The sequence below is a fragment of the Erinaceus europaeus genome, chromosome 12 (genome assembly GCF_950295315.1).
Source record: "Erinaceus europaeus chromosome 12, mEriEur2.1, whole genome shotgun sequence".
NCBI lineage: Eukaryota > Metazoa > Chordata > Mammalia > Eulipotyphla > Erinaceidae > Erinaceus > Erinaceus europaeus.
Window position 1 is genome coordinate 55,420,978 of NC_080173.1, and position 71,928 is coordinate 55,492,905.

General features: G+C 41.9%; 1 protein-coding gene and 1 long non-coding RNA gene across 6 annotated transcripts; both read left to right on the plus strand.

The window, feature by feature from the left end:
• Window positions 1-5,253: 5,253 nt before the first annotated feature.
• On the plus strand, window positions 5,254-34,505 carry LUC7L3 (LUC7 like 3 pre-mRNA splicing factor). Of its 5 annotated transcripts, XM_060203745.1 has the most exons (12): window positions 5,255-5,502; window positions 14,317-14,383; window positions 17,390-17,429; window positions 20,213-20,357; window positions 21,100-21,174; window positions 23,341-23,445; window positions 24,225-24,386; window positions 25,110-25,369; window positions 28,312-28,472; window positions 32,299-32,439; window positions 32,545-32,650; window positions 33,109-34,505. In XM_060203745.1, exons 1-12 carry the CDS (start codon window positions 5,404-5,406, stop codon window positions 33,131-33,133), a joined length of 1,386 nt encoding a protein of 461 aa, XP_060059728.1. In that variant the 5' UTR covers window positions 5,255-5,403; the 3' UTR covers window positions 33,134-34,505. The 5 variants fall into 5 exon arrangements, with proteins under 5 accessions (XP_016044815.1, XP_060059728.1, XP_060059730.1 ...); XM_016189329.2 differs by having other exon boundaries at window positions 5,254-5,502; window positions 32,545-34,505; XM_007525563.3 differs by lacking the exon at window positions 32,545-32,650 and having other exon boundaries at window positions 5,256-5,502; window positions 32,299-32,492; window positions 33,995-34,505.
• Window positions 34,506-47,230: 12,725 nt separating this feature from the next.
• On the plus strand, window positions 47,231-49,795 carry LOC132541966 (uncharacterized). Its single transcript, XR_009553080.1, has 2 exons — window positions 47,231-47,439; window positions 49,417-49,795. It is a non-coding gene; the product is annotated as an uncharacterized LOC132541966 (long non-coding RNA).
• The last annotated feature ends 22,133 nt before the right edge of the window (window positions 49,796-71,928 follow it).

The window sequence follows — 71,928 nt, forward strand, 5'->3', positions numbered from 1 at the left end:
ATCTTCGCCCACCCTGTCCAACGCTTGACGTCTCGTCACCCAATCTGGTCCCCTATGCCTACACTGAACTTCTCTGTTCCAGTCTCTTGGAAACAGAGCTGGCAGTCAGCTGAGGTAAAGAACAAACACCTCATCACAGACCCCTGCAAGCATCAACCTGGCTTTGACCTAGCACATTATGATTGGGCCCTCCTCAATGGCTATCGAACAGGCCATGGCCAGTGCGCCGCTATGTTCCATCGCTGGGGAGCCAGAGACGACCCGAACTGCCCCTGTGGCTCCAGACAGACTACGACCCACATAGTCAACGACTGCCACCTCTCCAGATTCAAAGGAGGTCTCGAAACTTTACATCAGGCTCAACCTGACGCTGTTGACTGGCTACGGAAGAAGGGCAAACGCTAGAAGAAGAAGATTGCTGTCGTTGTTGTTGGATAGGACAGACAGAAATCAGAGAGGAAGGGGAGAGGGGAAAATTGCTTCACCACTTGCAAAGCTTTTCCCCTGCAGGTAGGGACTAGGGTCTTGAATCAAGGCCCTTGCACATTGTAGCATATGTGCTCAATCAGGTGTGCAACCACTTGACCCTTGCTTTGTTCCTTATGTCATTATTCACTGAGCTACCTTCCGGACCACCTTATATTATTATTATGTTAACTGACTCAAAATATTTTCTTTTTTTTCTTTTTATTTTTTTGCCTCCAGGGTTATTGCTGGGGGCTCAATGAATCTACTGCTCCTGGAGGCTATTTTTTTCCCTTTTGTTGCCCTGGTTGTTTTACGTAGTGGTGGTTATTATTGTTGTTACCATTATTGCTGTCCTTATTGTTGGATAGGACAGAGAGATATTGAGAGAGGAAGGGAAGACAGAGAGGGGGAGAGAAAGATAGACACTTGCAGACCTGCTTCACTGCTTGTGAAGCGATCCCCCTGTAGGTGGGGAGCTGGGGGCTCGAACTGTGGTCTAGAACCAGGATCCTTACACAGGTCCTTGTGCTTTGTGCCACCTGTTCTTATCCCACTGCACTACTGCCCAACTCCCTATATTTTCTTTTTTAATGTATATTTTATTACTATTATTTTTACTGAGAGAGCTTAGAGAGGAAGATACACATAAGGACCAGAGCACTGATCAGCTTTGGTTTATGGTGGTAATGGGGACTGAAACTGGGACTTCTGAGCCTCAGGCATGAAAGTCATTCGCATAACCATTATGCTGTCTTCTGAAGGGCCTAAGCAAGCTGGAATCAATATAGTGTAAGTATCTGTTTGATGTCCCTTTCTTTTGTAAATTCAGTTTTTGACATGTTGCTTGTAAAATAACTTCTGCAAACAGGATTAACTGAGTGTTTACCCTCTGATTTATCAATTTCAGGTTAACTTGTCCCTCTAGAACCCTGTCATGATAGCTCTGTCCCTGTGGGTCACTGCTACAATATAATCATGCGTAAATGAGGGGTGGTATTAAGAGCCAACTCACAGAAACCATAAAAGTAGGGGGCCGGGCGGTAGCCCAGCAGGTTAAGCATACATAGCACTAAGTGCAAGGACCGGCATAAAGATCCTGGCTCAAGTTCCCGGTTCCCAACCTGCAGGGGGGGTCGCTTCACAAGCAGTGATGCAGGTCTGCAGGTGTCTATCTTTCTTCCCTCCTCTGCCTTCCCTCCTCTGCCTTCCCTTCCTCTCTCAATTTCTCTCTGTTCTATCAAACAACAACAACAGCAATAACAACAACGATAAAGCAACAAGGGCAACAAGAAGGGGGGGGGAAAGCCTTCAGGGACAGTAGATTCCTAGTGCAGGCACCGAGTCCCAGTGATAATCCTGGAGGCAAAAAAATAAAATAGAAAATTAAAAAAAAGTGGTCCAGGAGGTGGCGCAGTGGCTAAGGCACTAGACTCTCAAGCATGAGGTCCTGAGTTCAATCCCTGGCAGCACATGTACCAGAGTGATGTCTGGTTCTTTCTCTCTCTCCCATATCTTTCTCATAAATAAATAAACAAAATCTTTAAAAAAAAAAAAAGAAAAGAAAAAAAATGAACTCATATACTGAAGATGTGAATCTAACTCACCTGTCTTACTCATAAAAAAAAAAATCAAAAAATTATCTGTAAACCGTGCATTATCAAGTGTTAATAAAGACTTCTTTATTTAGTGGTCCAAAAGGTGGCACAGTGGCTAAGGCACTGGACTCTCAAGCATGAGGTCCTGAGTTCAATCCCTGGCAACACATGTACCAGAGTGATGTCTGGTTCTTTCTTTCTCTCATCCTATCTTTCTCATTAATATATAAATAAAATCTTTAAAAAAAAAGACTTCTTTATTTATGTGGTCCGGAAGGTGGCACAGTGGATAAAGCATTGGACTCTCAAGCATGAAGTCCCAAGTTCAATCCCTGGCGGGACATGTATCAGAGTGATGTCTAGTTCTTTCTCCATATCTATCTATCTATCTATCTATCTATCTATCTATCTATCTATCTATCTATCTGCTTTATTTATGAATCCCTGCCACCCAGCAGAAACTCATGCAGTTGATGCTGAAACTGGTTGAAACAAAGAATGAATTAGCCACCTGAACTGTGGTTGTCCTCAGTCTAAAAAGGGAGAGAATTGTAGAATAAGAATAGTGTATGACTAGGTAGGAACTCTTGCCTGGGGGCCGGACAGTAGCGCAGCAGGTTAAGCGCACATGGTGCAAAGCGGAAGGACCGACTTAAGCATCCTGGTTCGAGCCCCAGGCCTCCCACCTGCAGGCGGATCACAAGTGGTGAAGCAGGTCTGAAGGTGTCTATCTTTCTCTCCTCCCTCTGTCTTCCCCTCCTCTCTTGATTTCTCTCTGTCCTATCCAACAATGACAGAAATAAACCACAAGGGCAACAAAATGGGAAAAATGGCCTCCAGGAGCAGGCATCATAACCCTGGAGGCAAAAAGAAAAGAAAGAAATTTGCCAGGGCCAGGTGGTGGTGCACCTGGTTAAGCACACACATTACAGTGCACAAGGACCCAGATTCAAGCCCCTGGTCCCCACCTGCAGGGGGAAGGCTTCACAAGTGGTGAAGCAGGGCTGTAGGTGTCCGTTTCTGTTTCTCTCCCTCTCTACTTCCCCCTCCCCTCTATTTCTCTCTGTCTCTATCCAATAATAAATAAAATAAAAAGATTTAGAAAAAGAAGTTTGCGTATGATTCAAAGGCATTCATTTAGCATTTTATTCATTTATGTATTTATTTATTCCTTGTCGCCCTTGTTTTATTGTTGTAGTTATTACTGTTATTGATGTCGTTGTTGTTGGATAGGACAGAAAGAAATGGAGAGAGGAAGGGAAGACAGAGAGGGGGAAAGATAGATACCTACAGGCTTTGTAAACCTGTTTGTGGTTGAAGGTGTATACTTTTTCTTGTTTCAGTGGTAGTGCTGAAACTTAAAAAGAAGCTGCAGCAGCTCTCATAAGAAAACCACAGCCATCAACTCTGAACTCTGTGTCACTGCTACAGTTACAAACTAATTTATATATATATATATATATATATATATATATATATTAATATAGTTTTAGTGTCCATACTTCTAGCAAAGGTCAATTGCTACAAATATGCCCTGGAGTCTATCCCACTGCCTTCATAACTTCTATCTCCTCCTTCCCCTCCTCCTCCAATATTAAACATAATTTCCTGTTAAAAAAAAGGAAAAAAAATAGTACAGAACAAAACAAAAACCTATGGTTAAGTCCCTAGTTTGATCCCTGATAGCTCATCTGCTAGAGAGGTTCTCTCATTTTAAATATAAAACAAAACAAAACAAAACAAAAAAACAGAACAAGAAACCTGTGGCTCAGCTCAGTACCTGGGTCATTCTTTTTTAATTAATTTATTTTTGGATATAGACAGAGAAATTGATAGGGGAGGGGGAGATAGAGAGGGAGAGGGACAGAGAAATACCTGCAGCCCTTCTTCACCACTCATGGAGATTCCCCCCTGCAGGTGGGGACTAGGGCCTTGAACTTGGGTCCTTGTGCACTGTAATGTGTGCACTTAACCAGGTGTGCCTGGCCCCGCTGCGGTCCCTCTCACTTTATTTTTGCCTGTGTCTATCTAAAATAAATGTATAAATAATAATAATGAGCACTTTCATACAGTGAACCTTGCTTGCTTGGTATATGCGTTTTCCCTTGAATTTTCTGCTCACTTTTCGTGACTGACTCCTTACTATCTTTAAGTCTGAAGTCATCGCCTGGAAGATCTTTGTTACTTTTTGAGAGGACACTGATTTCCCCCCTCATCATCATAAAAGTTAATGAGTAAATGAACTTAAAATGTGTTGGGAATGTCTCACATGCCTTATAATTTTATCACGGCATTTAATCTTTATAACATTGTATACAGAACGATTAACATCAACTCCATTTTACAAATGGGCTAGCAAAGACACAGCGTGGTTAATTTGGCTTTCCGAATGCAAGTCTTCATACTTTTAGAGGCCATAACATAAACGTGCTTAAACATTTATCGTAACTCAATGTTGATATACTTGTGATTACTTCTTCAGTGCTTCTCCCTCGCTAATCTCAAGGTTGTGGGGATAAGGACTGTGTCTAAAAAGCTTTGGCTAGAAGCTTTAAGAGCTCTATTTGCCCACAATCAATAAATAATATAAATAATAATAAAAAAAAATTAAACCAATTCCAGACTAGGAAGCACTGGGTGCAGGAATGAATCCCCATTCTCCGCGTGACCTTGAGGAAACCTCTATGTCCTGCTGCCTTGATTTCCAGCCCTGTCAATCGGGGAAGATGGAGGGGGGGTGGGGTTGTCCTGGAATCAAGCCCAGTAGAAGAAAGGAACGAGAACAGAGAAGATGCTAGGGAAATGGGCCTCGGGACACGGAAGTCCGAGTGCTGTCCTTCAGTTTCCTCGTTTCCTGCATCGGAAAATGGCACCGCGAGGACCGCGTGGACAAAGGGAGACCCCGCCTTTTCCCTCCACTTTGGAGAAGCCCCTAGCTCTCCAGTGTAAGAACAGTGTAAGAACTCGCGAGGACGCAGTCGCGGACACCGACCCCACGCTTTGTGACGCTAGCGGCGTAGGCTCAGATCCCCCAGGCGCGGAGTGGGCGGTGCCGCCAGTCAGGGGCGGAGTTCGGATCCTGGCCTCGGCCAACCCCGCCCCCGAACCGGCGGAAGTCAGCCGGTGCTTGGCTCCCAGGCCTGGGCGTGTCTCCGCGGGCGCACGCGCGCGCGCGGCATGCTGGGAAAACGCCCGCGCGGCGGCCATTTTGTCTTGTCGGCTCCTTTCTAGAGGTGGTTTTTCGGCCTGCTAGCGGGCAAGAGCGTGGCGACATTATCGCCGGGGTGTAATTTTTGGTGGGTGCTAGGGCTGGTGAGAGCAGCCGCCCGAAGAAAGCACCATGATCTCGGCCGCGCAATTATTGGATGAGTTAATGGGCCGGGACCGAAACCTCGCCCCGGATGAGAAGCGTAGCAACGTGCGGTGGGACCACGAGAGCGTAAGTCCCGCGGGCTTTGGGCCTGAGCCCGGGCTGCGGGGGAGGGGAGCGGAGCGGAGCGGCGTGGCCCGGAGTGGGACCCGGGGCCTGGGGCGGGGGGCGTCCGCCCGGGCGCGGCCGAGAGTGTGTGTTTGTGTTGCTGTTGTGTATGGGGGAGGCAGAGTCTGAATTGAAATGCACCTTCAGGAGCCAGAGAAACGCGGGAAAGGAAGGACGGTAGTATTTTATTCCATCCAGAGGCGCCAGAGTTTTTCCTGAGGAAATAGGGGAAAAGGCACATTTCTTCCGTTATTTGGGTTGATCGTCTCTCTCTCTCTTTTTTTTTTTTTGTTTAGACTTGAGATTTCTGACCGGGCTTAGTGGTAATAAGTCAAAAATCGTAGCAGTGTTTTTCCGTAGTGGCTCTATTTCCACCCGTCTCTGGTAAAAATAGAAATTTGAGACCTGGTGGTGGTTGCCGTGATGATTTGTAGATACTGGCTGATAGCAGTACGTCCCACGGCAAAGCCCTTCGTGTAGACTGTTGATGGCTCGTAAAACTCATTTGGACTCGGCACCAGCTTCCCTGATGAGCCGCTGTCCCAGTACTGTCTGATCCCCAAGTATGCGAAGTGTTAGGGCAGAATTAATGGGTGAGCTGTGTGTTACATTCTTTTGAGAGGTGGAACTTTTTTTTCCCCTTTTCACAGTGAGATTGTATTCCTACTTATCTAAGTAGACTTTGTTGGTTCTTGCGACTCCCCCCCCCCCCCCAGCACTTGGTTTAAGTCCCTGCATCTGAACTTTGCAAAAGAAAATTTCTGTTCACTTGATGCACAAGACCATGCCTACTTCGAATTAGAAAATTGCTTTTGATGGCAATTGGAGTAGTGTATGTTTCATGCCTCTGATTTTGAATACGTGAAGGAACTTCCTGGTAGTACTTTATTGCAACATTGCACTATCTGTGATGGGCTTATAGCATTAGCCAGAGGTTGGTCGAGTAGTAATTAGGTTTTATGCTAGCTCAGATCTAAACTAGTTTCAGTAAGTGCTGTTCACTAACATAAGCTTTTGGTGTTTATCTCGAAAATTTTGTGCGTTTAAATATTTTTTGGTGGGAGTTGGGCTGTAGCGCAGCGGGTTAAGCGCAGGTGGCCACCCAAAGCGCAAGGACCTACGTAAGAATCCCGGTTCGAGCCCCCGGCTCCCCACCTGCAGGGGAGTCGCTTCTTTTACAAGAGGTGAAGCAGGCCTGTAAGGTGTCTTTCTCTCCCCCTCTGTCTTCCCCTCCTCTCTCCATTTCTCTCTGTCCTATCCAACAACGACAAAAATAATAACTTACAGCAATAAAACAAGGGCAACAAAAGGGAATAAATAAATACTTAAAAATATTTATTGGCTAGAGATGGGGATTTTTTTTTAATTTTTTACCAGAGCATTTCTCAGCTCTGGCTTATGGTGGTGCAGGGGGTTGAACCTAGGACCTTGGAGCCTCAGGCATGAGAGTCTCTTTGCATAACCATTATGCTATCTACCCCTGCCCAAGATAGGGAAATTAATAGGGATGAGGGAGATAGAAGTGGAAAGAGAGACACCTGCAGAACTGCTTCACAGCTTCTGAAACTTCCTTCCTGCAGGTGGGGATTAAACCTCAGCCCTTGATTCTTAAATCTGCTGTCTGTCAGGTGTGTGTCATCTTCTGGCTCCTGTGTCTGGCAAATTCTTTTTGCCACCATTACACAAGGTTGAAAAAGTCTTGTCAGCTGGGTGGGGTCTATGTAACAACTGCTTCCCCCCCCCCCCCTTTTTTAACCAGAGCACTGCTCAGCTCTGGTTTATGATGGGAATTGGGGGAATTGAACCTGGGACTTCCGGAAAGTTGTTCCAGCACTTCTTTTCAGATTTTTTTTAAATGCTGATGTCTGTACTTCACCTCTCTGGGATTTTGCTTCTGGGTCTGGGGGAGGTGGTCAGTAAGATCTATTTATTGCAGTCTCAAGCGTGTGATCCTGTTGCTTCTAAACATCTGATTGGTCCTGTGTTTTTAAGTTGAGTAATACTCGGATATACTCCATTTTTAAGTGAAGGGTGCTTCTGTGGTGAAATTTGCTTTTCACATTTTTTTCCCAGAGCACTGCTCAGTCAACTCTGGCTTATAGTGGGTGGTACTGAGGATTGAACCTGGGACTTTGAAGCTTCAGACCTGAAAGCATTTTTGCATAATCATTATGCTAATTCCCTAGCTTTTCACTTGTGAAGATATATGTGCATAATAGCTCTCAAGGTTGAATATTAGAAACTTCATTATTGGGGCTAGTACTGCTCAGGCGATTCCAACATTGAAAGTTGCTTCTTTGGATCTTAGAAATAGCAGTTTTCAGTTCAAGTCAGTTCAGTTTTTTAATACCTGTTCCAGCATCCATTGATATTCTCCTTTCTTAGTAATATTTTACATTTCCTTGAGATTCTAATGTTTTCATAGTGAACAGTTTGCTTTGTTAATACAGTACAATTGTGAGGAAAATGTGATCTACTTAATGTATGCTCTTAGTGCCAGCAAAGAAGATTTTGATGTTTGCCATAGAAGTCATCCCTGAATAGTTCAGATTATCATAGGGAATTGTAGACTGGCTTGGAGCTTTTATTATTTTTGTAATATGATTAATATTTTTTAAAATTAGAGACTTGGGATAAGGTGTAGGACCATCAAAGCATGAGGCTGAGTTTGATCACTGGAATTGCATATCCCACAGTGATGCTTCAGTTCTTTGTCCCCCCTCTCTCATGTTAACAAATCTTTTAAAAAATAATAAAAATAAAGCATTGAGGGGGTCAGGCGGTGGCGCACCTGGTTAAGCGCCCTCAAGGATCCCGGTTCAAGCCACCTGCAAGGGGGTTGCTTCACAAGGGATAAACATTGATTCTAATTTTTAAAAAAAGTAAGCATTGGGGGTCGGGCGGCAGCGCAGTGGGTTAAGTGCATGTGGCACAAAGCGCAAGGACCTGCATAAGGATCCCGGTTCGGGCCCCGGCTCACCACCTGCAGGGGAGTCGCTTCACAGGCGGTGAAGCAGGTCTGTGGGTGTCTGTCTTTTTTCTTTCCCCCTCTCTGTCTTCCTCTTCTCTCTCCATTTCTCTCTGTCGTATCCAACAACGAACAACATCAACAATGGCAATAATAATAACCACAAGGAGGCTACAGCAACAAGGGCAACAAAAGGGGAAAAAATGGCCTCCAGGAGCGGTGGATTCATGGTGTAGGTCCTGAGCCCAGCAATACCCCTGGAGGAAAAAAAAAAAAAAGCATTTATTCTAATAAAACATTTAGGAGTGTAGGTTTTAGGAGTATAGTTTCACCTCTCTGAGTATGTGAATTTCAGTTCACTGCACCCACCACAAAATTCCTATGCTGTCACAAATACAGAGCTCTCCATCTATCCTACTGCTTTTGCTTCCATACCCATCATAGTTTTCAGTCTAAAAGTCATTTTGGTGGTTATTACTGTTTTTGCAGATTCATTTGTTTAGTCATTTCTATTTCACATAAGTGAAACCATTCAGCACAAGATGTCTTTCACTACTTATTTTATTTAGCATAATCCCCTTCATTTTCATCCATTTGTCCCATTCAATACAATGTCAATTTTTTATGGCTGAGTAGTATTCCATAAGCTCTTCCCCCCACCATAGTTTTTTCAGATAGAAAAGGATACAGAGGGAAACCTCCCCCAGTGTATTGGGGGCTGACCTTAGACCTGTGTCTTCTGCATGGCAAAGCAGGCAAGCTCCCAGGTGAGCTACCTTACTAACTCTCATAACTTGTTTTGTAATGTAAAGAAATTAAAAAAAAACTTTTTATTTGCTTATTATTGGATAGAGTCAGAGAAATTGAGAGGGCGTACGTCGCCACCTGGCCCCAAAGGAAAAAAAAATTTAAAAGATTTTTTTTACTAATTAATGAGAGAGAATGAGAATATGAACCAGAGTCTCTGGCACATGTGATGTTGTGAATCTTGGAAATGTATGTTTGACAATCCAGTGCTTTATCCACTGTTTCACCTCCTAGGCCATGCTGCCACTGCACCACCTCCTATTATTTTATTCTGTCTTTTAAAAATAATTTTTATTATCTTTATTCACTGGGTAGAGATAGCCAGAAATTGAGAGGGGAGGGGGTGGTAGGGAGAGAGAGAGGTACCTGCAGCACTGCTTCACCCCTTGTGAAGCTTTCCCAGTGATGTCTGGTTCTTTCTCTCCTGATCTTTCTCATAAATAAATAAATAAATATATAAAATATTAAAAAAAAAAAGAACATTGTTACAGGTGACGCTGAAAGGGTTTCTTTTTTTATTTTAACTTTTTCCTCCACCGGTATTCTTGGGAGACTTGGTGCATTCATACAATTCCACTGTTCTGGGAGCATGGTGGTAATGTGTGTGCTCTACTGGGTGTGCCCAGCCCGATTTTTTTTTTTTAAGTCACTTTGGCACATTCAGTGCTGGGAACCTTATGCTTGTAAGTCCAGTGCTTTAGCCACTTCCCAGGATACTATTTTATTTTTATTTATATTTTAATTTTTTGAATTAAAATTTTAATTTCTGTATATGTGCTGTAGGGGGGTTGGGTTTAGGCTTCACATATACAGGTCTTGGCACTATGCCTGCTTGCTACCTACCCCCCAATATGCTATTACTACTTTTTAAATACTTATTAACACAAGAGGGGGGTGTGGAGAACCAGAGCATCACTGTAGCACAGGGGACGCAGAGGATCAAACTTTAGACCTTATCTAAGTTGAATGCCATACTCACTGCACCACCTTCCTGACCCTCTTTACCATTTAAAATTAAGGCTTGAGGACTGAAGTGCAGGGTGATAGTACAGTGACTAGAATGTCTTTTTTTATTTTAATTTCTTTATTGGGGGATTAATGTTTTACATTCAACAGTAAATACAATAGTTTGTACTTGCATAACATTTCCCAGCTTTCCATATAACAATACAACTCCCACTAGGTCCTCTGTTAGAATGTCTTTTTTAAAAATTTTTTATTAATGAGAAAGATTGGAAGAGAGAGAGGGAGAGAACGAATGAACCATATGCTGTTGGGGTTGAACTCAGAACCTCATTGCTTTATCTACTGTGCCACCTCCCAGACCACTGATGGCTAAAATGTTGGACTTGGGGCCAGGTGGTGGTGTACCTGGTTGAGCGCACACATTACAGTGCAAAAGGATCTGGGTTTGAGCTCCCCAGGCCCCACCTGCAGGGGAGAAGTCTTGACAAGTGGTGAAGCAGTACTGCAGGTGTCTCTCTCCAGCTCTGTCCCCCTCCCTCTTTCCTAATTTCTGGCTGTCTCTATCCAATAAGGTTAATTTAAAAAACATTAAAAAAATAATGTTGGACTTGCAGGCATGAGGTCTGGAGTTTGTTCTCCAACATCACGTTTGCCAGAGTGATGCTGTAGTTATTAACTTATTTATGAAATAAAAATAGAAATTACTAACAAAACCATTGGATAAGAGGGGTAGAATTCCACACATTTCCCAACACCAGAGTGGCATCCCATCCCCACCACTGGAAGCTTTCCTATTTTTTATCTCTCTCAGCGTGAACCCAGGATCATCATCACTTATATACCTCGGGGTACAGAAGGTGGAAGGCTTCTGTAATTGTTTCTCCATTGAACATGGACATTGGCAGATCGATCCATACTCCCAGCCTATTTCTATTTTTCCCTAGTGGGGCAGGGTAGGTGGGTTTCAGGGTACATTGGTGAGGTCCTCTGCCCGGGGAAGTCCGGTTGGCCTCATGATAGCATCTGCAACTTGGTGTATGAAAAAGTATTCAGGGGAGTTGGGCTGTAGCGCAGCGGGTTAAGCGCAGGTGGCGCAAAGCACAAGGACCGGCATAAGGATCCCGGTTCACCTGCAGGGGAGTCACTTCACAGGCGGTGAAGCAGGTCTGCAGGTGTCTGTCTTTCTCTCCTCCTCTCTGTCTTCCCCTCCTCTCTCCATTTCTCTCTGTCCTATCCAACAATGACGACAACAACAATAATAATAACTACAACAATAAAACAACAAGGGCAACAAAAGGGAATAAATAAAATAAAATTAAAAAAAAAGAAAAAGTATTCAGATATAAAGAAGAACAAATCTGGAACCCAAAGGCAAAAATATAGCAAATGAGAGTCAGGGTTTCCATTTGGAAAAACTTAGTAGGTCTGGTGGTCCGGGAGGTGGCACAGTGGCTAGGGCACTCTCAGGCATGGGGTCCCAGAGTACCAGAGTGATGATTGGTTCTTTCTCTCCTCCTATCTTTCTTATCAATAAATAATTTTTTTAAAAAGTTAGTAGGTCTATTTTAGGGCCCATGATAGCCAAACCCAATAGCTAACATAAAGATGGGCCAAAGTTATTATCTGGGGAGATAGTGTCAGGGTTGGAAATAGTACTAGAAAACTGGATCAGGGCAGAGAGTAGCTCCCAAATCTGGGAAAAGTATGTGAATACCGGTAACTATAAACCCCATCGATTTGATCTGGGGCCTATATTCAGTGCAGGAGCCTGTGTAACCTCTGCATCCCTGAGCTCACATTCTGTGGTCACAGCTAGGAAGGTTTTAGGCTGTACCCATTGCTGGACCCATCTTCGTCCTCTAGTGGTAGAGGATTTTGGTCTAACCTCCCTTTTGAAAATGGAGCAGTCCCTACCATTGTTGTTGTTGTGTCCCCCCCCCCCCCCCCCAGGGTTATTGCTGGAGCTTGGTGCCTGCACCATGAATCGACTGCTCCTGGAGGCTATTTTTTTCCTTTCGTTGCCATAGTTTTTTTTATTGTTGTGATTGTTGTTGTTGGATAGCATAGAGATAAGTTGAGAGGAAGGGAAGAGGTGGGGGGAGATAGACACCTGCAGACCTGCTTCACCGCTTGTGAAGAGACACCCCTGCAGGTTGGGAGAGCCGGGGGCTGGAACCATGATCTTTAAGCCGGTCCTTGCGCTTTGCACAATGTGCGCTTAACCCACTGCGCTACTGCCCGACCCCCTTAGTCCCTACCATTGTTGATCTACATTGAGGGCAGGGTCCTGTAGGGGCCCATCTAGTTATCTTTATCTTTTATCGGGTGGTAGCGCAGCCTGTCGGGTTAAGTGCAGGCGGGTTAAGCGCAGGTGGCGCAAAGCGCAAGGACAGGCATAAGGATCCTGGTTCGAGCTCCTGGCTTCCCACCTGCAGGGGAGTCGCTTCTCAAGCAGTGAAGCAGGTCTGCAGGTGCCTATCTTTCTCTCCCCTCTTTGTCTACCTCTCCATTTTTCTCTGTCCCATCTAACAACAACGACAGCAATAACTACAAAAACAATGAAAAACCCAGGTCCTTACACACTGTAATGTGTGCACTTAACCAGGTGAGCCACCACCTGGCCTCAAGACTGATGTATATTTAGACTACTTAGAATCTACTTATAAATAAGTCTTAGGTTTTTTTAATTGTACTTATTGGATAGCAACAGATGAATCAGAGGGAAGAGGAAGATAGGGTGAGAAACAGACACCTGCAGCACTGATTCACCTCTTGCAAAGTTTTCCCCCTGCAAGGGTCTTCTGGGGGTTTGAACCCAGGTCCTTGTGCGTTGTATACACAGTATGGGATGTTCCATATTCCTTTTACTTTGACAGCTTTGTTAAGCCTGGTGTCAGTGCATACATCTGGGGTGCCCATCTCCTTCATAGCAAATTCTGGATCCCTTTGAGTGCCCAAGGCACCCTTTTCTTGAAACCCACTCCGAGGATGTACTTGAGAACGTTGAATGCTGTATTTTGGTCCTTCTAGTCACTATACTCTGCAGGATCCATTCTGCTGGACCATACAGGAAATTCCCAAATCTTAATCTTTAAATTGGTTAAAACCAGGACAAAAAGAACATTGTGCTTCATTTGTATCCCACTAAGTCTACATAGCCCAGGTAGACAGACTAATGGAAACAGCAGCAGGAGAGATATAACACCTGACTTTCCTCCAGTGGATTAGCACCTCCTTTGTGGCATGCTGGCTTTTGCGCCTCGGCTGCCCACATAACCAGGCGCCCTATCAGATGAGCTAGCTCTCCCAGCCAGAACATTTCCTTCATTTTATTGGCTATCTTTCCCATGTTTTGTTGTGGAGTTGGATGGGGTGGGTTGAGTGGCATGATGAAAACTAGTCCTGAATCCCAGGAGGTAGCACAGTGAATAAGGTGTTGGACTCTGAAACCTCAAGGTAACCAGAGTTTGATCCCTAGCATCACATGTGCCACAGTGGTGCTCTGATTCTCCTGTTTTCAACCCTCCCATATTAATAGATAATAAAAAAAGACAGCCCTGTGCATATAGTAATATACTGTTGAATTACCTAGTGAAGTTTATAAAATGAAATTGTTCTTAAATATATTTGGATGGGGTGTTGGGTGGTAGCGTAGCGGGTTAAGTGCACGTGTCGTGAAGTGCAAGGACAGTCATAAGGATCCTGGTTCCAGCCCCCGGTTCCCCACCTGCAGGGGAGTCACTTCACAAGTGGTGAAGCAGGTCTGCAGGTATCTTTCTCTCCCCCTCTCTGTCTTCTCCATCTCTCCATTTCTCTCTGTCCTATCCAACAACGACAACATCAGTAATAACTACAACAATAAAAACGACAAGGGCAACACAAAGGAATAAATAAATATTAAAAAAACAAAAATATATTTGGATGAAAGATAAAGATTAAGGGATCAGGATTGACAGATACTTTTCCCCCTATAGCTTTTAAAATAAAAAATTTAAATTAAGTAATTTAAAATTTTTCTGTTATTTCTTCACTAGGTCTGTAAATACTATCTTTGTGGTTTTTGTCCTGCGGAATTGTTCACAAATACTCGGTCTGACCTTGGTAAGTGATTTTTTTTTTTGTGATTTTGATCAAATTTATGACCTAAAACGGTTATTAAAATCCTGAAAAGTTTCTTCTTAAAAGCTGGTGGATATGTAATTTCTTTTCTGGATAATATTTTTGAATATACCGAGTGGCAGTCTAGTTAAACAAGGTGGCTTAGTGAAAATAGGTGCTTATTTCTGCCCCCTTCCAAAACACCATCATTCCCATGGTAACCGGGAGGTGGTATGGTAGATAAGGACTCTCAATTGAAACAGCATCTCCTGCATACTGTTAACAATAACAAAAGGTGTTAAATAGAAGAGGAGATGGCATTAGACGTATCAGCAACTATTTGGAAGATGACAAGTGAACGGAAGGGCAATAGTAGACTCAAAGGAGCAGAGAAACTTGTATCATAAAAGTCTGCAGAAGGGGGTAGTAAGCAAAAGTGTTTGGTCAGCAGAACCCTGTACAGGCTTAGGACTTGACAGCACCAGGTACTGTAGTCATGGGGCAGAAAATGGCGATTATTAAGGTGCCTTGACATTATTGACATTTTAGCTGGATATTCTGTTTTAGTTCAACTGACCTGTGCATCAAAGGATGCTTAGCAGCATCCATGGCCTTTAGACGTTATGCGTGTTCCCTCTCCCAGTTGTGACTTCAAGAATCACCTCCACTTTTTGCCCAAGGTCCCTCAGGCAAAACTGCTATTGAAAAGTACTAGTTGGGGGGGGGTGTGAAGAGTCAAGACTATATCCTGTGCATACGTTGATTCTGCTTCTCCCACCTCTGCGCCCTGAGACTAGGGTTTAAGTTCGGCAGGAATTAAGACTACTGCATCTGTAACACAAATGGGAAAAAAATCTATCTGTACAGAGATATGATAGTTTTTGCTCAAGGATGGTACACAACCAGTGTCATTCTAGAAACATAATTTTTAGTTCTTTAAACACACTGTTTAACCTAGGGCATTAGGAGCACATCAGGTCTAAGTTAAGTCTAGATATTGGGATTCTAGACAGCACAGGGCAGTAATGAATAAAAAAAAAATGTGACTGTAAGAGAGATTGAATGAGTCTATATTACTTAATAGTGAGGTTTTCCCATTCCCTTCCTCTGCCCTGTTCCTAGAAGGATACAGCCAGATGTTTTTCCCCAGGCAGAAGAGAAGAGGATTCTTTAGAGAAAGTGCACAGTTCCAGAGAAGTGATCTACAGGTACTGACCCTTGGGGAATCTCCTAAAAACAATTACCAACTGATTTCTTTGGTAAACCCCAATAATTAACAAAAATACTTGTTTACACCAACTTCCAGTCAGATTTTACAAGTTTTTGCCTGCTAAGAGACATTAGCCAGGGAGGGGGTAGATAGCATAATGGTTATGTAAAGAGACTCTCATGCCTGAGGCTCTGAAGTCCCAGGTTCTATCCTCTGCACCTCCATCAACCAGAGCTGAACAGTGTCTGGTTAAAAAAACAAACAAAAAGACATTAACCAGATATTTGAAGAAAAACTTGTAGCATGAGAGATTAATAAAAACCAATGGGGAGGAAGGGATTTAGTAGAATTAGAAGTAATGGGGAAAGTAGAAGGAAAAAAGTTATCCGTATCCCCAGTAAGGTAAGAGATGGGCCAGGAAGAATAGAATACCTTATAAAAGGGGATTTTCAACAAATTAAACAGAATTTTTGGAGATTAGAATTGGAAATTTTGGAAATGAAATCAGTAGTAAAGGGGAAGAAAAGAATTTGCTGGAATGTTGAGTAATTGTATTAAAAAATTTACATCTTGAAAAAATTGTCAGTATATAGCTCTAATTGATTAAGAGCTTTACATTAGGAGGGCATTATTGGTAGCACTGAGGTGTATGGATCTCTAGATTGACTGGTCCTTTTGGCACTCATACTGTTAATGGAAAAAAAAAAAGAACCATACCAAGGTACACCAGGGGCTGGGGTGGGGTGCACAGGATTGTGTATCAGAATGCCCTTAGGCAACAGTGGAAACTTGAAGTTACTGGAGAAACACTCATCGTGAATGAAAAAACATTTTTAAATCCAGGTTAAGCTACATAGCAATGCATCAAGAATATGAGACCGAAAGGGACATTTTTAGACTTGGAAAATCTCAACAAATTTATCTCTAATGAACTTTTTCTCAGATAACTCCATTGACAAATGAGCATAAGCCAAGTAGGAGGAAAACAAAAGATTGAGCAAACTGTATCCAGTCAGACCAGAAAGGGAATTTCTCAGGATGAGAGCTCTGTTAGGTTTTAAAATAGGCAGCCCAGATTGAAGACAACAGGAGTAGGCTCCTGAAAGCTGAATCTTAAAAAGGAAATTAGTATTAAAATAATTGCTTCAGTTGAACTAAAGTGTTTGAAAAGTAGTAGATACAAAGCAGATATTCGAACAAGTATGAAGTGTACCAAAACGTGTTTTATAATGTGCCTTTTGACTATGCATCATCAAAATACAGTGAATGCTTGCTTAATTTAATTTTTTTGATGTTTAAGAAAAAGGATGGGATTTATAAATATGGAGGCCATTTCCATAAGAAAAGACCCCCCCCAAAAAAAAAAACACTTAAAATTGCTTGCCCTTTGGAGATGGTAGGTAGTACCGTTTAGCTTCCTATGCAGATACTTGAAATTAATTATAAACTACTAGTGATTCATAGTCACTCATATTTTTCCCCTTGGGTGATATCTTTCTGTGTGTCTGTCTCTGTCTGTCTGTCTCTGTCTCTCTTCTCTTGCCTTCTCTCTCCCTCTTAACCATATAGTTGCTCCCCATACTGACCTTGAAGACTGAAAACAATGTACACATGTCTAGTTGAACATGTTTCATGAATTAGAATCAAGTTAGGTGTGTCTTTAGACTGTAAAATGAACCCTTCCCCATTAAAACATTTTTTTTTAAAGTAAAGGACTTGTTTTTGGTAAGAGAATGTGGTAGATGCCATAAGTCTTTTTTGAATTCATGTGAAATGTATATTTCATGTTTTTTCCCCAGGTCCATGTGAAAAAATTCATGACGAAAATTTACGAAAACAGTAAGTTGTCATTTTTCTTGGATCATTTCCTCCTTGTGAATCCCTTATTAGGCTTAAGGGAGATGTGGATTGAAGAATTATTGGAGGGCGAGGGTAGATAGCATAATGGTTATGCAAAGAGACTTTCATGCCTGAGATTTCAAAGTCCCAGGTTCAGTCCCCTGCACCACCATAAGCCAGAGCTGATCAGTGCCCGGGTAGGGAAGAAAAATGGAATTAATGTAATTAAATACCTGATCCAGTAGCTGGAGTGGCAGAAAGCTGTACAGCTTCAGTAATGATAACTGGCCCATATGAATATATGTTATATGCTAAGTTTCATATCTGAACTTTTTTCCTAAATTACATTTGCCTAATTAACAAAAACAGTTATTAGGGGCCAGGTGGTAGCACACCCATTTAAGTGTATGAGGCACAAGGACTGGTACAAGGATTCAGGTTTGAGCCCCCGGCTCCCCACCTGTATGTAGAGTATACTTCACAGTGGTCAAGCAGGTCTGCAGGCGTCTCTTTCCCTCTCTGTCTCCCTTTCCCTCTCAATTTCTTCCTGTCGTATTCAATAAAATGGAAAAGTTTTTTTTTTTTTTTTTTTTTTTTAAAACCAGAGCACTGTTCAGCTCTGGTTTATGATGGTGCAGGGAGATTGAACCTGGGACCTTGGAGCGTCAGGCATGAGTGTCTGTTTGCACAACCATTATGCTCTCTACCCTCTCCCACCCCCCTTTTAAAGTATTTTGTTTATTTTTAAAATATTTTACTTATTAATGAGAAAAAGAGAGAAAGAACCAGACATCACTCTGGTACATACATGTGCTGTCTAGATTGAGCTCAGGATCTCTTGCTTGAGGGTCCAGTGCCTTATCCACTGCGCCACCTCCTGGGGCACTTTTGTTTATTTTTGGATAGAGGCAGAGACACCTGCAGCACTGTTTGACCACTTGTGAAGTTTTCCTCCTGCAGGTGGAGATCAGGGGCTTGAACCCAGGTCCTTGGACATGATAGCGAATGTGAACACTCAAACAGGCTCTTGTGCACTTAATCAGGGGGCACTACTGCCTGGGTCCTGGCCCTAAACTTTTTTTTTATAATTCTTTACTTTCATTATTAATTTGGCAGGACAGGGAGAAATTTAGAGGAGTGGGGGAGATAAGAGAAACCTGAAGCACTACATTGCTTAGGAGGTCTCCCTTTTGCATGTGGGGGCAGGAGCTTGAACCCAGGTCATAACAAATGTGAACGCTCAACCAAGGTCCCCCCAAGAGGAAGAGAGAACCAGAGCAGCAGTCTGGCATATGCAATGTCAGTAATCAAACTCTTGGGCCTTTATGCTTGCAAGTTAAATGCTTTATCATAAACACTGTATCACCACTCAGGCTGATACTATTTTTTTTATAAAAAGGTTTTATTAATGAGAAAGATAGGAGAAAGAACAGATGTCATTCCTGGTACATGTGCTGCTGGGGATTGAACTCAGGACCTCATGCTTGAGAGTCTAGTGCCTTAGACACTGCACCATCTCCTGGACCACACTGTTTTGTTGTTTTTAGGATTTTTTTAAAATTAGATTTTACTTATTTATGACAAGATAGGAGGAGAAAGAAAGAACCAGACATCGCTTTGGTACATGTGCTGCTGGGGATCAAACCCAGGACCTCATGCTTTGAGAGTCCAATGCTTTATCTACTGGACCACTTTGGATTTTAAAATAATTTTTTAAATTTATTTTTTATTGTTGTTATAGTTATTGTTGTTGATGTCATTGTTGTTAGATAGAGAGAAATGGAGAGAGGAGGGGAAGACAGAGGGGGAAAGATAGACACCTTAGACCTGCTTCACCACCTGTGAAGCAACTCCCCTGCAGGTGGGGAGCCGGTGCTTGAACCAGGATCATTACGCTGGTCCTTGCGCTTTGCACCATGTGCGCTCAACCTGCTGCGCTACTGCCCGACTCCCAGGATTTATTTTTATAAAACTTGTCACAGTTGAGTGGTTCCATGTATCCTCAAAATAGGTGTCAGCACACCTCACCTCCCACCAGATATATTTGCTTATTCTTGTTCCAAAGGTTATCACTGGGGCTTGGTGCCTGCATGATACATGTGGTCATCTGTTTTTTTCCTTTTTAATACATTTACTTATTGGTTAAAGACAGAAGTTGAGAGGTGAGGGGGAAGAAGAAGTGATGAAGAGTGAGGGGGGGAGAGACTTGCTAGACTGCTTCACTACTTAAGAAGCATGGTTTAATGTATATGCTGTATGTACCAAGCACACCACTACCCAGCCCCCATCTTTGCTTGTCCATCTCTCTCTCCCTCCCTTTCCTCCCCCTCCTCCACTCCCTTCTTTCGCACTTTTTCCTCTTTCATTTTTTTTTTTTCTGTCCCAGAGTATCACTTAGCTCTGGCTTCTGGTGGTGTGTGAGATTGAATTTAGGACCTTGGAGCCTTAAGGATAAGAGTGTTTGCATAACCATTATGCTGTCTCCCTCACCCCCAGAATTTGCTTTTAAACAGTCCTGATTTTACACATGAAACTTATTTGGGTTACAGATCCACTGTAAGGGTAGGATAGGTATTCAAGCTCCTAGACTTGCCTGATTATAAATTCATCCTGTTGACCAAACAGGATAAGAGCATCTAGAAATTCACTTCATATACACTTCTTAATACTCTTAAATATAATAGCTTAGCAGATGAGTTAATATAGAATGTATGTGTTGTAATGGAAAAGAAAGTTCTTGGAAAGAAAATTAACATGTTTTATTTTTCTTTCTGTTTTATCAGGTATGAGAAGAGTTCTCGATTTATGAAAGTTGGCTATGAGCGAGATTTTTTGCGGTACTTACAGAGCTTACTTGCAGAAGTGGAACGTAGAATTAGACGAGGCCATGCTCGTTTGGCATTATCTCAAAATCAGCAGTCTTCTGGGGTAAGCATGAAATCACTGAAATGCACAGTATTGTCTAAAGACCTCATTGAAATATGCTTAAGTTGATTCATTACGCAGTATTTTCAGAATCGTGAAATTAAAAACATTTTACTTGGGGCTGGGTGGTGGCACACCTGGTTGAGTGCACATGTTACAGTGTGCAAGGGTCCAGATTTGAGCCCCCAGTCCCCACCTGCAGGGGGAAAGCTTCACGAGCGGTGAGGCAGGGCTGCAGGTGTCTGTCTCTCCCTCTCTATCTCCCCTTCCCTCTCAATTTCTGGCTGTTTCTACCCAATAAATAAAGATAATAAAATTTTTTAAATGTTTCATATTTTCCCTAGTCTTCCCCCCCCCCCCCCCATCAGAGCTTTGTTTAGCTCTGGGTTACGGTGCTAGGGGTTGAACCTGGAAACTTAGAGTTCAAGGCATGAAAATCTACATAACCATTATGCTATCTCCCTACCCCCCATTTTTTTTTTTTTGTTTTTGTTTTTTACCAGAGAACTCCTCAGCTCTGGTTTATGGTGGTACAGGTGTATTGAACCTGGGACTCAGGCATTGAGAGTCTCATTGTGTAACCATTTTGTTATCCTCTCCTGCACCCAGTTTTTATTAATAACCAAATGAACCACATTCTGGGTTCCAACATTTTGTTAAGTGTGAATATCATGAATATATGTGCGTTTGAAGATTGACATTTACATGTTTACTTTTTGGTGATACATTTTATTGTTTTCAATAGGCAGCTGGCCCAACAGGCAAAAATGAAGAAAAAATTCAAGTTCTAACAGATAAAATTGATGTACTATTACAACAGGTGAGAATTGTATGTATTAAATGCCAGAAAATAAGGGGGCTAGGTGGTAGCACAGCGGGCTAAGTGCACACACGAAGCTTAAGGACTGGCATAACTGGCACCCTGGTTCCAACCCCTGACTCCCCACCTGCAGGGGGGTTGCTTCACAAGTAGTGAAGAAGTTCTGCAGGTGTCTTATCTTTCTCTTCTCCTCCTCTCAACTTTTCTCTGTCCTATCCAAAAACAGCAACAAAGCAATAACAATAACAACAAGGGCAACGAAAAATGGGGAAAATGGCCTCCAAGAGCAGTGGAGTCCTAGTGCAGGCGTTGAGCCCCAGTGATAACCCTGGAGGCAAAAGAAAAGTCAGAAAATAATTGAATTGGGCACTTTTAACCAAAAAAGATACAAGTATAGAAAATAAACATATGCAAGGATGGTCAGCATCTTTAAGGAACTATATATTTAAATAACAAATAAACTTATGTATCAGAATGTCTAAAAGTCAAAAGAAAATTGACCATACCTATTGTTGAATGTGTGGTAAGACTTCAGCCACTGTACACTGCTAGTGCAGTGTGAAATGATGTAACCACGTGGGAAAAATAATTTATTTACAAGCCAGAAGACCCTTACCCCTGCCCCCACCCCAAGCCATTCCACTTGTAGCTACTTACTCTAGACAAATTAAAACACATCGTTATAAAGTACTTCTTCTTCTAGCGTTTGCCCTTCTTCCGTAGCCAGTCAACAGCGTCAGGTTGAGCCTGATGTAAAGTTTCGAGACCTCCTTTGAATCTGGAGAGGTGGCAGTCGTTGACTATGTGGGTCATAGTCTGTCTGTAGCCGCAGGGGCAGTTCGGGTCGTATAAAGTACTGATAATACTTTAATTCATATCAGGTACAACCCCTTAAAAAAAACTAGAAACAGTTCAAATAGTCATCAGTTGGTGATTGGATGTGCCAATTCTTTGTAGTATGTGCACACAATGAAATACTGCTCAGTAGAATTAAAGGAATTACCTCCATGTGTCAGTATGAATGAGTCTTAGATTATTAGGCTGAGGAAAAGAAACTAGCTAAAGTGGCCGGGTGGTGGCGCACCTGGTTGAGTGCTCGTATTACAGTGTGCAAAGGACCTGGGTTCGAGCCCCCGGTCCCCACCTGCAGGGGGAAAGCTTTGCAAGTGATGAAGCAGTGTTGCACGTGTCTGTCTTTCTCCTCTATCACCCCCTTCCCTCTAGATTCCTGGCAGTCTCTATACAATAAATAAAGATAAAAAAAACTTTTTAAAAGAAAGCAGCCAAATAAAAAAAATTCTAGAAGCATTCTAAAAAACACCAACCTTGTCTAGTCTAACAGGTTATCAGTTAATTCACAAGGAGGTGGCGGTTATGTTCATTTTCTAGATGATAAATATAAATATAAAAACCAGGCCCAAGTGGTGGCATACCTGGCAGGGTTCACATAGAAGAACTAGTCAAGCCCTTGGTCCCTCCCTACCTGTACAGGGGAACCTTCGCGAGCAGTGGAACAGTGTTGCAGGTGTTTCTTCATCTCTGTTTCTCAGAAAAGAAATGGCCACTGGGAGTGGTGGAGTCATCATTTAGGTATCAAACTCCAGTGATAACACTGGTGGCAAAAAAAAAAAAAAGCCTGTTAAATTCTGCACCTAAACAGTAGACAGTTCATTGCATATCCAGTTTATTTTACTAAACAAAGCAAACAAAACTATATGGATAAATTAAATCCAAATAGCTGACAGTAAAGCAAACAAAAAAACCCCTGAAAATAGTCACTAAATGCTAGTGAAACTTGAGGAGGATGGGGAGAAAAATAGGCTTTGGATACTTTAAGAAGAATTTTGGGAGTCGGGCGGTGGCACAGCGGGTTAAGGTGCAAAGCACAAGGACCGGTAAGGATTCAGGTACGAGCTCCTAGTTCCCCACCTGTAGGGGAGTCACTTCACAAGTGGTGAAGCAGGTCTGTAGGTGTGTCTATCTTTCTCTCCCCCTCTGTCTTCCCCTCCTCTCTCCATTTCTCTCTGTCTCCTATCCAACAATGACAACATCAGTAACAACAATAAGAACTACAACAATAAAACAAGGGCAACAAAAGGGAATAAATAAATATTTTTTAAAAAAAATTTTAAAAAAGTAATTTTGACGGTCCTCTCCCCCCATTAGATTGAAGAATTAGGATCAGAAGGAAAAGTAGAAGAAGCACAAGGAATGATGAAATTAGTTGAACAGTTAAAGGAAGAGAGAGAATTGCTTAGATCTACAACTTCGGTGAGTAACTTTTATAGTTTATCCATGATGTTGACTGTGAATTTCCTAGGACCTACTTCTACTTAAGAATCTTCAAAGATCATTTTCTGAAATTCTGAATCTAGTCAGTAAACATATTAATCACACAGAAAATATTTAAGTGTAGGGGCCAGGTGGTGACGCACCTGGTTGAGCGCACATACTACAATGTGCAAGGACCCAGGTTCAAGCCCCCAGCCCCCACCTGCATGAGGAAAGCTTTGCAAGTGGTAAAGTAGTGCTGCAGGTGTCTCTCTGTCTCTCTATCACCCTCTTATCTGGCTGTCTATCCATTTAATAAAGATAATTTAAAAAATTTAAAAAAAGAAAATAAGTGTTAGCCGCTAAATTGTTATGAAAGTAACTTTAAACAATATATATGTTGGGGTGTGTTGTGTGTTTGTTTAATAGTGGAAGCCGCCCATTTAGCTTGAACCTAAGAAATGAATTCAGATTAAACTAGGTAGCTCTGTGAAAAATAATTAGGTTTTGGGAGTGGTTTGAGTAGTCAGTGGTTACAGTTGAACTACGGGCCTCAGCATTTCCTGGATAAGGCAAGGTGGTATGCCCTACCTCTCTGGTTCAGTATTGTGGTTTTGGGGAAGTGGAAAGAAACACAGTGACTAGAAACCTGTTTTACGAGTTGTGTGTGTATTGGGGGAACGGTTATTCTCTTTATCCGTAGACATTTTTATATTAGCAAATTTGTCGTTTCAGACAATTGAAAGTCATTTTTATAGTAACACATTTCTCATTTTTAGACAATTGAAAGTTTTGCTGCCCAGGAAAAACAAATGGAAGTTTGTGAAGTTTGTGGAGCCTTTTTGATAGTAGGAGACGCCCAGTCCCGTGTTGATGACCATTTGATGGGAAAACAGCACATGGGCTATGCCAAAATTAAAGCTACCGTAGAAGAACTAAAAGTAAGTTTTAGCTGGACGGATGTTTTAGGTATAGCTAAAAGTAAGCTACATTGTAATGTAATGGAACACAGACAAGTGCTTTTGATAGTTTGCTGATTTGTTAATTGAAACAGTGGTAATCCTCAAAATTCTGTTAAGTTACCAGAGCTCTTTATCCTTCAGAACCAGGACTATGGGAGAGAGAATAGTCCCAGGGATTTAATTTAGTAATAATTATACACATACTGTTAGAAATTCTACATTTCCATTTTAGGATAATTTCTATTAAGTTGGAGGGCTGGGGAGAGCATAATGGTTATAAAGAGACTTTCATGCTTGAGACTCTGAGGTCCCAGGTTCAATTCCTAGCACTGCCATAAGCCATAACTGAGCAGTGCTCTGAGTAAAAAACAATAAGCAGGTAAACCATGAGTTGAGTTACAAATTGTTTCATATTAGGTAGTCATCGCTTGACAATGTCTTTAAGGTATAGTTGTATAAAAATTCAAGTCGATGAGGTGTCAGATGGTGGTGCATCTGGTTGAGCGCACACGTTACAGTGCACAAGGACCCAGGTTCATGTCCCTGGCCCCAATCTGCAGGGGGAAAGCTTCACAAGTGGGGGAGCAGTGCTACAGGTGTCTCTCTGTCTCTCTCCATCTCCCCCTTCCCTCTCAATGTCTGACTGTCTATCCAGCAAATAAATATAAAAAAAAAAAAAAACATTAAACTTGATTTTCATAGGAGAAGTTGAGAAAAAGAACAGAAGAGCCTGATCGTGACGAGCGTTTGAAAAAGGAGAAGCAGGAACGAGAAGAGAGAGAAGAAAGAGAAAGGAAAAGACGAAGAGAAGAGGAAGAAAGAGAAAAAGAAAGGGCTCGAGACAGAGAAAGAAGAAAGAGAAGTCGGTCACGAAGTCGTCATTCTAGCAGAACATCTGACCGAAGATGTAGTAGGTCTCGGGACCACAAAAGATCAAGAAGCAGAGAAAGAAGGCGAAGCAGGTACTGTTGACACGTGAGACAAAATTTGACACAGTGAATGAGGAAGAAATAGTAATTATTTGCTGTTCGTTGGTACTCGGGAAGCTGAGCACTTACATGGATCATCAGAATTCTCTCAGTGAATAAATTAAGTTCATCTTCAAGCAGTCTCAGGTTTTGTGCAAATTTTTTTTTATTTTTAAATTTTTTATTTAAGAAAGGATTAGTGAACAAAAGCATAAGGTAGGAGGGGTACAACTCCACACAATTCCCACCACCCAATCCCCTTGTGCAAATTTTTAAAGGAAATCAATGGTTTCTTGAGTGCCTTTTTCCCCCATTGATTCTGAGAAAACATGTATGTACCTTGTCAACTAGTCCAACTCCTTGGCTGAGATTTAATTAATTTTTCTGTTTCATTTTGAATAAGAGTGTTACTGAGAGACCGGCTTGATCAGCTCTGGCTTATGGTGGTGCTGGGGATTGAATTAAGTTTTTTTTTCACTTTTTTATATATATATATATATATATATATATAATTTATTTCTTTATTGGGGAATTAATATTTTACATTCAACAGTAAATACAATAGTTTGTACATGCATAACATTCCCCAGTTTCCCATTTAACAATACAACCCCCACTATGTCATTCTTCATCTTTCATGGACCTGTATTCTCCCCACACACCCCAGAGTCTTTTACTTTGGTGCAATACACCAATTCCATTTCAGGTTCTACTTGTGTTTTCTTTTCTGATCTTGTTTTTCAACTTCGGCCTGAGAGTGAGATCATCCCATATTCATCCTTCTGTTTCTGACTTATTTCACTTAACATGAATTTTTCAAGGTCCATCCAAGATCGGCTGAAAACGGTGAAGTCACCATTTTTTACAGCTGAGTAGTATTCCATTGTGTATATATACCACAACTTGCTCAGCCACTCATCTGTTGTTGGACACCTGGGTTGCTTCCAGGTTTTGGCTATTACAAATTGTGCTGCCAAGAACATATGTGTACACAGATCTTTTTGGATGGATGTGTTGGGTTCCTTCGGATCTATCCCCAGGAGAGGAATTGCAGGGTCATAGGGTAGGTCCATTTCTAGCCTTCTGAGAGTTCTCCAGACTGTTCTCCACAGAGGTTGGACCAATTGACATTCCCACCAGCAGTGCAGGAGGGTTCCTTTGACCCCACACCCTCTCCAGCATTTGCTGCTGTTACCTTTTCTGATGTATGACATTCTCACAGGAGTGAAGTGATATCTCATTGTTGTCTTGATTTGCATTTCTCTGACAATCAGAGACTTGGAGCATTTTTTCATGTGTTTCTCGGCCTTTTGGATCTCTTCTGTGGTGAATATTCTGTCCAAGGCTTCCCCCCATTTTTGGATGGGGTTATTTGTTGTCTTGTTGTTGAGTCTGGCAAGCTCTTTATATATGTTGATTATTAAACTCTTATCTGATGTATGACATGTAAAGATCTTCTCCCATTCTGTGAGGGGTCTCTTGGTTTGGGTAGTGGTTTCTTTTGCTGTGAAGAAGCTTTTTAATTTGATGTAGTCCCATAGGTTTATACTTGCCTTAGTCTTCTTTGTAATTGGATTCATTTCATTGAAGATGTCTTTAAAATGTATGCGGAAAAGAGTTCTGCCAATATTTTCCTCTAAGTATTTGATAGTTGTAGTCTAACATCCAAGTCTAACATCCACTTTAAAAAAAAAAAAAATTACCCCCTTTTGTTGCCCTTTATTGTTGTAGTTATTATTGTTGTTATTGATGTCATTGTTGTTGGATAGGACAGAGAGAAATGGAGAGGAGGGGAAGACAGAGCGAGGGAGAGAAAGATAGATACCCGCAGACCTGCTTCACCAATTGTGAAGCGACTCCCCTATAGGTGGGGAGCCAGGGGCTCAAACCGGGATCCCTACACCTTGTGCTTTGTGCTATGTGCGCTTAACCCGCTGCGCTACCGCCCAATTCCCAAATTGAATGTATCTTACAAAGTCTTTGGGTACAGGGGTAGATAGCATAACGGTTATGCAAAAAGATTCTCAAGCCCGAGGCTTCAGAGTACTAGGTTCAATTCCCTGCACCACCAGAAGCCAGAGCTAAGCAGTGCTCTGGTTTAAAAAACAACAACAAAAAAAAACCCCAAACATAAAGTTTTTTGATTTTTGTTTTTTAGTTTTATTATCAGAGATGGAGAGAAATTGAGAGGGGAGGAGAAGGTATAGAGGGAAAGGAACATAAACCTGCAGCCCTACTTCACTCATGAAGCTTTCCCCGTGCTGGTGGGGTTTGAACCTGGGTCCTTGTACCCTGTAGTGTATGCTTTTTAAAAAATATATTTATTCCCTTTTGTTGCCCTTGTTGTTTTACTGTTGAAGTTATTCTTGTTGTCATTGGATAGGACAGAGAAAAATGGAGAGAGATGGGGAAGATAGAGAGGGGAAGAGAAAGATAAACACCCACAGACCTGCTTCACCACCCTGCAGGTGGGGAGCCGGGGGCTTGAACCAGGATCCTTACGCTGGTCCTTACGCTTTGTGCCACCTGTGCTTAACCCGCTGCGCTACCGCCCAACTCCCATAATGTATGCTTTTAACCAGGTATCCCACTGCCTGGTCCCTTGAAAATAGTTAAACTCCAAGTCATTTTGTGTAAGGTCACCCACTTACCCTTTCTTTTGAATAGTATAACAACTAAAATATGCAAACATGTAAAAAGAATTATGAAGGCAGTTTTACTGTTTTAATTAGAATTTTGATTGAAAATGAATTAAAAAGTATGTGTAATGGTAACTAAGCACTGTTTAAGAAGTTGAATTTAGACGTGTTCAGTTCAACATGTTTTCAGTTTGTTCACACCATAATAATGTGCACTCAGCCAGGTCTGCCAACACCCGGCCTTTGTTCTCACTATGGTTAGCTGAAGCTCCTTTCCTTTTGTTTTAAATCATTAAGAAGTAGGGATCGGCGAAGAAGCAGGAGCCATGACAGATCTGAAAGAAAGCATCGATCACGTAGCCGGGATCGAAGAAGATCGAAGAGCCGAGATCGAAAGTCATACAAGCACAGAAGCAGAAGTCGGGAGAGAGAACAAGACAGAAAATCCAAGGAAAAAGGTTAGTTTGTGTTAAGAGTTTAAATCAAGACTATTTTCCCATTCTATCTCTGTACTCACTTTTCTTTGGAAATAGGCAAAACTCCATCTTAAGCTATGTAGCTTAGCTTTCCATCTGTGATGCGTGCCATTTGGTAGGAGACAGCCCCCCCCCCCCCCCAGCTCTGATTTGTGAAAATGACAGTTGATCTGGTGAACTTGTTTTAAAAAAAAAAACCTACATACTAGGGACTGGGTGGTGGTGCACCTGGTTGAGCGTACATGCAACAAAGCGCAAGGACCTGGTTCGACACACCCCCCCTCCCTGTCCTCGCCTGCGGGGGAAAGCTTTGCAAGTGGTGAAGCAGTGCTGTAGGTGTCTCTGTCTCTCTCCTTCTCAGTCGCCTCCTTCCCCCTCAATTTCTGGCTGTTTGTATCCAATAAATTGAAAAAAAAACTTTAAATTAAAAAATTACATACTTTATCTAGTAATCTGAAAGTTTATCATTTAGATTTTTTCCAAGTATTGCACTATGTGTGTGTGTGTGTATATATATATATATATATATTATTTAGGCTGTAGGGTGTATTCTTTTGCTTATTTGGCTACATTTTCTTTTATCTGCTCAGTGTTGGTTTGGTCTTCCTATACAGCATTCATTTAACCCAGTAATTCGCTTCTATGTTTGCAAGACACCTTGCACGAGACAGCGTTTTCTTTGGTTTTTCTGTGGCAATCCAGTAGCTATTTGCTATGCACCACTGTTAATGAACTTTTTTTTTTTTAATCTTTGGCATATTTTCACAAGAATATTTTTGTCTTTTAAACTAGTTTTTATTGAAAAGTAATTCCTTTATAAGGATCTCCTTTCTGCATTCAGATTTTTTTTTTTGAGCATTTTTTGTTTACTAGGCTAGTCTGCTTTGCATGTATTTTGGGACTGAGAGAAACAGTGTGTTTGTTATTTTCCTGACTTTGCTTGTTCCATCCTGTTCTGCCTGTCTGTCTGCTCCATATCATGTGTGCTGCTGCTAGTTGGGTTTTTATACTGGACTTTTTTTTAAAAATAGGTCTATTGTTTGTCTTTGTTTTCAGCTAGAGTTTTTGCTAGACCAAGTTAGAACATAGCAGCACAAGAAATGGACATAAATGTTGATCTGCATTAATTTATTTATATTAATTTTTTTCTTAGGAGTACACCTCAAGTATTTTACATATACTGACTTTAGCATGGAGCAGAAGTGTCTTAAAAGTAGGGGAAAAATTTTAACTTAGTCATAGTCTTTAAGTTCGGAAGTTGCTTCTGTAATTAAAAAAGGCATTGCTACAAAGGGTTCCCTGCTTTTATGTTTTAAGAAATTTTTGCCCAATCTTTCAGCAATATTTTATGTTTAATGTATTTTGGGGGTGAGGTCAACTCCCAAGAACCATGGCATGGTTGACAGATCACATTGAACATTTCTCCCATCCAGGTGCTAGCCAGGCCAGGCCGGACCCTGCAGAGCTTGAGATCAGCCAGGGTTGGGCATGTTTAGGGTGGTATGGCCATTTCTGAGAACTAAAGTTCTTTTCTGTATCATCATTATTCTTACTCAATGTTGTTGGATTTGGTTCACATGGATACAATTTTCACAAGTACCAGAAATCAAAGTTTATTAATTAATGGCACTTGATAAAAACAGATGTGTTAGTTCCTGGATAGAACAAAAGGAATATCCTAAATTGCTTAACTAGCATCCTAATTGTACTGATAACATCATGAAATTCAATAAAACTTTAAGTAAAATATGCCATGTAGGGCAGGGGAAATAACATAATTGTGATGCAGAGAGACTCTTATGCCTGAGGCTTCGACGTCCCAGGTTCAGTCCACCATACCAACATCAACCAGAGTTAAGCAGTGCTCTGGTAATTAATAAACCAAGTTGTGCATGCTCAGTTGTGGACAGGCAGGAATTTTCCTCATGAGATTGGAAGAAAGGATCATCTTAAACTTTGGGCTAGAAGTGACATGGTTTATTGACTTTTTTTAAGTGGCAGGCACCCCTGGGTATATAAATGACTAAACACTTGAACTTTGAGACAGATGTTTGATAATGGGAAGTGAACTCCAGGTACTGTGGTAGGAGCAGTTTTCTAACTCTATAAATGAAAAGTGATTTCTCACACAAACTTATTTCTTACTACCCAGCAATTTAGGGCACTCTCTTTTCAAGAGAATGTCATGTTTAAATTCATAGCCCTAAAATCCACTACCTTTTGTGGATGTCCTTAGGACTATTAAGATCTACCATATTTACATAGGGCAGAAGATAAGATTATTGGACTGACTACTAGTCCTCTACGGGGCAACAAGACGACTCTTCCTCATTGAAGCTACCTGTGTACCGGAGAAGCCCATAAGGCACAAAGGGAGGACTTTTCCACAAGGTCAGTTAGAGCACTCTGTTGACACAGTTCCCGTAAGTGGACAGACAGATCTGAAGCAAGTCCTGTAGTAGCTACTTGTACATTGCTTCACACATTTTACAAGTGTTCTGGACTGAACATTCTCTTTGCTACCAGACCTTCAACTCTTTTTTGAATCAATTCTTTGAATGAGTCCCATTCTATACTATATTTTGTTTTCATCTACTTCCCTCTTCCAGTTATATGGTGTTGTGTCTGAATACTTTGTCCAGAATTTGTGGGGGATTCTGCTTTTCTGAAAACATGTTATTATATGAACTAATCTGCTAGATCAGCTATCCTTAACTTACTACTAAGGGGGAAAGTTTTTTTTTTTCTTTTTGGAAAAGTTTATTTTAACATTTTCTGTAGAAATCTTTTGTTAAGCAATACTTGGAATTGAGGGAAAAAAAAAACTAAATGTACTTGATCCATGTACTACTTTTTATTGACTGTAGTCTGAAGCTTCATTATTGCAAAGACTGTAGTAGAGGGAAATTGGCATTTTGTTTTTCACTTGCTGTTGAGTTGAATTCTTATTTCTCCTCTTGGGAAACCTAAGTTGACACGTGCACACATGTGTACACACGTGTGTACACGCACATATCTTTTGGCAAAATATAAAAATTCAGCTACTTGGATTGGAATAGATAATTTTTCATTGGGCACGTCTCTCTTGTGTATGTGTATATATATATATGTGTGTGTATATATATATGTTTGTATGTAATATTTTGCATTTAAGAACACACAAAAAACAACAGTGATACCTTCAGATAGTACACTTAGGAACATGCCTTGCTATGTCCACAACCCAGTGTTTGAACCCTGGCAGACTGAGGGAAACTGGGTGCTGTGGTGTGTCTTTCTGAATGAATACATCAACTTGGGAGCAGAGAAACAGTACATATGTAAGGCCCTGTCTCCACAATGTATAAATAAAAATAAAAACAATCACTGGATAAGCATATCTATTAAACATTGAACTAATTTTATCTTGGAGTTGTTGTTTTTGCTTCTTAAAAAATTAATAATTGACTCCCTATAACAGTTTATGTACTATCTTTCATACCATCCCAATTGCTTTTGATACTCTACTCCAAATAGAAGTTAAATTTTAGATTCATGTGCAGTATATTTGGTATTGCCAATGCTCAATTACTTCTCACCAGTTTGAGATAATTTGCAGGTTTTTACCTTTTGCTTTAAGTCCCCGTATTGCTGTCTACTCTCCTCCTCCTATTACAGATAATTCTCCTTTTGATACATTCACCAAACTGTGTTCCTTGCAACCTGTGGGTAATGCTTGTTATTATTTTGTGATTGTTTCACTTTGTGAAGTGTTATGTAGGTATCATTTTACTTTAAAATCCATGATTAATATCTTCTTTCATGGCAGACAAAAGGGGATCTGATGATAAAAAAAGTAGTGTGAAGTCCAGTAGTCGAGAAAAGCAGAGTGAAGACACAAACACTGACTCAAAGGAAAGTGATACTAAGAATGAGGTCAATGGGACCAGTGAAGACATTAAATCTGAAGGTGACACTCAGTCCAATTAAAACTGATCTGATAAGACCTCAGATCAGACAGAGGTAAGTGTATTGTTTCTCACTTTGATTAGGGCTTTTTGTTACTGTTTGACAGTGCAGCGTAAGTATGCACAGATGAAGATGGAACTAAGCCGTGTAAGAAGACATACAAATGCATCTTCTGAAGGAAAAGACAGTGTAGTCCTGCAAAACATTTTGAGGTACATTGTTTTGTCTCAGCTATTTTGTAGCAGACTCGTGCCCCCATTAGTGTGCCTCTTTGGAAATTACTGCCCACCATTGTAATATAGTCGCCATTGAAAGTTAATTATCCTTTTTTTTTTTTTTTAGGGATTTTCCTGTCATTTCTTTTTTTCTTTTTTTAAATAAAAAGGTTGAACTGGTTTTTTTTTTTTTCCTTTTTGGTATTAAGTCCATCTTGTGTTGGTACATTGGCAGAGACATATGCTTTAAAAATTTAATATTTCTGAGGCACATGTTGGACTACTTTGTTTTAATTAAACTGCTAGTGTTTCTTTGTCAAGGATGTTTCTAGTTTTTTGCTTTATTGCCTTGCATTCTAATGCAGTTTGTTCTGTAACTCGAGAGCCAGTAGCATTGGATTGATGGAAGTGTAGGGTTTATGAATTATTGCAGCTGACTACCATACCTCACACAGCGTTGGTGTTGTGAGCGGCCCATGAAAAGCCAAATTAAAAATCAAGGATTCAGTCAAACTAAGCAGGTACTCATGCCAGGTACTCCTTTCTCTACCCACATCCATGTTTGAATGCTATTGCCTGTGATCTTTACGATTAACTGTTGTGTATCTTTTTGTTCTTTACAAGAAGCACAGGGTTTTTTTGTGTATTGCGTGAAAACTATTAAATCAATGTTAACAGAATGGAATTCTTTTTCAACTGTATGTAGGGATGCAGTGGTGCCCAGAATTAGATATCTTTACAGAATTTTAAATACAGTAAACACTTCATATTATTCGCCTTGTTACATTCAATGCAATTCTCAAGTCTATAAGAGGTATGTGTTTAATATTTCCTACTGCGTAGGAGAATTTGCAGTCACCTATAGGTGTATGAGAATATAGTCCCTGATAAACTTAAAGCCACAGTGAATAGCAAGGATAGATACTTTTGATCTGTGAAATGTGAAGAATTGACGAACTGTATGTATAGAATGAACTTGGGTTTTAAAAGAACTACTAAGTCAAATTTTACAAGGGTTCTTAAAACCTATAAATTGTTCATTCTTTGGGCTAGTGGCATGGGGATGCAGTATTTCTAATAAGTACAAATTCATTACCTTGTCGATGGCATTCCTTTTCTAGAACGACAATATGTTTTATCTGTGTGAACCATTCACACATAGGCAAACATACACAGGCACATGGCTTTAAGACCACACTGATGCCTTGATAATTGAAAAATAATGCACACTCCATATACATATGCTAACTAGCCATTAGTGACTGGGCCAACACATAGTCATAAAAATTTGCCTTTTATACATTGCCTAATTATCATTTTTCCCCAAATTTTGCATTGTAGGACTACTGTTCGAAGACTTTTGGAAGAATACTGAAAACGACATAAAGTGAAGATCGGCATTAAAATGAGGTGAAAGAAAGATATAGTGGCATAGAAAAAGTATAAAGCTCAGTTAGTTGTGGTTTTTTAATTATTTTATTTTAAAAATTAATTCAGGACTGATGTGACCTACCAGATTTCAGAACATGTGTTAATAGCATATATGCCACTGAAACCTTAGGTCCTGTATATTTTTTCTTTCCTTTAAGACTTTTTAAGAAATATTACCTAAACATGTGGCTCTTGCTCAGTGTTGAAATGCAAGTTTTCCTTCTTGGACTTTGAAAAATGGGATTAAACATTAGTATTTGTGTGAATCAGACTAAATGGGATTCCATTTTTACAATTCTATACTTAGCCTTTGATTTAGAAGTAAAAATAAAGTATCTGACTTTCTGTTACAAATTTGATTGTCTCTATCATTGACAAGATTTAGTATTAATCTTTTTTAAATAAAAATATTGACTCTGAACTAGTCCCTTGTTTTAAATATGAGGTACAGTGTTAACTAGAAGTGTTGGTGTAGTTTTATTTGATTTGTTCTGTTTAATGACTAGTTTTTATAGAATTTCCACAGTCTGAATGTTTCAATAATGGTGCTTCAGCTTTGGGTGGGTTATGACTAAGTTTGCATTTGCTTTTAGTAGCAAAGATGTACATGAACTTGAATATATTTTTACATCCCTGGGAGATTTCTCTAGCAGTAGAAATGTCAAAGTATCTTTTTTTGGCAAACTAGCATATCTTGTAGATAGGAAATGATGATGTAGAAGAGTATTCAGGAATTTATAACTAGTTTTGGAACTTTGTTTTAAATCCTATATCATGATTCTTGTCACCTGATTTTATCACATTACAGATGTACTCACTACTATGTATAGGACACATCAAACCTATGGTGGGTGTATTATATATATAAAGGATTTTTGAAAAAATAAGTGACTATCTTTGCCACAGCAAAACCGGCAGTATGTTTCTATTTAGCCAGCTTTGCTAACTGTACAAAGGTATTATTTCCAGCTACACAAATCAGCAGTTATTTGTGATTAATAATTTTTAGATATTTCCAGAATGGTACAAATACAGAAAATGAGTAAATGGGTTAAATGACCACAGATTTATGTGGCTCTATCTAGGCATAGAGCTAATACTATTGTAGATTTTCTTAAAATGCCTCCTCCAAGTCTTGGAGGTCATCAGACTGTCATTGGTGCATTGTTTAGTGATGGGAATATGTTTGAGTAATGCATTGGTAGGGAATTTTTGTTAGCAGCTTTGTAGAGTGTAATTATATGAACCTAGGTTGTATAGCCTACTATATATCTGAGCCATTGGGTAGTTAGAAAAGTCATGATGTATTTTTTTCCTATGCAAAAATGTGTTGCAACTTTTGTGACAACCCCATATTATATATATATATATATATATATATACATATGTATATGTATATGTATGATCCTTGGGGGTCATCACTAGTCATATGAGGTTTGTTTATGAAATTGGCAATAAATGCACTTAACCTTCTGCACTACCACCCAGCCCCCGAAATTGGCAATAAATGACTCACGACTTTAGTGAGGCTATGCGACAGACATTCTAGAATGACCAAAGTGATCCTGCAAAGTGATACAAAACAGGTGGATGGATTATCTCTGAGTTTGTGCGGATTAGGGTGAGAAATGATCTTGACACAGTCAGCTACCTCCTAAGCACTACTTTATGTAGTTTTGACAAGATTGTGGTTGTAGGAGTCAAGGACTTACAGTAGTGGTGTACCATATTCTATCACTGAGTATTAAAAGCCGAAAACAAGAAACTTACTTACGTATTAAAGCATTAAATTATTAAGGTATTTAAAATAGCGTATTAGATTGGACATCTAGTTTAGTGGTAGAACTCTTGTTTTTCGAGTGTAAGGTCTTGGGTTCTAACCCTGGAACCACAGAACTAAATTACAAGAATATTTGTGCTCTGCCACATCTAAAATCAAATGAAATTAAGTTTCTTCAGTGACTTTCTAAAGTTTTCATCTCACTGTTGAAACATGAGAATTTAAAGGTGTGCGTGGGGCGTAGTTTTTTTTCTTTCTTTTTTTTTAGAGTATCTATGACTAAGGTCTGGCTTATTCATGAGAATCTAGAAGTTTAGTTTCCACTCCCCAATATGACGCAAGAAATTATTCTTGCTAATTCCATAGGACTCCAATATAGACATCATGCTAATTTATAAAAATATACCAGTTTCTGTCATGCATACTGGCAAAACCTTGAATTGGTTAATGCATATTTTCTTCAAAACCTTATAGGAAATGAGCCAGCTTTGGTCAGTACTCTGTAAGATTAGTATCGGAACAGTCTTGTTTATGTATCTGAGAGGGCCAGGTTATGGTAGTATACCTGGTAGAGTGCACACATTACAGTGTGCTAGGACGGGAATTCAAGCGTCTGGTCCTTACCTGCAGTGGGGAGCTTCACAAGTGGTGAAATAGTACTGCATGTGTCTCTCTCCCTCTACCCCCCCCCCCAAAATTCTGTCTGTACCCAAAATAAATAAAGTACAAATTTTGGTCAGCTCAACATAAAACAGTACAATCAACCCTTTATATTAAAACATATCGCTATTAAGACTAAGTGGGTAGTTTTATATGTAATGCTTGCCCTGTGTTTTCAGAGAACTCTCAAGACATATTCAATCTGTGTTTTATCCTGTATCTGAATAAGAACTCTACCATTTCTTTGAATTAAAATAATTGGATGAGCTTTTCCTTGAATATAGCCAACAGCTATACTGCTTTAATGGCTTCCTGCTTTTTTTTTTTTTTTTTGGTCACCAGGGTTATCACTTTGCATCTACATCCCTACTGTCTGGTGGCCTTCCCCTGCCTACCCATAGAATAGAAAGGGAGGAGACCCAACTGCAGCATTGCTCCAGTTTGTGAAACTTGCTCACCCTGCACTTGAACTCTCCATTGTACTTCTTAAGGGGACCAGTTGAGGCATCCTTATCCCCAAGTTATAGATGCTATGGGTCATCTTATTTTATGATAGGGGGTCTCCCAAGAAACAAACAAAACCAGAATGCTTTGCATTTATTTATAATTTGGAAGAAAACATCTTTCTTGAGCTTAAGATAAAACTCGCCCTTACTGCCTTCTTCCCATATAGCACCACACAGGTGATCTGTCTGCTATCTGATTATAGAGGATAGCCTGCCCCCTTGCCAAGGTGTCTGAACACACTGACAACAGATGGTTGGGTTTGCAACTACTTTTTTTTTTTTTTTTAGTGGTGGTGGTGGGGAATCCACAACGGTTATTGCTGAGGTTTGGTTCCTGCATGGCTCTGCAGTTCTTGGTTGCCACCCCATCCCCCATTTCTTTTTGGAAGAGCGTGAGCTAGGGAAAGAGGCAGAGAGGAGGAGAAACACCTGCAGCATTTTTTATGAAGCTTCCCCCCCTACAGGTGGGAACTAGAGGCTTGAATGAGGTCAGTTGGTACACTACCAGGTGCACCACCCTCCAAACCTCAACTACTTTCTGGTTAAAGGAGATATTAAAACCATACAACTTAGGATGGAGGTGTTTTTGAAGTATTCTTTCTTTTAAAAAATGTGTTGTAGGTGAATTTTGTGAAATCTTTTAACAGTGCATGAAGCAATAATGGACTTGTGTATGCTTTCTGTGAAAAGGGACTTCATTCAGGGTTGATCTGGTTTTCAGTTAAAAGAAAGAAACCTAGGTGTTCACCTAAAAAGATTTATTATTATAATTGTTATGCCTGTGCAGTTTAAGAGAAAATAATAGAAATGTTTAATGAGCTGTGTCTACCTTATTCTCTAGTCCCTCTGTTCTTCCTCTCCAGTTTACTATCATTAACAATTATTCTTGCGTGTGCGTGTGTGTGTGTGTGTGTAGTAGGTAACATAAGCATATATTATAATTATAGATCTTTCCCCCTTGACTTTATTTTATTTGATAAGACAAATCCAGGGGGAAGTTGTTATACCACTTGTGAAGCTTTCCCTCTGCAAGTGTGGATGGTGCTTGGTAACATGCATTTAACCAGGCACATCACCGCCCATCCCACTACCTACCTTTTAAAGAAATGGTTTATCATATGTTTTGAACCTTCCAGTTTACTGTTAGTAGACTTAGAAACTTACTTTGAGACATAGAAGAGCACTCAAAAATTTTTTTCAAGCACTTTTAAACTTTAATGTGATCTTTTAAAAAGTATATTTCAGGTTAATCCAAACACAATTAAATGTATTTTATATTGTATCAAAATTTTAATCTCTTTTAAAAGTGCAGTTGAGAGTTTCATAGTTGATGTTTCTTTCTGATGGCCATCTCAAGTAGATCCCCTTCTTAAAATCTTGTCAACGGATTTAAGGATGTTTAAGAAGAGCTTCTAAAAAGTTTAGCATTTGTTGACTAGGTGTGCCGAACCTGTGTGACCATCTCACTCTTAAGTACATATACTAGAGAACTTTGACTTATGTGCCCGGAGGTATGTGTAAGATTTAAGAATGCCAGCATTGCTTGTAATAGGGGGGAGGGAACAAAACTGGAAGGTCCCCGATATCCATCAGCAGTCTACTACTGGATAAGCATTGTGGTATATCCCTACAATGAAACTCCACAGAAGTCAGCCTGAATGAGAGCTACATATGTGAACACGGATGGATCTCTACTGGTCAGAAAGAGCCCTAGAAGAGTATGTCCCATTTCTGTGAAGGTCAGAAAAGAGGCGGTTAAGTTAAATATATGATAAATGGAGGAAAAAACGACAGCAAGGAAGTTAATGCCAAATTCAATGTAATCATTGCACTGGAGGATGAAGGGAAATGAGATCATGAAGGACACAGGAGGAGCCTTCGAAGGAACTGCTGATGCTCTGTTACTAGAGCTGGCTGGGCGGGTGGGTACTTTCAAAACTGTTCATGTGCTTTGCTTGTATGATATTTCTTAATAAAGTCTAAATTTTAAAAAAGAATCAGAAAAGGTCTTGGTGTAGGTAGTGACTAAATAAAACAGATATATAAACAGTCTGTTCCATGAAATTAGCCCTCCTTCAATGAGTAGCAAATTTAAAAGGTTCTGTGCCTAATTTGGGTCTTAATTGTAGTTCTTTAAGAGCTGGAAACAGGACTTAAGTGCACCTTCTTTATGTGATGCTTTATTTTTATCTTGACACAATTTTCACTTGGATGTCAGCCATGAAGCTGATGCGTTAGTTCTAGGCAGCTTCCAGTAGTATTTTCTCAGATGCATGTGTCCTTACAAGAAGCAAAACTCCTTGGGTGAGAAGAGCCAAACTTCTGACCTGTCCTATTATTAAAAGTTCAGTTGTCATTTCAAGAGTGTTAATTATTTATTTATTACTGAATAGAGACAAATTGAGAGGGAGGGGGGAGTCAGGCGGTAGCGTAGTGGGTTAAGCGCATGTGGCGCAAAGCGCAGGGACCAGTGTAAGGATCCCGGTTTGAACCCCCTGCTCCCCACCTGCAGGGGAGTTGCTTCACAGGCGGTGAAGCAAGTCTGCAGGTGTCTTTCTCTCCCCCTCTGTCTTCCCCACCTCTCCGTCTCTGTCCTATCCAACAATGACAACATCAATAACAACAATAGCTATAACAATAATACACAGGCAACAAAAGGGAATAATTAAAAAAAAAAAAATTGAGAGGCCTGGTCTGGAAAGTGGTATAGTGGTTAAGGAACTAGACTCTCAAGCATGAGGTCCTGAGTTCAATCCCTGGCAGCACATGTACCAGAGTGATGTCTGGCTCTCCTGTCTTTCTCATTAATAAAGTAAATAAAATATTTTTTAAAAAATTGAGAGTCGTGGTCTGGAAAGTGGTATAGTGGTTAAGGAACTAGACTCTCAAGCATGAGGTCCTGAGTTCAATCCCTGGCAGCACATGTACCAGAGTGATGTCTGGCTCTCCTATCTTTCTCATTAATAAAGTAAATGAAATATTTTTTAAAAAATTGAGAGGCGTGGTCTGGAAAGTGGTATAGTGGTTAAGGAACTAGACTCAAGCATGAGGTCCTGAGTTCAATCCCTGGCAGCACATGTACCAGAGTGATGTCTGGCTCTCCTGTCTTTCTCATTAATAAAGTAAATAAAATATATATATATTTTAAAATTTATTTTATTTATTCCCTTTTGTTGCCCTTGTTTTATTGTTGTAGTTATTATTATTGTTGTCGTTGTTGGATAGGACAGAGAAATGGAGAGAGGAGGGGAAGACAGAGGAGGAGAGAAAGACACCTGCAGACCTGCTTCACCGCCTGTGAAGCGACTCCCCTGCAGGTGGGGAGCCGGGGTTCGAACCGAGATCCTTATGCTGGTCCTTGTGCTTTGCGCCACCTGCGCTTAACCCGCTGCGCTACAGCCCGACTCCCAGTAAATAAAATATTTTTTAAAAAATTGAAAGGGGAGGAGAAATAGGGAGAGACACCTGCAGCCGTGCTTCACCACTTAGGAAGCTTTACCCTGCAGGTGGGGACCACAGGCTTGAACCTGGGTCCTTGTGCACTTAGCCAAGTGTGCTACCATCTGGACCCTGAGGTGCATCTATTTTTTTTCCCCCTACTTTTACGGGCACCCTGACATTCTGTTACCTATGTTTGCTCATTAGAAGAGAAAGGTAGCAACGTCCACTGCAAAGGTGTGTAATATTCATGTGACTAAAGTTCTCTCTACCAATCAGCAGTGGCTTCTTAGCCCAGCCATGGTCCCCACATAAGATTTGGATCTCCCCAAAGAGCTTGGAATTTAGCAGGTAAAGTTGTTTCTAACATGTTTAAGTGCTAATAGCTTTGAGAGTACTGAAAAGAGTAGGGGCAGCTCCTCCCAGTGGAGCCTAACCTCTGCAGCCAGATCCTCTATCCTATGGGGAGGGCCTGTGCTCATCAGACACTCCATTACAAATTACTAAAGCCTGTGGACACCTAGGGAATCTAGGTCACTCACATTTAAAAATTGAGAGAACTTTTGACCAGCTCAAGTGGTTTATGGTGGTGCTGGGAATTGAACCTGGGAATGTCTGGGGGCTCAGGCATCAAAGTCTGGCACATGTGGGTCCCCAGATAACTTTAAGGATAATGTTCTGGTGTCCAGTTAGTTTCAATGACTTAAAAGTCTGAAAATGAAGTAAAATAATCCAGTGGAATTGCTCTTTGTTCAGTTTTCACAATATATACATGATGTGAAAGCTACAGTGAAAATTAGCATTGAAACTTCACATTTTGTTTCTTAATCAGCAAAGTTTTTTTTTTGGGGGGGGCAAGGGTAGATAGCATAAAGGTTATGCAAAGAGACTCTCTTGCCTGAGGCTCCAGAGTCCCAGGTTCAATCCCCTGCATCACCATAAGCCAGAGCTGAGTAGTGCTCTGGTTTTTTTAAAAAAAAAAAAATGTGTTTAACTGGGAACGGATATTGAGCCCTCTCAATTATGTTGCTGCCTCTATTGATTTTATTGTAACTAACAACTAAGGGACACTTGGGCTCTGCTACCAAGCTTCCTGACGTTTTAAGTATTTGGATATAGATACATTGAGGGAGAGAGAAAAAGATACAGTACTGTTTCACTACTCCTGAAGTTCTTCTCCTACAAATAGGGGCCAGAGGGTTGAACCCTAGTCCTTATGCATTGTAATGTGTGCTTAACCATGTACAGCACCACCTGGCCCTCTTAGAAATCTTTATTAAATGAAAAAAATCTAGGATCTCACTTTCACAGATTGGTAATCTCAGTTCTATTAACATAGCCCAGAACCAAACGTTCCTTATCCAAAACACTGAGAAAGTAAAAGAAGCTGGCACCTTGACCTCGTGACCTCTGTTGAGCATCAGAATATTGAGTACTGAGTGGAAGGAGCCTAGTAAGGCCACATTCTCATTTGCAGGGCTGATGTACACTACTCTAAGGGGTCTGCACATACTGGGCAAATCACAGATTCAGGCAAACAGACCCTGGCACTTGTTCTTACTAAATGTATGCCTGATTTACCCAAAAGATAAAACAACACTGGGGCCAGGTGGTGGCGCACCTGGTTGAGTGCATGTTATCGTGCGAAAGGACCCGGGTTCGAGCCTCCCGGTCCCTATCTGCAAGGGGAAAGCTTTGCAAGTTGTGAAGCTTGGATGCAGGTGTCTGTCTCTCCCTGTCTTATCACCCCATCCCCTCTCAATTTCTGGCTGTTTCTCTCTAATAAAGATAACAAAACAAAAGCCAAGTCTGATTTGAAGGGATATGTGCACCACCATGTTTCACAATAGCGAAAACTTGGAAACAACCAAAAAGCCCTTTAGCAGATGACTAGATAAAAAAGTTATGGGAGGGTGGGGGAAATAGCATAATGGTTTTACAAAAAGACACTCATGCCTGAGGCTTTGAAGTCTCAGTTTCAATCCCCCTTCTCCCATAAAACAGCTGAACAGTGCTCTGGTTTAAATTTATATATGACATATACTCAATGAAATATTTACTCAGCAAAAACAAGCAATACTGTGTCTTTTGGGCTGAAGTGGATGAAATTAGAGAAGCTTATGCTTAGTGAGGTAAGAAGGTATAAAACAATGGTTTCACTCATCTGCAGAATATGGAGAATTGAACATAAGAATATGAAACTATAGTGTATCTGTGGGGGTGGGGCACAGGCTTTTAGTGATGGGAGTGGTGAGGAAGGAAGAAACATAGTTATACACATCTTTTTGGATGGGTGTGCTTGGTTGTATAGGATAATGTTCCCAGGAAAGGAATTGCAGGGTCATAGGGTAAGTCCATTTCTAGCCTTCTGAGAATTCCTCAGACTGCTCTCCACAGAGGTTAAAAAACGGGGGGGGGGGGGGGGGGGGTTGCTCAGGCGGTAGTGCAGCAGGTTAAGCGCACATGACGCAAAGCTCAAGGACCAACAAAAGGATCTCGGTTTGAGCCCCCGGCTCCCCACCTGCAGGGGAGTTGCTTCACAAGCGGTGAGGCAGGTGTCTATCTTTCTCTCCCACTCTCTTCATTTCTCTCTGTCCTATCCAACAACAACAACAATAACTACAACAATAAAACAACGGCAACGAAAGGGAATAAATAAATGAAAAATCTATACCTGCTTGAGATTTAATTTTTACCATCAGGACTACCAGTGGGGCTTGGTGCCTGCATGACTCCACCACCATTCTCAGTGGCCTTTAAACATCCCCTCCATACACATATTTCCCCCAATAGAAATAGGGAGAAAGACAACTGAAGCAGCCCTACTCCCTCAATCCTGCCAGGTAGGGACCAGGTCCCATCGAATGACAATGTACACTTTTCTGGGTGTACTAACACCCATTCCTTTACCCCCCCTTTTTTTTTTGTCTTTTGCCCTTTAAATCTTTTTTTTTTAAATTTATTTAATTTTTTAAAATGTATTTATTGGGGAATTAATGTTTCACATTCAACAGTAAATACAATAGTTTGTACATGCATAACATTCCCCAGTTTCCCATTTAACAATACAACCCCCACTATGTCATTCTTCATCTTTCATGGACCTGTATTCTCCCCACCCACCCACCCCAGAGTCTTTTACTTGGGTGCAGTATGCCAATTCCATTTCAGGTTCTACTTGTGTTTTCTCTTCTGATCTTGTTTTTCAACTTCAGCCTGAGAGTGAGATCATCCCATATTCATCCTTCTGTTTCTGACTTATTTCACTCAACATGATTTTTTTCAAGGTCCATCCAAGATCGGCTGAAAACGGTGAAGTCACCATTTTTTACAGCTGAGTAGTATTCTATTGTGTATATATACCACAACTTGCTCAGCCACTCATCTGTTGTTGGACACCTGGGTTGCTTCCAGGTTTTGGCTATTAAAAATTGTGCTGCCAAGAACATATGTGTACACAGATCTTTTTGGATGGATGTGTTGAGTTCCTTAGGATATATCCCCAGGAGAGGAATTGCAGGGTCATAGGGTAGGTCCATTTCTAGCCTTCTGAGAGTTCTCCAGACTGTTCTCCATAGAGGTTGGACCAATTGACATTCCCACCAGCAGTGCAGGAGGGTTCCTTTGACCCCACACCCTCTCCAGCATTTGCTGCTGTTACCTTTTCTGATGTATGACATTCTCACAGGAGTGAAGTGATATCTCATTGTTGTCTTGATTTGCATTTATCTGACAATTAGAGACTTGGAGCATTTTTTCATGTGTTTCTCGGCCTTTTGGATCTCTTCTGTGGTGAATATTCTGTCCAAGGCCTCCCCCCATTTTTGGGTGGGGTTATTTGTTGTCTTGTTGAGTCTGGCAAGCTCTTTATATATGTTGGTTATTAAACTCTTGTCTGATGTATGACATGTAAAGATCTTCTCCCATTCTGAGAGGGGTCTCTTGGTTTGGGTAGTGGTTTCTTTTGCTGTGAAGAAGCTTTTTAATTTGATGTAGTCCCATAGGTTTATACTTGCCTTAGTCTTCTTTGTAAGTGGATTCGTTTCATTGAAGATGTCTTTAAAATGTATGCGGAAAAAAGTTCTGCCAATATTTTCCTCTAAGTTTTTGATAGTTTGTGGTCTAACATCCAAGTCCTTGATCCACTTGGAATTTACTTTTGTATTTGGTGAATACAGTGATTCAGTTTCATTCTTCTGCATGTTTCAACCCATTGTTTCCAACACCATTTTTTGAAGAGACTCTGCTTTCCCCATGTAATAGTCTGGGCCCCTTTGTCAAAGATTAGATGTCCATAGGTGTGGGACCTCATTTCTGGGCTCTCAATTCTATTCCACTGGTCAGTGTGTCTATTCATGTTCCAGTACCAAGCAGTTTTGATGACAATGGCCCTATAATAGTTTGAGATCTGGGAGTGTGATGCCTCCGGTTCTGTTCTTTTTTCTCAAGATTGTTTTGGCAATTCTAGGTCTTTTCTGGTTCCAGATAAACATTTGTAGCATTTTTTCTATTCTAAAAAATGTGCTTGGGATCTTGATTACCCCCCTTTTTTAAAATCTCCCTCAGCTCTAGCTTATAATGCTGGAGAATGAACTTGGAACTTAGGAGCCTAAGGTATGAAAGTCTTGCATAACTGTTACGCTTTGTCCTTAGTCCACAGTTCTTTTGGCACAGATTTATTTATGATAGGGAACCAGAGCATCACTCTGGAACATGCAATGCCAGAAATATATATATATATATTTATTGTCAGAAAGCAGAAAGATGCATGCACAAAGCTACTGCTCAGCTCTGGCTTATAGTGCTGCTGGGGATTTAACCTGGGACCTTGACGACTAAGGCATGAAAGCACAACCATTGTGCTATTTGCCTTACAACTTAAAAATAGGAAGGGGAGTCGGGTGGTAGCGCAGCAGGTTAAGCGTACGTGGCATGAAGCGCAAGGACGTGTAAGGATTCTGGTTTGAGCCCCGGCTCCCCACATGCAGGGGAGTCGCTTCACAAGTGGTGAAGCAGGTCTACAGATGTCTATCTTTCCCCCGTTTTGTCTTCCCCTCCCCTCTCCATTTCTCTCAGTCTTACCTAACAATGACAACATCAATTAACAATAATTACTACAACAAAAGGGAGAATAAAAAAAAAGTGGGGAGTCGGGCAGTAGTGCAGCGGGTTAAGTGCACATGGCGCAAAGCGCAAGGACTGGACCGCCGTAAAGATCCCCCCCACTTGCAGGAGAGTTGCTTCATAGGTGGTGAAGCAGGTCTGCAGGTGTCTGTCTTTCCCCCTCTGTCTTCCCCTCCTCCATTTCTCTGTCCTATCCAAAAACGACTACAACAATAAAACCAACAAGGGCAACAAAAGGGAATAAATAAACATTTAAAAAAAATTACAGTGGTCCAGGAGGTGGCGTGCTGGGCTGGCTTCATGGGAGAGAGGATCCAGGAACTTGTGGCGGCGGTAATACAATTCTTTATTCACAAGGGAGCGCCTCAGAGTCCCTTGGGTGTGAGCACAGCGGGTTAAGACATGTGGCGCCAAACCACAATGGCCGCCTCCCGCTCTGCACGCCAGCCCTTCTCCAGGTCAGGACAGGGAGAGAAAAGAGGAAGAGAAGAAGACAACAAAACCAGGAACAGAAGTGGGTTTTACGGGATAAAACTGGAAATGGCTAGGAAAGGGGGTGGAGAGAAGCAAAAGGCATGCTAGGAAAGTGGAAGTGTCCTTAGCAACTGTTGTGATGGTTTTAACTGGTGGGATTAATATACCCTGCAGGAAGGTGGGTCTTGAGGTAGAAAGAAGATAGATCAGGCAAAACAATGATTATGTAAATAGGCCATACTATCAGCAATGGAGCAGGGGGAGCGGGTTTAATACCCAACAGTGGCGCAGTGGATAAGGCATTGGACTCTCAGGCATGAGGTCCGGAGTTCAATCCCTGGCAGCACATGTACCAGAGTGATGTCTAGTTCTTTCTCCTATCATTTCTCATGAATAAATAAAATCTTTAAAAAAATTTTTGAGATCTTTATAAAGAAGAACCATTGTGTGACTGGCACATTCTATACTAGGGCTGGAACTTGAGAACTCAAGTTTGAGAATCTGTTAAACTTACTGGGCCACCTTACATTATAATAACTCTTTGCAAAAGGTACTTGCATTCTCTACTGCTCCACCTTTGTAGTCACTGCTGCAGTTCAGCAGTTTCTAATGTTCTGCATTGCTCTGGGTTAACCCCTGGTTTACAGAAGCTTACCTTTAGTGGACATTTTCAACAATGCCAATTATCACAGCAGAGATGATCCTGAGAACTGAGTAGAGGATTTTCAATGTCAAACCTACACTTAGGTTTATGACATTAGAGAACTGGGCAGGCAGGGGTAGATAGCATAATGGTTATGCAAAGAGACTCATGCCTGAGGCTCTTAAGTACCAGGTTCAATTCCTTGCACCACCATAAACCAGAGCTGAACAGTGCTCTGGTGAAAAAATAAACTGGGGAGTTGGGCGGTAGCACAGCGGGTTAAGTGCATGTGGTGCCAAGTGCAAGGACCGGCGTAAGGATCCCAGTTCGAGCCCCCAGCTCCCTACCTGCAGGGGAGTCACTTCCTTCACAAGTGGTAAAGCAGGTCTGCAGGTGTCATCTTTCTCTCCCCCTCTGTCTTCCCCTCCTCTCTCCATTTCTCTCTGTCCTATCCAACGATGATGACATCAGTAACAACAACAACTACAAGAATAAAAAGGGCAACGAAAGAGGAAAAAAAATCTAGGACTTTAAAGCTGTAAGTTGTTACAGAGGACTGTTCACCAGGTAGAGCACCTGTCCTGCCATGAGTGCACCCTCGGTGTGAGTCCCAGCACCACATGGGAGTGCCATGCACTGGGAGCAGCTTCTGCGCTGTGGTGTCTTCCTCCAAAGGACTGAATGAAATTGAAATCATGCATGCACAAGGTTCAGGCCCTTTAAAAAAACAGTAAGTGCTGTGAGTGTTTCTATCACCTTGGGCATGTGAGAGTCATCTGTGCCTTGTTAGTTACTTGGAAAGCTCTAAGGAACTATATCACACTTTTGAAGAGACCATTGTACCAAACAAAATTTGTGCAGAGGTGCAAACTACTCCATAGCTTTGTACTGCATTTCTCTGGGTCTTCAAGATGAGGGCTAAGTCCTGAGAAATAGGGGTGATCTTACCTTTTTTTAAAAAATTTATTATTTTATTTATTTATTCCCTTTTGTTGCCCTTGTTTTATTGTTGTAGTTATTATTATTGTTGTTGTCGTTGTTGGATAGGACAGAGAGAAATGGAGAGAGGAGGGGAAGACAGAGAGGAGGAAAGAAAGATAGACACCTGCAGACCTGCTTCACCGCCTGTGAAGCGACTCCCCTGCAGGTGGGGAGCCGGGGTTTGAACCGGGATCTTTATGCTGGTCCTTGTGCTTTGCGCCACCTGCACTTAACCCGCTGCGCTACAGCCCGACTCCCCCTTACCTTTTTTTTTTGTTGTTGGCGGGGAGGGGGGTGAGAGTTGAGGTGGGGAGCACTGATATCAAGTGAATCTTCAAACCTACTGTACTAAAGAAACCGTTTAATCTGAAGGTGGAGGAAACCAAATGGAGGTGTAGCTGCAACACTGGAGGACTGAGGCCTCTTCTAGACAGTGGACTTGGCATTCATCACCTGGGTTAGTTGACAGCTGTGTGTTTGAACCTTCTTGTTTATATTGATCCAAGAAAGAATGACAAGAGGGAAGTTGAGAAATGTCAGCACTTTAGCAGACATTCTCTGTTGGATCTGCAGAGAATCTGTACTGGGTAATGATGCCCCAGCTCTACTTCCTGCTCCACAACTCCTCTTCAAGGGAAAAAAAAAAGTCATGAAAGGGCAGTAATTACATTCCAACTTGAAGAGTAATTTTCTTTAATCACCACCCAAATCATGAAAAGCAGCTGAGACAGTATTTTTAAGTGGTGCGTAATCTGGGGAAGAAATATTTATAATCTATGTGCTTAACTCATTTTGGCTTCATTATTTTTGGCACTGTGTACTTGGGTCTCCAGTTTTCTTGTAAAGTTTTATACAGTTCTAAGAAGTTTTCTCAACTAAGGGCCAGCAAGACAGTTCACTTAGGAGGGTGCCTGCTTTGTAGGTTCAAGCCCTTTGGCACCCATGACACTGGGAGGAACTGTGGTGGTGTGGTGCATTTCTCTCTTCCTGTCTGAATAAAAGTCAATCCAGAGCAGTGGACCACCAGCAAAAACAAAAAATTTGTTCAAAACTTCCTTCAACCAGAAGGAAGAGGAATAAATGTACATTACAGAATACTTTCCAGGTGCCAGGCCTTTTACATACTTGATTCTTAGCACATCCACCCCAAATGTTGAAAGCTTCCTCTGCTCCAGGCAGTCTGAAGCCCTGAGGTGAAGTTTCAAATAAAGACAAAGCGATCTCAGTCCTGGAGTTTACAGGCTAGCAGCAGAGCTGTTAATCAAGTAACCTTTCAAATACATGTTGAATCACAATCGCAGGATGTTGAGGGCAGCACATTTAGTTGGATGAGAGCATGGAAGGGGTCTGAAGGTCTTGGAGGCCAGGCATTTGGGTTGAAAGAAGAGTAGGCATGTCGAGATCAGAGGGAGGGAGAAGGTTGTCCAGGACCCTGTGTGGATAGGAAGAGAGGTGCTCATGAGTAAAGAAAAGGAGCTCAATGTGGCTTTGGGGCAGGAATGTGAAAAATCAAATGAGACTGAGCAGCCAGAAGATGGGATGGATGTGGGCCTGTCAGTTGGGTGGCCACCAGTCATGAAAATACACTCGCAGAGAAAGATGCACATTGTATTTCAAGGGCCAAAACAAATCCTAAAAATTTCATTTTGTTGGTTATATGTTAAAATTATAGCTTTTGGGGTTATATGTTAAAATAATAATACCAGCCTCTGTCCCCTACCAGCAGGGAGAAAGCTTCATGAACAATGAAAGCAGTGCTATAAGTATCCCTCCTAATTCCTCCGTCTTTCCTCTCAGTCTCTCTCTATCTTTATCCAAAAAGTGAATAAAAAATAAACATAGGGAGTTGGGCTGTAGCGCAGCGGGTTAAGCGCACATGGCGCAAAGCGCAAGGACTGGCGCAAGGATCCCAGTTCGAGCCCTGGCTCCCCACCTGCAGGGGAGTCTCTTCACAGGCAGTGAAGCAGGTGCAGGTGTCTGTCTTTCTCTCCCCCTCTCTGTCTTCCCCTCCTCTCTCCATTTCTCTCTGTCCTATCCAACAACGATGACAACAACAATAACTACAACAATAAAACAACAAGGGCAACAAAAGGAAATAAAATAAATATTTTTAAAAAATTAAAAAAATAAAATAAACATTGAGGGAGTCAGGTGGTAGCACAGTGGGTTAAGTGCATGTGGTGCAAAGCACAAGGACCGGTTTAAGGATCCTGGTTTGAGCCCCCGGCTCCCCACCTGCAGGGGAGTCGCTTCACAGGTGGTGAAGCAGGTCTGCAGGTGTCTGTCTTTCTCTCCCCCTCTCTGTCTTCCCCTTCTTCATTTCTCTCTGTCCTATCCAACAACGACATCAATAACAACAACAATAATTACAACAATAAAACAAGGACAACAAAAGGGAATAAATAAATATTTGAAAAATAGACATTGAAATGATAGCCTTGATAAATTGGGAGGAGTGAGTGACTTTGCTAAGGGGGGTCAGGCTGTAGCACAGTGGGTTAAGTGCATGTGGTGCAAAACTTGAGGATCAAATCCTGGTTCAAGCCCCCGCTCCCCACCTGCAGAGGGGTTGTTTCACAAGTGGTGAAGCAGGTCTGCAGGTGTTTGTCTTTCTCTCCCCATCTCTATCTTCCCCTCCTTTCTCCATTTCTCCCTGTCCTGTCAGGCAACAACAACAACAATAATAACCACAACAATGATAAAAACAAGGGCAACACAAAAGGAAAATAAATAAAATATTAAAAAAAAAAAAGAATTGATACCAAGGCTATCACTAGGTTCAGTGCCTGCATGACCTCTGAATGACCCATGCTCCTGGCATCTGTTTCTTCTAGATAAAAGGGCTGAGAGAGATGGGTAAAGAGAGAAACAGATGCCACAGCACTGCTCCTCTCAGATATTGTTCCCATCTGATGAGCCAATGCTTAAGCTTGAGCATGGTGGGTCACCTGCCAGCCCCTTTTTATTTTGTTTTATTATTATTTAAAAAATTAAAATATATTTTATTTATTAGTGAGAAAGGAGGAGAGAGAGAAAGAACCAGACATCACTCTGGTACATGTGCTGCCAGGGATTGACCTCAGGACCTCATGCTTGAGAGTCCAATGCTTTATCCACTGTGCCACCTCCCAGACCACCCAACCCCTTTTTATTTAGTTAATCTGTTAGTTTATTTATGAGAGAAACAGAATTCTAGTCTGATACATGTCACACCTAGAATCGAACTTAGGCTCTCATGCTCAGAGGTCAGATGGTGTACCTGCTGCTATACCACCTCCCTCTCATTGGAGTGAATAAATCTAATTTTATGTTTCTACTTTTTTTGATATGGCTACCAGAAAACTAGTATGTATTTCAATTACATAGTATTATTGAAGAGTTTATTGTTGAAGAGTTTATTATTGAAGGTTTAGGTGAAAAGTTTTTGTCTTAAAAATTTTTTTTTATTATTTATTTTCCCTTTTGTTGCCCTTGTTTTATTGTTGTAGTTATAATTGTTGTTGTTGCTGATGTTGTCGTTGTTGGATAGGACAGAGAGAAATGGATTTAGGAGGGGTAGACTCTCGAGGGGGAGAGAAAGAGAGACATCTGCAGACCTGCTTCACTGCTTGTGAAGCGACTCCCCTGCAGGTGGGGAGCCAGGGGCTTGAACCAGGATCCTTACACCGGTCCTTGCACTTTGTGCCATGTGCGCTTAACCCGCTGTGCTACCACGTGACCCCCTTTAAAAAATTTTTTATTTATTATTAGATAAAGACAGAAATTGAGAGGAGATAGGGAGAGAGAGAGAGAGAGAGAGACCTATAGCTCTGCTCCACCATTCATGAAGCTTTTCCTCTTCAAGCGGGGACCAGAAGCTCGAACCTGGGTCCTTATATACTGTAATGTGTATGCTTACCCAGGTGTACCACTGCCTGACCCCAAAGGTTTTAGTCTTTAATCTGGAATAATGCCACACCATTTGACACTTTTTGTCAGCATGTTGCCATAACCTGATTTATATTTGGGAAAAGAAAAAAAGTACCATAACCTCACTGTCCTCAGTCTGTGAGATGTAGACATTACTATTCACATTCACAGATAAGAAAGTTGAGAGACACCTGCAGAAGGATTCTACTTCTGGAGGCGGAGCTACGAGCAGCAGATCACTTTCTCTCCTCTCCTCTCCCGGATCAACTAGGAATACCAAAGGAGACCACCCGGACCGAAACAGGACAGGACTAGAATGACTACAGGAACCCAGTAAATCACCCGTGAGTACAAACATGCGTGGCTGGTGACAGAGAGGAGAGAGGGGCCTAAGGAGAGATTAAGTGGCTGCTAACAGTTCAACAGTTTATAGTGGAGACACCACCTCCAGTCTGCTCCACAACAAGGGGACAGCTGAAGGGAGGAAAGGACTCCCCAGAGACTCACTAAGTGCAACTCTGAGTCTCCATTGCTACTACCCTCAGAATCTGGAGCAGCAACAGGGAGGGACACCAGGGGACAGAGATCTAACCAGGAAACTCAGGAGAAGACCTATACCTTGGTGGCATAGCTGAGGGGCTGTGAAAGTCTCTTTGCATAACCACTGGATTATCTCTGCCACACCCTGCTTTATCTCTTGGTCAGGAGTCAGTGATTAAACTAAGAAGCCTATTGATAGTTTAAAAGGCCTCAGGCTCCCATAGCCTACAGGGAAGAAAAAAAAAGAGGCTTTTACACCACTGAGCTCCAACTCAGGGATTGAAAAAACTGTTAACATATATAAAATGGTTAAAACAACAAGAAAAAATAATGGAGACTCGAACCAGGACAAGAGTCCAGCTAAAAGTCCTCTAGACGGTGAAGCACAAAACAACAAGTTCAACATCCAAACATTAGCGAAGGAAATAATAATAGGAGTGAGTAAAGAATTTGAAAAAATTGTAATCAGAAATGCAGGAACAACAAATGAGAAAATGGAAGAAAATTCTAATTATCTCATGGTTATTAGAGAGCTGAAAGCTGAAATCACTGAGCTAAGAAGGCAACTAGCTGAACAAGCTAAAACAGTATCAGAGCAGGGCAACAAAATAGATGAACTCCAGAAAGCAGTAGAGGGCAGAGAGAATAGAATCTATGAGGCTGAAGACAGAATTAGCAAGATTGAGGATGAATTAGAGACAACTAAAAAAGAAGAGATCTCAAAAAGAGATTAAGAGATGCTGAAAACAACAACAGAGTCCTATGGGATGACTTCAAAAGAAACAATATACGCATTATTGGCTTACCAGAGGAAGAAAGAGAAGGAGAGGAAGAAAGCATTCTCCAGGCCATAATAGCTGAACATTTCTCTAGTCTAGACAACACCAAAGACATAAAGATTCAAGAAGCCCAGAGGGTCCCAAACAGAATTAACCCAGATCTAAAGACACCAAGACATGTCATACTTAGATTGGAAAGGAATAAGGATAAAGAAAGGATCCTCAAGGCTGCAAGAGAAAAACAAAGAGTCACCTACAAAGGAAAACCCATAAGATTAGCAGCAGACTTCTCCATACAAACACTACAGGCCAGAAGAGAATGGGAAGATATCTATCGAGTGCTCAATGAGAAAGGCTTTCAGCCAAGAATACTATATCCTTTTTTTTTTTTTTTGATTTCTTTTTTTAATTTCATTATTGGGAAATTAGTGGTTACAGTTAACAGTCAAAAAAATACAATAGTTTGTACATGTGTATGATTTCTCAGTTTTCCACATAACAATTCAAACCCTACTCTGTCTTCAAGGACCAGAACCCTCCCCTCCAGCCCAGAGTCATTTACTTTGGTGCAATATACCAAAGTATACTATTACATTATGTGTATAGATCAAAGTATTATGTATGGAACACAGGGTGGGATTAATTCTGGAGACCAAGATGACTTAGTATGTGTCTAATGGGACACCTCAGGTAGAAAACTCATGAGAAGGGGAAATGGATATTTATAGAAGTTCAAGAATGAAGAGGCCCTGAGAATACTATATCCTGCTAGACTGTCATTCAGACTAGATGGAGGCATCAAAACCTTCTCAGACAAGCAACAGTTGAAGGAAGCAACCATCACCAAGCCTGCCCTGAAAGAAGTTCTGAAAGGTCTCCTATAAACAACCAGAACACCACAAATAGGACATATATCAAAACACTCTAAAACTCTTCAAGAATGGCGTTAAAATATCTTCAATCTTTGATATCAATAAATGTCAATGGCCTGAATTCACCTATTAAAAGACACAGAGTAGGAAGATGGATCAGAAAACACAACCCAACAATATGTTGTCTACAGGAAACTCACCTAACTCAACAAGACAAACACAGACTTAAAGTGAAAGGATGGAAAACTATCATACAAGCCAATGGCCCACAAAAAAGGGCAGGAGCAGCTATTCTCATATCTGACATGATAGACTTTAAAATAGATAAGATTAAAAAAGATAGGAATGGACACTTAATGCTCAGAGGATTAGTCAATCAAGAGGACTTAACAATTATTAATATCTATGCACCCAATGAGAAGCCATCTAAATACATCAAACTTCCACTGAAAGAGATACAGTAATATATTAACAGTAACACAATCATAGTAGGGGACTTCAATACCCCACTCTCTCAACTTGACAGATCATCCAGGAAGAAAATCAGTAAAGACATAAGGGAGCTAAATGAAGAGATAGATAAACTAGAACTATTGGACACTTTCAGAGTCATTCATCCCAAGAAACTGGAATACACATTTTACTCAAATCCACATGGGTCATTTTCAAGGATAGACCATATGTTAGGCCACAAAGACAGCATCAGCCAATTCAAGAGCACTGAAATCATCCCAAGCATCTTCTCAGACCACAGTGGAATTAAACTAACACTTAACAATCAACAAAAGATTAGTAACAGTCCCAAAATGTGGAAGCTCAACAGTACACTTCTTTTTTTTTATTTTTTATTTAAGAAAGGATTAGTGAACAAAAGCATAAGGTAGGAGGGGTACAACTCCACACAATTCCCACCACCCAATCCCCATAACCCACCCCCTCCCATGGTAGCTTTCCCATTCTCTATCCCTCTGGGAGCATGGACCCAGGGTCGTTGAGGGTTGCAGAAGGTAGAAGGTCTGGCTTCTGTAATTGCTTCCCCGCTGAACATGGGCGTTGACTGGTCGGTCCATACCCCCAGTCTGCCTCTCTCTTTCCCTAGTAGGGTGTGTCTCTGGGGAAGCTGAGCTCCAGGACACGTTGGTGGGGTAACAGTACACTTCTTAACAACTTCTGGGTCAAAGAGGAAATCAAGGAAGAAATCAAAATGTTTCGAGAGTTCAATGAAAATGAAGACACAAGCTATCAAAATATTTGGGACACAGCTAAAGCAGTCCTAAGAGGGAAGTTCATAGCTATACAAGCACACATTAGGAAGCAAGAAAAAGCACAAATAAAAAGCCTGATTGCATATCTTAAAGACCTAGAAGAAGAACAACAAAGGAATGCTAAAGCAACCAGAAGGACAGAAATCACTAAAGTTAGGGCAGAAATAAATAACATTGAGAATAGGAAAACCATACAAAAGATCAATGAAAGTAAATGTTGCTATATATACACAATGGAATACTACTCAGCTGTAAAAAATGGTGACTTCACTGTTTTCAGCCGATCTTGGATGGACCTTGAAAAAATCATGTTGAGTGAAATAAGTCAGAAACAGAAGGATGAATATGGGATGATCTCACTCTCAGGCCGAAGTTGAAAAACAAGATTAGAAAAGAAAACACAAGTCGAACCTGAAATGGAATTGGAGTATTACATCAAAGTAAAAGACTCTGGGGTGGGTGGGTGGGTGGGGAGAATACAGGTCCATGAAAAATGATGAATGAAATAGTGGGGGTTGTATTGCTAAATGGGAATCTGGGGAATGTTATGCATGTAAAAAAAAAAAAAAGAAGTAGAAACGCAAAGCAGAAATTGACTGAGTTTGGAGTATGGCACCAAAGTAAGAAAGCAGAAGTATACTAGAGTTTGCAGTGAGTACCTCCCTAATACTTCCTCTCCACTTTTCCAAGCTTTGGGTCCATGATTGCTCAACAATTTGTTTGGCTTTGTATGTTAACTCTCTTTTCAGTCACCAGGTTCCAGGTGTCATCAGGATGCCGGCCAGACTTCCCTGGATTGAAGACACCACCAATGTGTCCTGGAGCTCAGCTTCCCCAGAGACCCGTCCTACTAGGGAAAGAGAGAGGCAGACTGGGAGTATGGACCGACCAGTCAACGTCCATGTTCAGCGAGGAAGCAATTACAGAAGCCAGACCTTCTACCTTCTGCAACCCTCAATGACCCTGGGTCCATGCTCCCAGAGGGATAGAGAATGGGAAAGCTATCGGGGGAGGGGGTGGGATATGGAGATTGGGCGGTGGGAATTGTGTGGAGTTGTACCCCTCCTACCCTATGGTTTTGTTAATTAATCCTTTCTTTAATAAAAAAAAAAGAAAGAAAGTAAATGTTGGTTCTTCGAAAGAGTAAACAAAATCGAAAAACCTTTAGCCAGACTCACAAAACAAAAAAAGGAGAAGACCCAAATAAATCGGATAGTAAATGAAAGAGGAGATATCACAACAGTCACCGCAGAAATTCAACATATCATGCGAGGCTTCTATGAACAACTATGTGCCACCAAGCTAGAGAACCTGGAAGAAATGATTTCCTAGATACCTACCAACTTCCAAAACTAAGTAAAGAGGCAGTGGATAACATGAACAGGCCCATCACAGCTAATGAAATTGAAACAGTTATCAAAAATCTTCCCAAAAATAAAAGTCCTGGACCAGATGGTTTTACAAATGAATTCTACAAAACTTTCAAAGGAGAACTAATACCTCTACTTTTAAAAGTCTTCCAGAAGATTGAAGACACTGGAATACTCCCTGCCAGCTTCTATGAAGCCAACATCACCCTGATACCAAAAGCAGACAGGGACACAACCAAAAAAGAAAACTACAGACCAATATCTCTGATGAACATAGATGCAGAAATATTGAACAAAATTCTAGCCAACCGGATACAGCAGTATATCAAAAAGATTGTTCATCATGACCAAGTGGGGTTAATCCCAGACATGCAAGGTTGGTTTAATATACGTAAATCAATCAATGTGATCCACCACATCAACAAAAGCAAGACCAAAAACCACATGGTCATATCAATAGATGCAGAGAAAGCCTTTGACAAAATCCAACATCCCTTTATGATCAAAACACTACAAAAAATGGGAATAGATGGAAAATTCCTGAAGAGAGTGGAGTCTATATATAGCAAACCTACAGCCAACATCATACTCAATGGTGAAAAACTGGAAGCATTTCCCCTCAGGTCAGGTACTAGACAGGGTTGCCCACTATCACCATTACTATTCAACATAGTGTTGGAAGTTCTTGCCATAGCAATCAGGCAGGAGCAAGGAATTAAAGGGATACAGATTGGAAGAGAAGAAGTCAAACTCTCCTTATTTGCAGATGACATAATAGTATACATGGAAAAACCTAAGGAATCCAGCAAGAAGCTTTTGGAAATCATCAGGCAATACAGTAATGTGTCAGGCTATAAAATTAACATTCAAAAGTCAGTGGCATTCCTCTATGCAAACACTTCTTCTTCTAGTGTTTGCCCTTCTTCTGTAGCCAGTCAACAGCGTCAGGTTGAGCCTGATGTAAAGTTTCGAGACCTCCTTTGAATCTGGAGAGGTGGCAGTCGTTGACTATGTGGGTCATAGTCTGTCTGGAGCCGCAGGGGCAGTTCGGGTCGTCTCTGGCTCCCCAGCGATGGAACATAGCGGCACACCGGCCATGGCCTGTTCGATAGCGATTGAGGAGGGCCCAATCATAACGTGCTAGGTCAAAGCCGCGTTGACTTGCAAACACTAAGTTAGAAGAAATTGAAATCCAGAAATCCAGAAATCAGTTCCTTTTACAAGGAACAAAAACAAGCAACAAAAACAAGCAACAAAAAGAATAAAATATCTAGGAGTAAACCTAGCCAAAGAAGTGAAGGGATTGTATACTGAAAATTATGAGTCACTACTCAAAGAAATTTAAAAAGACACAAAGAAGTGGAAAGATATTCCATGTTCATGGGTTGGAAGAATTAACATCATCAAAATGAATATATTACCCAGAGCCATCTACAAATTTAATGCTATCCCCATCAAGATCCCAAGCACATTTCTTTGGAAAATAGAAAAAATGCTACAAATGTTTATCTGGAACCAGAAAAGACCTAGAATTGCCAAAACAATCTTGAGAAAAAAGAACAGAACCAGAGGCATCACACTCCCAGATCTCAAACTATTATAGGGCCATTGTCATCAAAACTGCTTGGTACTGGAACATGAACAGACACACTGACCAGTGGAATAGAATTGAGAGCCCAGAAATGAGGCCCCACACCTATGGACATCTAATCTTTGACAAAGGGGCCCAGACTATTACATGGGGAAAGCAGAGTCTCTTCAACAAATGGTGTTGGAAACAATGGGTTGAAACATGCAGAAGAATGAAACTGAACCACTGTATTTCACCAAATACAAAAGTAAATTCCAAGTGGATCAAGGACTTGGATGTTAGACCACAAACTATCAAAAACTTAGAGGAAAATATTGGCAGAACTTTTTTCCGCATACATTTTAAAGACATCTTCAATGAAACGAATCCACTTACAAAGAAGACTAAGGCAAGTATAAACCTATGGGACTACATCAAATTAAAAAGCTTCTTCACAGCAAAAGAAACCACTACCCAAACCAAGAGACCCCTCACAGAATGGGAGAAGATCTTTACATGCCATACATCAGATAAGAGTTTAATAACCAACATATATAAAGAGCTTGCCAGACTCAACAACAAGACTACAAATAACCCCATCCAAAGATGGGGGGATGCCTTGGACAGAATATTCACCACAGAAGAGATCCAAAAGGCCGAGAAACACATGAAAAAATGCTCCAAGTCTCTGATTGTCAGAGAAATGCAAATCAAGACAACAATGAGATATCACTTCACTCCTGTGAGAATGTCATACATCAGAAAAGGTAACAGCAGCAAATGCTGGAGAGGGTGTGGGGTCAAAGGAACCCTCCTGCACTGCTGGTGGGAATGTCAATTGGTCCAACCTCTGTGGAGAACAGTCTGGAGAACTCTCAGAAGGCTAGAAATGGACCTACCCTATGACCCTGCAATTCCTCTCCTGGGGATATATCCTGAGGAACTCAACACATCCATCCAAAAAGATCTGTGTACACATATGTTCTTGGCAGCACAATTTTTAATAGCCAAAACCTGGAAGCAACCCAGGTGTCTAACAACAGATGAGTGGCTGAGCAAGTTGTGGTATATATACACAATGGAATACTACTCAGCTGTAAAAAATGGTGACTTCACCGTTTTCAGCCGATCTTGGATGGACCTTGAAAAAATCATGTTGAGTGAAATAAGTCAGAAACTGAAGGATGAATATGGGATGATCTCACTCTCAGGCAGAAGTTGAAAAACAAGATCAGAAGAGAAAACACAATTAGAACCTGAAATGGACCCAAGTAAAAGACTCTGGGGTGGGTGGGTGGATGGGGAGCATACAGGTCCATGAAAGATGATAAATGACATAGTGGAGGTTGTATTGTTAAATAGGAAACTGGGGAATGTTATGCATGTACAAACTATTGTATTTACTGTTGAGTGTAAAACATTAATTCCCCAATAAAGAAATAAATTTAAAAAATTATAAATTCAAAATGGCTGTCTTATTTAAAAGATTTTATTTACTTAAGAATGAGAAAGATAGGAGGAGAGAAAGAACCAGACATCCCTCTAGTGCATGTGTTGCTGGGAGGGGGTGTTGAACCCAGGACCTCATGCTTGAGAGTCCAGTACTCTGTCTACTGCGCCATTTCTTGAACCTCCAGTCTTATTTATTTTTATTATTACATTACCAGGGTACAGGTCAGCTCTGGTTTACAGTGGTGCCAGGGGCTGAACCTTGGATCTTGGAGTCTCATGCATAAACATCTGGTGAATAAACCCCTGTGCTGACTCTATGGCCTAATAGTCTTGTTAAAATATGTTGCACTTATTTTTTAAAGTTTTTTTAAATATTTATTTATTCCCTTTTGTTGCCCTTGTTGTTTCATTGTTGTAGTTATTATTGATGTCACTGTTGTTGGATAGGACAGAGAGAAATGGAGAGAGGAGGGGAACACAGAGAGAAGGAGAGAAAGAGAGACACCTGCAGACCTGCTTCACCGCCTGTGAAGGGACTCCCCTGCAGGTGGGGAGCCGGGGGCTCGAACAATATGTTGCACTTATGGTAACATTTACTCATTTTGAAGTGTATGGTGCATTATTTTTACACTAGGAAATGAAATCCCATACCACGTAGCCATCACTCCTCATTCCTCTTTCTGGGAGTCTGACGTCTAGTAATTTACTTTTGTCTTTATGTGCTTATCCATTCTGAACACTTAGTATAAATGAAGTTGTGCACTATGTGGCCTTTTCTGTCTGATGCCTCTACTTAGCATCACATTTGCAAGGCTAATCCACGTTGTAACATGTACCAGTACCCGACTCTTTCATGGCTGAATAATATTCTAATAATATTCTAGTAATATCAACTGATGGACATTTGGGTTGTTTCCACTTTTTGGTCATTATAAATAATGCATCTGTGAGCATTCTTGTACAAGTTTTTGTGTGGGTATATGTTTTTTATTTCTCTTGAAATAACAAAATAGGTGGGGAGTTCTCGTGTGAGACGGGATAATCTTTCTTTCTCTCTTTCTTTCTTAGCCAGAGCATTCCTTAGCTTTGGCTTATGATGGTTTGGTGGACTGAACTTGGGACTTTGGAGCCTCAGGTATGAGAGTCTGTTTGCATAAACATTATGCTATCTACCCCTGCCCCAGGATAACTTTCCATTAAATACCTCAAGGAAATAGCAAACTCTTCCCCAAAGTGGCTCACCATTTTACAATCCTAAAAACCATGTATGAACCTGTGTTCCAAATGGTCCACATCTTCATCTATACTAGTTATTACCTATCTTCTTAATTTTGGCTATTCTAGTGAGTACAAAGTAGTATTCCAAAATAGTTTTGAATGTCTCTCATGACTAATGATGTTGAGCATGTTTTCATGTACTTAATGAATGTGTGTCTGCTTTGGAGAAATGTCTATTCAAATCATTTGCTCATTTAAGAATTGGGTTATTTGTGATTTTATTGTTAAGTTGTAAGAGACTTACTTTGCAAGTATTTTCTCCCCTTCTGTGGCCTGTTTTTTTTTTTTCTTCTTCACTTTTAAAAAATATTTTATTTATTTTATATGAAAGAGAGAGAGAGAACACTGCTCTGGTGTATGCAGTGCTGAGGGTGGAAGCTGGCGCCCCAAAATGCAAGTCTGCACTCCATTTGCTGAGCCACCTCCCTAGTCATTTTTTTCCCTTTCCTGATATATATAATATAACAAGAGAACTGCTCAGTTCTGACTCTCAGTGGTGCCAGGGACTGAACGTGTGGCCTTGGAGCCTTAATGAAAGTCTGCTGTACTGACAGTATGTTATCTCCCTAGTCCCGTTTATATGTCTATGAAGGGCACATTTCTGTCATTTATGATACTCTGTTGGTTTTTTTGTTTGTTTGTTTGTTTTTTTGCCTCCAGGGTTATCACTGGGGCTCGGTGCCAGCACTACGAATCCACTGCTCCTGGAGGCCATTTTTTCCCTTTTGTTGCCCTTGTTGTAGTTGTTATAGCTGTTGTTGCTGCTGGATAGGACAGAGATAAATTGAGAGAAGAGGAGAAGACAGGGGAGAGAAAGATAGACACCTGCAGACCTGCTACACCGCCTGTGAAGCGACACCCCTGCAGGAAGAGATCTGGGGGCTCAAACCAAGATCCTTATGAGGATCCTTGTGCTTTGTACCACGTGTGCTTAACCACTACGCTACCGCCCGACTCCCTTTGTTTTTTAAAAAAGATATTTAAATATTTATTTATTTCCTTTTGCTGTCCTTGTTTTATTGTTGTAGTTATTATTGTTGTTATTGATGTCATTGTTGTTGGATAGGACGGAGAGAAATGGAGAGAGGAGGGGACAGAGATGGGGAGAGAAAGACACCTGCAGACCTGCTTCACCACCTGTGAAGCAACTCCCCTGCAGGTGGGGAGCCGGGGGCTGGAACCGGGGGCTCAAACCAGGATCCTTATGCCAGTCCTTGTGCTCTGTGGCACCTGTGCTTAACCCACTGAGCTACTGCCTGACTCCCTGATACTCTGTTTTTATGTAATGCAGGGGTTTGGAGCCATGGCCTTACATATGCAAAGCCTGTTGTCTATTCCTGAGCCATCTCCCTGGCCCCCTCGATGTATGTCTCTCTGTTATTTTGTTTTGTTTTGTTTTGTTGAATATTTTATCTTTTGAATCTGTGTCCTCAGCTTCATAAAGAGATCTGTTTTTCTTCATGTAATTCTTTCTGAGTTGGATAGTGGGATTCAATAATGACCTTCATGGCGTGGCATTGAGTTTTTCAGGTTTGTATGTGTCTATGTCTCTTGGCCTGTCTTAAAAGCACACACCAGTGTTTCCAGCACATCTCCTCTAAGCATAAGGTTGATTTCCTTCCTCCTTTTTTTTTTTTCCCCCCTCCAGGGCTATTGCTGGGCTCGGTGCTTGCACCATGAATCCACCGCTCCTGGAAGCCATTTTTCCCCCCTTTTTGTTGCCCTTGTTGTTGTAGCCTCGTTGTGGTTATTATTATTGCCCTTGTTGATGTTGTTCGTTGTTGGATAGGACAGAGAGAAATGGGGAGAGGAGGGGAAGACAGAGAAGGGGAAAGAAAGACAGACACCTGCAGACCTGCTTCACCGCCCGTGAAGCGACTCCCCTGCAGGTGGGGAGTCGGGGCTCGAACCGGGATCCTTACGCGGGTCCTTGCGCTTTGCGCCACATGCGCTTAACCCACTGCGCCACCGCCCGACCCCCTCCTTCCTCCTTTTTATCCTCACAGAGCACCCACCCCAGACAGGGCCACTACGAAGTAGAAGTAGCCGCTATTATAGGACTAAGAGCCCAAGCCCACACTCCATTCTCAGCACCCCCTTGAGTTTTCTTCCTAATCTCCACTCCCTTTTCTGGGGCGTTGTCTGGGCAGGTTAGAGCAATGTAGCTGTTATTCTCCTTACCCCCACCAGGGGTCGCCCCACTTCTGCCTCCAACACTCACAGACCTCGATTTCTCCCAGTTTAAGCATCTTACAGTTTACAACCCCACAGTAGTGCTCCTCATTACCCAAGGAGCCCATCTTTGAAGCCTCTGTGATGTAAGCCATTCTGTGGGACATCAGCATCTCAGCACCCCCACTCAAACTTCAGTGCCACAGTTTCCTCATCTGTAGAATGGGAGTAATTTCCTACATTGTTCAGAAATTAAATAGTATTTTTTATGGTGCTTTAGAGCTCTCTGGCCACAGACAGACCTTTTATTCTCTTGGGCAAGGGCAGGATGGCGGTGTTCCTCAGGGCAACATGCCTTTGCGGCAGGTACAGATTTTGTAGGCCATATAGTTGGATATGTGAGCCTTTGTAATTTTTCAGGTTGTGTGGAGTGGAAACATTTTTTAAAAAGAATTCTGGGTTTCTCCTGCCAGTTCTGTGTCTGCTCATCTTTCTTCCTAGGATTCCTGCTAGTGCTACTGATAGGAAACTCTGATCTTAGTCACTCTCGTTTTCACTGCTGGCTTCTGGAAAGATGGGTCTTGGTCCTACTGGCCATCATTGGCTGGCATCTGTCCAGACTGAGGTCTACCTCTGTGGCGGTCCACATCTGCCAGTTCCATTCAAGAGTGCCTATATCCAAGCTGGTATTTATTTATTTATTTATTTATTATTATTTTTTTTATTACCAGAGCAGTGCTCAGCTCTGATTTGTGATGATGGTGGGCATTGAACCTGGGACTTTGAAGTCTCAGGCATGAGAGCTACTTTGCATAATCATTATGCTATCTACCCCTGTCCCATGCAAGCTCTTTTGTCCCTGTGCCATCCTGATCCTCGGCCCCTTTTGGGCTTAGGACCCTCCCTGTCATGTCTGTATGAGACTTGGGAGATGGTGACAAGCCCCATCATCATGTACAGTCAGCATGTGAATACCTTGAGGGATTCTGAGAGGGTGGTGCCCTTTCCTAGGAAGTAGGTGCCAGGTCTCTGTGAGTGCAGTGGTACCTCCATGCCAGCCCCAAGAAGGGCATGGAACAGTGGCAAGAGAAGGCTCTCAGATGGTTAGAATATTTGCTAAAGCAAGGACCTCAACTTTGCAGCTCTATACTCAAGGCTTCTCTCCTTCTGCTTCTGTCTCTTCTGGATGTCATCTTCTGGATGCCCAGAGGCCATCCTTGCTGCCATCTGCATGGGGGGAGGCTGGTATGACCAACAGAGACAGATGCCTGGGTGATATTTCTCAGTAGCGTATGACCAACAGAGAAAGATGCCTGGGTGATATTTCTTAGTAGCAGCCCGCCACACCTTTTACCCTGCTTTCTGGGTACTCTGAGTACAGACTGACTCATGGCCACAGCACCCCAGGGAAGTCTTGTGCTCCTAGTTAAATGCAGGGTGGAGCCAAGGGTGACAGGGGAGATGTTCTGAGGGTTGGGGCTCAGTCCTCTTTAGGAGGGGAGATGAGTCAGAGTTCCTGGTAGCAGACAACAGAAAACAACTCTAGTTAACTACAGTCCAGAAAGAATTTTCTAGAAGGATGCTGGGTAATCCATAGAATCACAATGCAGACTCGAGAACCAGCCTCATTCGGCAGGCAGGAAGCCAGAAGTCTGGGAAGCAGAACCACAGGGAGGGACTCATGAAGTTAGGCCTGTTGACATCACAGACACCACTGCCCCTTTGGGCCAGAGAATCAACATCCTGGTGGTCCAAACTCCTCTGTGACCCTCAGTTAGCATCCAAGCCCCAGGCGGAGTGAGTGCCTGGTTTCTCTGCCAGGCTCAGAGAGAGAGACGTTGGCCCCACAGGGCTTCCGTAAGGGAACCTTGCCTCTTGCCCCTTCAGAGATTTGACACTGCCCCCCCATGAGTGTTTGGGTGCTAAGCAGCAAAAAACAACAAATGCCACACATCCCTCTTCTTATTTCCCCTGATTTATGTTTGCCAAGAGGTGGTTTCAGATCTGTTTCATCCGGGTAGTCTGATACCTGGGGTCTCTGATTGTTTATGCCACTGAGATTGCCGGCCAAGTAGAGTTCAGTCATGTAAACAGATTAAGTGCTACTAGGTAGCTCTTACATCAGCCAGCCTTCCCTCCCTAGTTAGTGCACTAGTAAATGCTTATTAACAATGGGCTGGGCTCTTGCTGAGTCTTGACCTTGCAGTTACTGCCATACTTTTTTTTTCCAAGATGGCAACTGAGGCCGCACAGTATAGTCATTTTCCCCAGTCCACATGGGTCTAATAGGAAGAATGGGCACTCGAACTCAGGCAGCCTGGCTCTGGAGCTGGGCCCAAAATGATTCCTGCTCTGTGGTCCTCCAGTAGAGACAGAAGCTAAGCTACTAAGCACAGGCCTGGGTGCATTAGGACAAGAAGCACTGGGAAACTTTATTGCAGTAGGAAGAAGAATAGTAGAGAAGGCAATCTAAGGGATTATGTGGGTGGGGGGCCCAGAAAAAGAGGTCTCCGTGATATGTTTCTGATTTCTGACCCTCCACTGACAGGTAGAGAACAAGGAGGGGCAACAGAAGTGCCAAGGGTCTGAGGCAGGGAAGAATTCAGTGTGTTTGAAGAATGTGACAATAAATAAATAAATAAATAAATAAACAAGTGAATAAATCAGAGTTGGTGCAGCTGGAAGGGAGCGGACTGAGGTTCCCTGGGTGGGTCCTCAAGACTGATTCAAGAAATATCTATTTCCCCACCCCATCTACTCCTGGCCTGCCTCACCCATCAGCCTCCCCCCAGTTCCCCACACCTTCCACCTTCTGCACTCCACATTGACCTTGGGTCCACACTCCCAGAGGGATAAAGAATAGGAAAGCTATCAGGAGAGGGGATGGGATATGAGTTCTGATGGTGGGAATTGTGTGGAGTTGTAACCCTCTTAATCTATGGTTTTGTCAATGTTTTCTTTTTCATAAAATAAATAAAAGGCCTACAAAGCTCTCTGTGGGCTGGCCCTACTCTCTCTCAAATCCACTGGGCAGGCTTCTGCCTTCAGGTCTCTGCAATAGTTGTTTCCTTGGCCCAGAATGTTCTCCCCACACCCATTTGTGGGGTTGCCTCAGCAGGCTTGCTCGGGCAAGTCCTTTTAGTGCAGCCCAGGACCTCAGAGCCCTCTGCCTGTATCTTGTCTGCCGACTCCAAGTTGGCCAAAGTGGTGGTACCTTGAGCCCATAGTCATGGAGGGCTCAAAAACCAGGATGGCACTTAGTGAGGAGACAGGGAGGGGTGGAGGCCAGTTCCATGATCCTGTCCTTGACAGAGATCCTTTGACCTGAGCTTAAATCACCCCACCATCTGAACTGCCTGAAACCTCTTCCCATTCTGTTTTGTTGTTGTTGTTGCCAGGGCTTTACTGGGGCTTGTGCCTGCACAATTCAACTGTATCCAGAAGATTTTTTTGTTTTAATTTTTAAAAAAGATTTAAAAATATTTATTTATTTCCTTTTTGTTGCCCTTGTTTTTTATTTTTTATATATTTATTTATTTATTTTCCCTTTTGTTGCCCTTGCTGTTTTTTAATGTTGTTGTAGTTATTATTGTTGTTGTTATTGATGTTGTCGTTGTTGGATAGGACGGAGAGAAATGGAGAGAGGAAGAGAAGACAGAGAGGGGGAGAGAAAGATAGATACCTGTAGACCTGCTTCACTGTCTGTGAAGCGACTTCCCTGAAGGTGGGGAGCTGGGGCTCAAATGGGGAGCCTTACGCGGGTCCTTGCACTTTGCACCACATGCGGTTATTGCTGGGGCTTGGTGCCTACACCATCAATCCACTGATCCTAGAGGCCATCCCTTCCCCCCTTGTTGCCCCTGTTGCTGCAGCCCTGTTGTGGTCATCATTGTTGTTGATGTCGCTAGTCGTTGGACAGGACAGAGAGAAATGGAGAGTGGAGGGAGAAAACAGAGAGAGGGAGAGAAAGATAGACACCTGCAGACCTGCCTCACTGCCTGTGAAACGACTCCCCTGTAGGTGGGAAGCCGGGGCTGCAACTGGGATCCCCATGCTGGACCCTGCGCTTTGCGCCACTTGGCACCCAACCCGCTGCACTACCGCCAGACCCCCAAGACTCTTCTTTCATGAGTTGATCAAGAACTCTTTGCTAGAGAAATGTGTGGGCTGAAGACTAATGAAGCAGTAGAGGGTGTGAGGACAGCAAGGAAGGTTTCAGGCCAGGGCAATTGCAGGGAGGCAGACCATGGGGAAGTCTGGAATGGGGTGAGAAGCAAATGAAGGTAAGGTGACAGTCAGCCAGGGCTTTGTGGGTCTGCTGAGAACTTGGATTCTTCCTCAAGTGTGGTGAGAATCATTAGGGGGTAGCCAGCAGAGTAGAGTGAGGAATTAGATTCACACTTTTATGTTTTTGTCATTGCTGAGGCTTCACTACACCGGACTGGCTTTTTAAAATGGAAATAGAGAGTAGGATGCACACACACACACCACAGCAGTGGAGCTTCTCTCAGTGCTGTAGTACTCTCGTGTGGTGTACCTGGGTCACATGAATGGCAAAGCGGGTTCCCCTCCAGTTGAACTAAGGCACCTGTCTAGAATTACATTTTATTTTTTTTTTAATTAATTTATTTTCCTTTTTGTTGCCCTTGTTTTTTAAAATTGTTGTTGTAGTTATTGAGGTTATTGATGTCATCGTTGTTAGATAGGACAGAGAAAGAGAGACACCTGCAGACCTGCTTCACTGCCTGCAGGTGGGGAGCTGGGGGCTGGAACTGGGATCCTTATGCTGGTCCTTGCACTTTGTGCCACGTGAGCTTAACCTACTGCGCTAACTCCCAACTCCCTTAGAATTTCATTTTCTCTCAGCATATATTTAGTCACTTATTTAGTTTTTTCTTTTAAATCTATTTATTTATTTATTGGATAGAGGCAGAGAGAAATTAAGAAGGGAGGGGGAGGCAGGGATAGAGAGAGAGACCTGCAGCACTACTTCACCCCACATGAAGCTTCCCTCCTGTATGTGAAAAAAGCAATCTGTTTATTTTTAATAATAGAGATGCAGAGAGAAAGGTGTACACACACATACAGAGATAGAGACAAACATAGAGATTCCCAGCTGTGACTATGAGCTCAGTCTGACAGGGACTTGGAGGCTGCCCAAGCTCTTGTGCTAAATATGAATGGATATGGGTCCCAAGTTAGATCACTGTGGTAAAGAGTTAATTGCATTTCTCTATCTTCTCCAAGTCTGGAAGCTACTCTCTTCCCTAATCCTGCTTTCTAGTTCTGTTTTCAGTTCTGACACCATCTTTCTAGACAATATTTCTAGTTCACCCCCATGTTAGCTATCAAGCCCAAGAAAAGATTATTAAGACAGAGGCTCCTAGGAACATTCCTAAGATGGACTTGCTAGTTTTTTTCTATCCTAAGGTCCCTAATTTCATCTGCTCTATCTATATCTTATGGTTCCTGTTTATTAAACACTTTGTCCTACTTTTCATCTTACTGCATTTCACTCACCAAATTCCAGATGCTACTGTGATTCCATCCTGACTGCCTTGGGCAGATGATCTCACCAATACTTCCAGGAACCTCCCTGCTCCAGATCCCTAAACAGACTGGGTGTATGGATCCACCTGACAACACCTATGTCCAGCAGAGAAGCAATTACAGAAGTCAAAACTCCCACCTTCTGCACCCTAAAAAGAATCATAGTCCATACTTTCAGAGGGGTAGACAATAGGGAAGTTTCCAATGAAGAGGATGGGACACAAAACTTGGGTAGTGGGAACTATATGGAGTTATACCCCTATTATCGTACAATTTTGTAGATAAATATTAAATCACTAATAAAAATTTAAAAACTTTTTTATCTTTATTTTTATGGGATAGAGACAGCCAGAAATTGAGAAGAATGGGGAGATAGGGAGAGAGACAGAGAGACGCCTGAAGCCCAGCTTCACCACTCGGGAAGCTTTCCCTCTGCAGGACCTTGCACACTGTAACATGTATGCTTAACCAGGTGCACTATCACCCAGCCCCACAAATAAAATGTTTTTAAAAGATGGAGAGAGAGAGAGAGAAGAAACTTCAGAACCTCAGGAGTGCCAAGTGTTTTGCAGAGACATTTTGCTGTCTCCCCAACCCAAATTATGTTTTTTAAAAAATATTTATTTATTCCCTTTTGTTGCCCTTGTTTTATTGTTGTAGTTATTATTGTTGTTGTTATTGATGTTGTTGCTGTTGGATAGGACAGAGAGAAATGGAGAGAGGAGGGGAAGACAGAGGGGGAGAGAAAGATAGACACCTGCAGACCCGCTTCACCACCTGTGAAGTGACTCCCCTGCAGGTAGGGAGCCGGGGGCTTAAACCAGGATCCTTACACCGGTCTTTGCGCTTTGTGCCACCTGCGCTTAACCCGCTGCGCTACCGCCCGACTCTCCCAAATTATGTTTTTAAATGACCATCCTATCATAGGGGCAGTAGGGAGCCTGTCCGGAGGGTGTGAAAAGACAGGAGGGAAAAGAACTAGGGTTCTTGTGCCTTTGACCTAATCAATTCAGGAGGCTTGGCAGCAGTGATGGGGGTCCCCAGGGTGGGCCAGTGTCAGGCTAGACCTGGAAGGGGGACCCAGCATGATCTGCAGATGGAGTGGAGGAGATGGAGGGGAGGCCAAGGGTGGCTGACATTTTGGTGTGAGCAAGAGGGTAAGTGATGGGGGTCGGGTGGTGGTGCTCTGGGTTAAGTGCACATAGTACTAAGCACAAGGACCCTCACAAGGTTCCCAGTTTGAGCCCCAGGCTCCCTACCTGCAAGGGGGTCGTTTCACAAGTGGTGAAGCAGGTCTGCAGGCGTCTTATCTCTCGCTCCTTCTTTACCTCCCTCCCTCAATTTCTCTCTGTCCTATCCAATAAATAAAACAGGAAAAAAAAAAAAAAAGACCACCAGGAACAGTGGGTTCATAGTACAGGCACTGAGCCCCAGAGGGGAAAAATAAGTAGGTAAGTAAGTAAATAAATAAATAAAACAGATATTCTGCTGAGATTGGGGGACCCAGAACTTGTAGCATATGCTAATTCTGGGTCGGGGCCAATAAACTGTTAAAAAAAAGAAAAAAAAGGTAAATGAAGTTTGTTTCCTGTGCTGGTCAGGGGTTCAGATTTAGATAAAAAAACATCTTCTAAGAGGAAAAAGCCTTTGGAATCTGGGTAAAGCAACTGAGGGAGATATGGGGCTCCACTATCCACTAGTCTAATGCGGGGGAAATAAGAAATTACTGGGAGTCGGGCGGTAGCACAGTGGGTTAAGCGCACGTGGTGCAAAGTGCAAGGACCGGCGTAAGGATCCTGGTTTGAGCCCCGGCTCCCCACCTGCATGGGAGTCGCTTCACAAGTGGTGAAGCAGGTCTGCAGGTGTCTTCTCTCCCCCTCTCTGTCTTCCCCTCCTCTCTCTATTTCTCTCTGTCCTAACAACGACGGCATCAATAACAACAATAATAACTAAAACAATAAAAACAAGGGCAACAAAAGGGAAAGTAAATAAAAATTTTAAAAAAAGAGAGAGAAAGAGACTAGAATACCATTCTAGCAGTATACAGTGCCAGAGATCGAACCTGAAGCCCCATACAGAGTTATCTGCTGTGCTACTTTCCAGGTTGTTAGCTCCTTATTTTCTGAGTGGGGGAGACATGATAAATAAGCAGACAGGTATAAAAGATAAGATTTCACAGAGTGTTACAAGGAAACACTGGTGAATGACCAGAGCAGATGGTCACCAAGGCAGCCCCATGGAACAGGCCCAGGCTTCCCAAGAGGACTCCAACCTTGTTTGGCTTCTGTTCCCTAAAGTGACTGTAGTTTCACTAGAAGGGAGGGACATGAACCACAGTGATCTTCAGGAGTCTTCCAGAAGGGCTTTGTTTGGTGGAGGACTGTCTTGAGTGGGTCACTTCTCAGATCATGTCCTGACTTTAAGCTCAGGAATGAGGGATGTCCAATAGAGCAGGTAAAGAACCCGTGAGTGATGCATGGCTGTTCTCACAGAGTAAAGCTGCTCAGTCCACTGCAGAGTTTTTCTCTGAGTGTGTGGAAAGGGGGTTGCCTCCTTTGTATGGGTTTGAGAGCTTCTGCTATGCAAAGAATTTTCTTTGTGCTTCCTGGAGCTTTATCCTGTAAAGAATGGGGAAGTGCAGCTATGGGTAAGGCTCATAAATCAAAGTCCCCATTACCCCTGGTTTCTACCACTGTGTGGATGGGTGACCTTCAGTGGCTTGTACATGTCCTTGTGTGAAGTCCATACTGCTCCACCTACAGGGAGGAAGTTTCATGAGCGGTGAAGCAGTGCTGCAGGTGTCTCTCATTTTCTCTCCCTCTTTATCTCACCTTCCCCTCTTAACATCTCTCTGTCTATATCCAGTAAGTGAATGAGTATGGTATTAAAATATATACATACAAATACAGGGGGTTATTTAGTCAGGCTAGATTTCAAGGACTCAACTTGGGTCAAGTTCAGGGGTGGTTGGGGTCACTGGGACAGGCCAGAAGGTTAACAGAGGAGTGAGGCAGGGCACAGAGAAGAGCATGAGAGGTTTGGGAGACAAAAGCACTTGGAAAGCATTGGGGGGGGGGGTAGATAGCATAATGGTTATGCAAAGAGACTGTCATGCCCTAGACTCCAAAATCCCAGGTTCAATCCCCCACACCACCATAAGCCAGAGCTGGACAGTGCTCTGGTGTTTCTCTCTCTCTCTCTCTCTCTCTGCATCTCTCTCAAAAATAAAATATTGAAAAGAAAAGAAAAGAAAAGCATTGGTCATAGGCCTGAAGAACCCAGAAGGTCAGGAACTATCCTTTGGGTGTTGAATTTGGGCTCATGAATGAATGACAAGTGACTAATTGAAAGATGAATAGAAAGAGATTGATGGGAAAAATGGATGGTGCTGTTTGAAGGCAGGATGAGTGTGATATTTTACACTTTGCTAAGTCACCTGAGTCTCCAGTTTGTGTGTTGGGTGGGGGGTAGTTCAGAGTCA

Bases quoted from the DNA above. Each gene is read 5' to 3' on its own strand.
- LUC7L3 (XM_016189329.2), top strand. From the start codon at position 5,404: ATGATCTCGGCCGCGCAATTATTGGATGAGTTAATGGGCCGGGACCGA. The intron at 23,446-24,224 runs GTGAGTAACTTT...TCTCATTTTTAG, and splicing joins TGCTTAGATCTACAACTTCG to ACAATTGAAAGTTTTGCTGC. The intron at 28,473-32,298 runs GTTAGTTTGTGT...CTTTCATGGCAG, and splicing joins CAGAAAATCCAAGGAAAAAG to ACAAAAGGGGATCTGATGAT.